This window comes from Oryza glaberrima, chromosome 7 (assembly GCF_000147395.1).
Source record: "Oryza glaberrima chromosome 7, OglaRS2, whole genome shotgun sequence".
In the NCBI taxonomy this organism is placed as follows: domain Eukaryota; kingdom Viridiplantae; phylum Streptophyta; class Magnoliopsida; order Poales; family Poaceae; genus Oryza; species Oryza glaberrima.
Genome location: NC_068332.1, coordinates 5,834,597 through 5,904,128, shown reverse-complemented (window position 1 = coordinate 5,904,128; position 69,532 = coordinate 5,834,597). Strand labels below are relative to the sequence as shown.

The 69,532-nt window shown below is 40.3% G+C and overlaps 8 protein-coding genes and 1 pseudogene across 15 annotated transcripts; 4 read left to right on the top strand and 5 right to left on the bottom strand.

The window, feature by feature from the left end:
• Nucleotides 1-4,469: 4,469 nt before the first annotated feature.
• On the bottom strand, nt 4,470-5,820 carry LOC127778655 (remorin 4.1-like). 2 transcript variants are annotated; one of them, XM_052305276.1, is made up of 2 exons: nt 5,070-5,820; nt 4,470-4,974 (listed from the first exon to the last, which is right to left on the bottom strand). In XM_052305276.1, exons 1-2 carry the CDS (start codon nt 5,670-5,672, stop codon nt 4,789-4,791), a joined length of 789 nt encoding a protein of 262 aa, XP_052161236.1. In that variant the 5' UTR covers nt 5,673-5,820; the 3' UTR covers nt 4,470-4,788. The 2 variants fall into 2 exon arrangements, with proteins under 2 accessions (XP_052161236.1, XP_052161235.1); XM_052305275.1 differs by having other exon boundaries at nt 4,470-4,986; nt 5,070-5,809.
• Nucleotides 5,821-14,621: 8,801 nt separating this feature from the next.
• LOC127778402 (probable cellulose synthase A catalytic subunit 8 [UDP-forming]) lies at nt 14,622-20,482 on the top strand. The gene is made up of 15 exons (XM_052304998.1): nt 14,622-14,881; nt 14,989-15,112; nt 15,234-15,426; nt 15,726-15,976; nt 16,058-16,157; nt 16,249-16,438; nt 16,899-17,165; nt 17,256-17,601; nt 17,690-17,827; nt 17,935-18,060; nt 18,153-18,365; nt 18,523-18,781; nt 18,872-19,074; nt 19,189-19,539; nt 19,622-20,482. Exons 2-15 carry the CDS (start codon nt 15,089-15,091, stop codon nt 20,204-20,206), a joined length of 3,246 nt encoding a protein of 1,081 aa, XP_052160958.1. The 5' UTR covers nt 14,622-14,881; nt 14,989-15,088; the 3' UTR covers nt 20,207-20,482.
• A 17,305-nt stretch (nt 20,483-37,787) lies between these two features.
• LOC127779334 (polygalacturonase-like) lies at nt 37,788-42,426 on the bottom strand. The gene is made up of 8 exons (XM_052306066.1): nt 42,405-42,426; nt 41,751-41,829; nt 39,309-39,540; nt 39,093-39,224; nt 38,837-39,007; nt 38,724-38,744; nt 38,117-38,632; nt 37,788-38,027 (listed from the first exon to the last, which is right to left on the bottom strand). Exons 1-8 carry the CDS (start codon nt 42,424-42,426, stop codon nt 37,788-37,790), a joined length of 1,413 nt encoding a protein of 470 aa, XP_052162026.1.
• A 1,104-nt stretch (nt 42,427-43,530) lies between these two features.
• On the bottom strand, nt 43,531-45,983 carry LOC127778909 (polygalacturonase-like). 2 transcript variants are annotated; one of them, XM_052305557.1, is made up of 5 exons: nt 45,594-45,983; nt 45,405-45,452; nt 45,110-45,181; nt 44,335-44,802; nt 43,531-44,211 (listed from the first exon to the last, which is right to left on the bottom strand). In XM_052305557.1, the coding sequence occupies exons 3-5, from the start codon at nt 45,131-45,133 to the stop codon at nt 43,951-43,953; spliced, it is 753 nt and encodes a 250-aa protein (XP_052161517.1). In that variant the 5' UTR covers nt 45,134-45,181; nt 45,405-45,452; nt 45,594-45,983; the 3' UTR covers nt 43,531-43,950. The 2 variants fall into 2 exon arrangements, with proteins under 2 accessions (XP_052161517.1, XP_052161516.1); XM_052305556.1 differs by having other exon boundaries at nt 45,110-45,983.
• A 201-nt stretch (nt 45,984-46,184) lies between these two features.
• Nucleotides 46,185-48,217, top strand: LOC127778337 (40S ribosomal protein S15a-1-like). The gene is made up of 4 exons (XM_052304924.1): nt 46,185-46,274; nt 47,283-47,420; nt 47,542-47,702; nt 47,845-48,217. The coding sequence occupies exons 2-4, from the start codon at nt 47,288-47,290 to the stop codon at nt 47,941-47,943; spliced, it is 393 nt and encodes a 130-aa protein (XP_052160884.1). The 5' UTR covers nt 46,185-46,274; nt 47,283-47,287; the 3' UTR covers nt 47,944-48,217.
• Nucleotides 48,218-49,463: 1,246 nt separating this feature from the next.
• Nucleotides 49,464-50,674, bottom strand: LOC127778493 (F-box/LRR-repeat protein At2g43260-like; annotated as a pseudogene).
• A 3,410-nt stretch (nt 50,675-54,084) lies between these two features.
• LOC127779333 (polygalacturonase-like) lies at nt 54,085-56,059 on the top strand. The gene is made up of 5 exons (XM_052306065.1): nt 54,085-54,228; nt 54,331-54,462; nt 54,552-54,743; nt 54,851-55,366; nt 55,483-56,059. Exons 1-5 carry the CDS (start codon nt 54,085-54,087, stop codon nt 55,714-55,716), a joined length of 1,218 nt encoding a protein of 405 aa, XP_052162025.1. The 3' UTR covers nt 55,717-56,059.
• Nucleotides 56,060-56,197: 138 nt separating this feature from the next.
• On the bottom strand, nt 56,198-62,651 carry LOC127779742 (uncharacterized). 6 transcript variants are annotated; one of them, XM_052306638.1, is made up of 9 exons: nt 62,491-62,651; nt 62,314-62,379; nt 61,272-61,545; nt 60,373-60,497; nt 59,887-59,983; nt 58,729-59,202; nt 57,796-58,133; nt 56,950-57,108; nt 56,198-56,420 (listed from the first exon to the last, which is right to left on the bottom strand). In XM_052306638.1, exons 3-9 carry the CDS (start codon nt 61,423-61,425, stop codon nt 56,394-56,396), a joined length of 1,374 nt encoding a protein of 457 aa, XP_052162598.1. In that variant the 5' UTR covers nt 61,426-61,545; nt 62,314-62,379; nt 62,491-62,651; the 3' UTR covers nt 56,198-56,393. The 6 variants fall into 6 exon arrangements, with proteins under 6 accessions (XP_052162598.1, XP_052162593.1, XP_052162597.1 ...); XM_052306633.1 differs by lacking the exon at nt 56,198-56,420 and having other exon boundaries at nt 56,451-57,108; XM_052306637.1 differs by lacking the exon at nt 56,198-56,420 and having other exon boundaries at nt 56,451-57,108; nt 59,887-59,980.
• A 2,741-nt stretch (nt 62,652-65,392) lies between these two features.
• On the top strand, nt 65,393-67,302 carry LOC127780659 (polygalacturonase-like). Its single transcript, XM_052307594.1, has 6 exons — nt 65,393-65,620; nt 65,705-65,836; nt 65,922-66,092; nt 66,194-66,214; nt 66,315-66,830; nt 66,920-67,302. Exons 1-6 carry the CDS (start codon nt 65,393-65,395, stop codon nt 67,136-67,138), a joined length of 1,287 nt encoding a protein of 428 aa, XP_052163554.1. The 3' UTR covers nt 67,139-67,302.
• Nucleotides 67,303-69,532: the final 2,230 nt, after the last annotated feature.

Below are 69,532 nucleotides of genomic sequence, written 5' to 3'. Positions count from 1 at the left end.
AAAGAGAAGTCTCACACACATATTAAATTATAGTTCAAGTTAAGTTCTCTCTCTCACACACTCATGGCAGTCCTACCAATGGCGACACCGATGTAGGGCACGCCTCTCGGCCCTACCTCAACGGCTGTCCCATCGTAGCGCACCTGCCTCACTCAGGGGTGAACCATCTATGCAGGGATACTGCCTCCGCTCGGCTATCTAATCCGCTAGGTCTATACCCATTCGAGAAGTACGGTTGTACGGGGGTCGTTTCATGCTTAACTTCATGGCTCGGTCCTTAATTGACCGGGGACGGTACTAGCCTTTTCCAGATACCACCCAAATCCCCCGTCCGCCCCAGTCGAAAATAGTTGTTTAGTTTTATTTTTTTTTCCTTTCACAAATCATGTCATCAATATCATGGCAATGTGGCGCTCATGTCTCCACATGCCGCATCTCAATTACCTTCCCAAAGGTAATTGCCCAAGCATATAGCATTTGATAAATATGAGTATGCATAATTCTAGAATAGCATTTCTAAGCAATTGTCATAATTGACTAGGGACTCATACGTAAACATGGTTACGAAGGAATAAGGGCAAACAATAATCAAGGCATGGCATAATCACAAGTAGGATGTTCATCATTGCATGCAATTTTATTTGTAAACAAAATAATTTCGCAATTGGGATCAACATTCAAAGAATAGTGATGACTTGCCTTGCTCAAGGTCTTGCGGGTCTTGGTCCTCGCTTGGATCCGCAACTCTCTCGGGCTCTACAAGTACGTGCGAAGAATCGATTTTGAATTCGGTTAGAATTCAAGTAAAATCCAAATAAATCCAAGTGGGAGTCGAGCGCGTAAGTCAATTCTTTTATATTAACTTTACTATTCGCGAACTAAGGCAAACCCAATTTCGATTCAAACTATTTTGCGGGTATAAATATTTTGTTGTCATAAGTTTTTAATTTAATCTAACCGAGCATTATATCCATATAATAGGTTAGAAATTTCTATCGCGAGCTAAATATCGGACGAAATCCTAAAATTATCTTATAATATTATACGTTTTAATTTAGTCTATGACTATACGATTAAATATAATATACGTCTAAAATTCCTAGCGATTAAATCCGAATTTCTACTGTGAATCGATTACTTATAGAGATTATCCAAAAATGATCCATAATAGTCTATAAAAATTCATCTATTTGCTTAGTTATTAATTACATCTAAATTACTACCGCGAATTGATTTCTTATAGAAATTACCAAGAATAATCCATATTTTATATCAAATTTCACAATCCTACGACTATAACTAATCTATAACTAAATTCTAATTATTTTAGATTTTCTAAACTCCCCTAATCTCCCTTTAATTTCCTATTTATTTCCTTTTCTTTTTCTCCCTTTTTTTTTCTTTTTCTTTCCTTTCTTTTTCTTTCCTTTTTCTCTTCTTCTCTCTTTCCTTCCTTCTTCCTCCTCCCGGCTCCTCCCTGCCTCTCTCCCTCTCGGCTCCCTCTCTCCCTACCCGAGCGGCGACGGCGGTGGACGCGAAGGGGGAAAGGCGGCTCACCGGCAGTGGCGGCGACGATGACGACGGCGGCGGCGACGCGGACGACGGCGGCGCGGGCGGCGCGGTGGCTCAAAGCGGTGGCGCGGCGGCCTAATGCGGCGGCGCGGTGGCGTGGTGACGGCGGCGTGTGGAGGAGGGGAAGAGGGAGATGAGGGAATGGAGTGGGGGAGAATGGAGAGGGAGGGGGGTATTTGTAGAGAGGGGAGGAGGAGAGGAGGAGGGCGGCGGCTTATGGCGACGCGACGGGCAGCGCGCGGCGCGGCAGGCGGCGATGGCGACGGGCGGGCGGCGCGGCGCGGGACGCGAGGCGGCGATGCGACGGGCGAGCGGCGCGGCAGGGTGCGGGGCGCGAGGCGACGACGCGACGGTCGAGCGACGCGTGGGCGCGGGGCGCAAGGCGGCGATGGCGATGGGCGGGTGGTGCGGCGCGGGACAGCGACGGCGAAAGGACGATGGCGCGGCGACGGGACGAGCGCGCGGCGCGGCGACGGGATGGGCGGGCGGCTCGGGGCGCGAGGCAGCACGGCACGGGGTGACGCGACGGCTGCAGCGACTCGCGATGTGACAGCGGTGGCGGCGGCGCGCGGCGACGGGACGGCGCGCGGCGCGGCGCGGGGCGCGGAGCAGCGACGGCGACGGCTCGGCAGCGACGACGTGACGGCGGGCGGCAGCAGCGGCGATGGGACGGCGCGACGGGATGGCGGCGAGCGACGCGTGACGGCACGGGCGCGGGGCGCGAGGCGGCGGCACGGTTCTCGGGATGACGCGACGGGCGGCAGCGGCGGCACGAGGCGCGGGACGATGGCGACCCGCGGCGATGGCGACGGCGCGCGGCGCGACAGCGGCGACGCGATGGACGGGCGGCGATGGCGACGGCGCGGCGTCGTTGGCGCGGCGCGGCAGGGGCGGCACGGCGCTCGGGGCGGCGTTGGCGCGGCAGCGGGGGAGGGTTAGGGCTAGGGGACCTCGTCGAACACTTTAGGTGCAATGAACAGTGCCGTTTTCTAATTAACCCGATTTTGGCCCATTTATTATTTAAATTTGATTCTTTAATTCCCAAATTTTGCATAAAGGAAGTATACTCAATATTTGTGCTATTCCAATCCATGGATTCATTCTAGATTAATTTATTCTATGTTTTATATATTATTATTATAATTTACTTGAATTTAATTAGAGTTAATTTCTCATTCCATTGCTCTTTAAATTTGATGGATATAAATATGGTCGTAATAATATTTTACTCATTTCTATCCATACCTAATCTTTATTTTAATTTATATTTATTTTACCAATTTATTTTTAAGGTTTATTCCTAATTAACTATTCTTTACTCACGATTAATGAACTTCGAGATCAAATCCAAAAATAGGCGAATAAGATCGGCATGATGCAATTGATAAAAAAAAGTTTTTTTTTTTTTGAAAATCCGCATTTTTAGAGTTTAGATTTTTTTTTTTTTTGTCGGTCGAATTTTCAGGGTGTTACAGTGAGCCGGACAATAAGCCGCCAGAAGGTTTACTTGACACATTGAAAATCCTTCCCGGTTTTCAGGAGATCCACAAATCTTTTTACTATGCTCATTTGGTTTCCAATCCTCACATTGCTAGAACTTTCGATGGACTTCCATTTGAAAACAAGCTGCATTGGGTTGCTATGTTCATTAGTGAGAAGTCCCCTGGATCAATGTAGGGTCATTGGAAGAGTTGAATAGTTCTTTTGGTATTATGTGTTGTTGGTTGACCTATGTTGTTATTATGTAAGGCTTAAACTGCCAAAATGAGAACTTACTATTAGGTGCAAGACTTAAATTTGCTAGTTATGCATAAGACCTTAAACTGCTATAATGTGTAAGACTTTAATTTGCTATTATGTTTAAGACTTGAAGTTACTATGTGTGGCTTGAATTTTCTATGTACAGATTGATACAAGAATTGGTGTATGCTAATTATTTATGATTTTTTTAATGGACTATGTGATATGAATTGCATTTTATTTCCAAATATAGTGATATGAACAGTATTCTATATTCCAATATAAAATATAGTGTGATACTTATGTTTAAATGTTATTTTTGCAATGTGCATACTCTGATGGGTAACATCACCAAACTAATGGAGTAGGTAACTCTATATAGGAATCCCACCTTCATCCCTCCATCCTATCCAAACAAGGGTTAGGATCATTCCATTCCAACCCATAATATCTCTCAAACCAAAAAAAAACATGGTTCGTTCTATCCCTTGAACCAAACGAAAAATAGGATCATCCCATCCCATTCCAAAAACAGAGATGGAACTAATCCATCCCACCTCGTACCCAAACCAAACAGGATCAGTACTTTGAGCTTTGAGGACGGTTTAAATAGATATATGGGATTATTTCCCCTCATTTCTCTTCAACTTGCTTGAAGCATCCATGGTGGCATGGCTACATTGCCATGAGCATAAGCACAGATCAAGAAGCGTATTACTCCTATATATCCAATCAGCCGATATAAAGTGCAAGTGCAACATCAACACCCAAAAAGAGGTTAATTAAACTAATCCCCTATGTCAAAATCGAAACATGTCATAATTGTAATTTGTAAATAGTAATTTGATTGCATTGTCACATCCAATGCTCACGACCACCCATTTGCCACCACAACCTTGCTCACCCAGTCACTATCTGCTTAATTTGTTATTAGGTAAATGCAAATCATATATAATGTGTCTGCATCAGGATTAGATTGTCACTGCTTGTAAGCCTGTTATTAGTTGGCCTGCAGCTGAGGGCAGATCTCTGACGAAACTGAAATTCCCTTCCACATCGGTCATCACACAGCAATTTTAAACAAAAAGTTCAGTATGAAATGGAGCAGGATATTAAGGTCTGTAATGGCTAACATTTCAGATTTAACTGCACAAACATACAGTAGGACAGTCTAAGTAATTAAGCATTAGCATTATGTTCTATAAGGTCAGTACAAATCAATACTTTGCGAACACTCTGAACTCTGAATGTTTACAATACAAAACTAAGCACACATTTCTACAGAATTAAGTAACACATATATATACAACATATATCATGATTATATAGAAGCAATAGAGCTACTTGATCAACCATATGCAAAGAAGAAGATGATGTGAAATTGATTGATCAATTAAGTAGAAAACAAGTAATAATCATAATTAGCTAGCTAGAGATGATATAATTGAGCAAGGCTAGCTAGCTTTGGTTAGAACTTCAGAAAGAGAAGAAGGAGCGCTTGGATGGCACCCTGCCGGCGGCCTTGCAGAAGTTGGCACGGTCGAGCACCTCCGCCGTCTTCCTCCCGCGCCGCGCCTCCGCCGACGCCCGCCGCTCCTCCGCCTTCCGCCGCGCCGCCGCCGCCTCGTTCCGAGCCTTCTCCGTCGCCTTCGCCCTCTCCTCCTGCAGCTTCCTCTGTCAATGGATTGATCGATGTTATAGCTGATGATTTCCGCAAGTTCTTGGCCGGATCAATGGTGAATTGGTTGGTTTTTTACCTCGATCTTGGCGAGCCAGGCGGTGGCCTTGTCGACTTGCTGGCTCTCCCAGCCATTGATGACGACCTCCTCGCGCTTGAACTTGTTGTTGATCTTGGCCACCTCCTCCGCCTGCCACGCCGCCACCTTCGCCTCCACCTCCTCCTTCTTCACCTGCTCCACCGGCGCCGGGCCGCTGTCCGCCGCCGTCGGCACGATGGCGAGCGCGTTCGCCTCGGCCGCCGGCTCGTTCTCGCCGATGCGCGCCAGCTGCAGCAGGTTCAGGTCGGCGGCGGCGGCGGGGGCGTCGCCGGGAACGTCGGGGCTGGGCGCGGACGACGACCCGGCCGCCACCATGGCGGTGAACTCGCGGCTCATGGTGGCGAACAGCTCGACGTCGCCACCGCCGCCGCTGCCGCCCCCCGCGCCGGAGGACGACAGCGACCGGTGGCTCGCGGCGTCCCACGACGGCTGCCTGAGCGGCGGCGGCGGTAGATGCGGAGGCGACGGCTCCGGGTGGATGTCCCGGAACGCCTCCACCTCCACGTCGTCGGCGACATCGTCCGGCTCGGCGCGGGGAGCCGACGGCGCCGGGCGGTGCTCGAGCTGGTCCGAACCCAGCATAGCTACTGGCTGATCAGTATCGATCGGATCAGAGGGCGGTGGTGGCCATGGGCGCGGGGTTCTTGGAGGTGGAGGAGAAGAGTGGAAGCAGAGGAGGGGAAGGGGATTGGGTGGAAGGAGGTTGGGAAAAGGAGGCGCGTGCACGGCTCGTGACCGGCATGCAGGGGGACACGTCGCTCTCGGATTAAGATGAGGCTTTACTCCCTCCGTCGCTAAACAAGTTAATCTGGTCTCCTACTCCTCCGTAAAAAAAAAAATCAAATCTACAAATTTAGAAGTGAATGTAACACATTCTTTTTTTAAAGGAATTACACAGTATAACACAGACATGCACACTCATCTCTATAAACGCACACACGTAAACCCTACCCCTATGAGTATCTTCGAAGACTGAGCCAGCAAATCCACCTTGGAGATTGACGAAGTTACCACAGGCGTCTCGTTATCGACGGATACGTCGCCTACTACTGAAAGCACAAAGCCGTTAAATCCTGAAAAATTCGCTCCGGGGAGTCGAACCCAGGACCTAAGATGCTACTTAGGCTCTTGTAACCTAATACTGTGAATCTAGACATATTTAAATTCGTAGTACCAGGATATGTCACATCCATAACTAGTTTGGTTTTTTATGCAACAGAGTACTAAATTAACTTAACTATTAATTTTCATCAGCAGTAGTGTATTGATGCTAGATGAGTCATGGCTTATTCAACATTGTACTTTGTTTGGCTTATTAGCCTGTTTGAATCTCATGAAGGATAAAGGTAAAGTTTAGGTACGTAAAACGAAAAAAATCATTAACGTGTGATTAATTAATTTTTAATTATTTTAAATTTTAAAAAATAGGTTTCTTTGATATTTTAAAGCAACTTCTATATAAAAAGTTTCTGCACAAAATACACCGTTTAACATTTAAAAAGTGTGATAATGGAAATCGAGAAAAAAATATGTATCTTAAAGAGAAAAAAAACCATTTCTGAAAAAAATACTGACTAGATACATAAGTAAAATATCTATATTTTAAAATAAAGGATGTAATAGGAACTTGATCTAATTTTTAATGCAAGCCCATGAAAATATGTTTATATATATATATTGAGAATACAGTATAAGAGTCACATTGGTTGCCCAAATAAGCCAAAATTTAAATTTTTAAACTTAATTTAGAAATTGATTTTATGATATTTTTAACGTAGTTTTCTTTTAATATTGGCTTTTAAGTTATTAAGAACACATATATAAAAATTATATCTATAAATTAATTTTGTTCCATAATAAGCCATTTTGTCTTATTAGAAAATATGGGCAATCGATGAGTAGTTAAGGCTGTGTTCGGTTTCACGGGATGGGAACTAATCCCTCCCGCATGGAAAATAGAGCGATCCATTAGCGCATGATTAATTAAGTATTAGCTAATTTTTTTAAAAATAGATTAATTTAATTTTTTAAGCAACTTTCGTATAGAAACTTTTTGCAAAAAAAAAAACACACCGTTTAGCAGTTTGAAAAGCGTGCGCACGGAAAACGAGGGAGAAGGTTGGGAAAAGGGGTGCTGAACACACCCTAAATTTGTATCCTTTTAACTTTTAAGTGACGGGCAATTACTTTGCTGATATCAATCGTTGGATATAATTTTAGAAACTGGTTCGCTCTTTTCCTGTAACAAGGCAACCATATGTAGACGCTTCTCACTGTAACAAGACACAAGACAATCATATGGAGACGCTTTATATATGCTATAGAGACATTCTAGCTTGTCTCCACAGGATTGTAAAGATGTATTTGGAAAGTGCCATAGGAACTTCTGTGTTACAAAGAGAGAGATAGAAATGAGATGAACTCATTGGTAATAGCAGTAGCAAAGGTCCTCTTCTCTGATGATATGCCAAGTGACTGGCCTAAAGACTTAGGTAAAAAGGTGTGGTTGTGTGAGGTGGGAAAAGAAAAATAGTTCACCAATGTAGGGGTCACTACTAGGAAAACAATTTTTCATGGCGTTACCCTATAATTTTCGCTGACGGTCATACGTAAAAACCACCAGCAAAAATATAACGAGGGGAGGGGGGTTACGGACCCCAACGAAAATCGATTTTTGCTGACAGACACGCTAAGAGGTCTGCCATAAAAGAAACTCTATTTTTCGTGGCGGACCTCTTAAGTGTCCGCCACATAAAATCCGATTTTAGGTGGCGGACCGTGAAGAGCACCGCTACAAAAAAAAATATGTTTCACCGCTATTAAAAATCCATTGCTTGCCCCCCAACGCTCCACGCTATTAAAAATCCAGTCTCCGTGACTCCGTCTCCTTGGCTCCCCCTCCTCTGGCTTTCTCCCTCTCACCTCTCCCCAGCCTCCCTGCCACCTCCTCCTAGCCTTCTCCATCCCACCTCGGCGGCCGGCTATGGCAGATCTGGGGGTGGCGGCAGCGACGGGGTGGACGGCGGCTGGCTATGGTGACGGGCAACGGTCCGACTGCGCGCTCTCCGTCTCCATCCCAACTCTCTCCAGCGGTGGCCGGCTGTGGCAGATCTGGGGGCGACGGCAGCGGCGGGGTGGACAGTGACTGGCTGCGGTGGTGGGCGGCGGTCCGGCTGCGGGCTCTCCGTCTCCCTCCTACCTCTCCCCAGCGGTGGCCGACTGTGGCAAAGGGCGACAATGGCCAGATCTGGGGGCGACGGCAGCAGCGGGGGAGGGGCGGCAGCCAGCTGCGGCAAAGGGAGGCGGTCGTCGGGGGGAGGGGGGTGACGGCGATGGCAGAAGGAGCCACCGGCAGCGGTGATGCTCGGCGACGGGGCTTGCACATTGGTGCTGCTCGGTCGGCGACAGCGGCCGGGAGGCCGAGGAGGAGCGGCGATCTCGGGCGTGGGCAGCGACGAGGAGGCGTGAGGGCGACGGGAAGGTCCCAGGTCTCTCTCCCCCGCTCCTCCCTCCTCCTCTTCCCCTCTCCCTCTCTCAGATCTGGCGTAGCGGTGGTGGCGAGGCGGATGGATTTTTTTGAGTGAACAGTGGATGTAATTTTTTTTGGTATTTTATTGTGATTTATGAATGAATGTGTTAATTTGTGATTTGTTAATGGATGTTTGTGAATGAATCTGTTGAATGTATTATGAGATTTGTGGTGAATTTGTGATGTGTGAATGGATTAGGGTGGTTGATGGCATACTGCTGCCGCTGATGATTCAAATTTTTGTTAAGTTGATTTTTGTGATGCTTAATGCTTCGGTGGATGGAGAGTTGACGGAGGCGACAGACGGAGCGAACGCTCCGTCCGTCTTTTTTTAAAAACTTGACTAGTATTTTCTCTGGCGGCTGGCACAGTGTCACCCGCCAGCGAAAAATCTTTGTTGGCGGCTGTCTTAAGACGACCGCTAGCAAATATGTTTTTTAGCTGGCGGCCAATAACCGCTAGCGAAGATATTGATTTTCACTAGTTTTTGCTTTGTGGCGGCTCTAAATTCCGCCAGCGAAAACCCAAAATGACCGTCACGAAAGATGGTTTTCGTAGTAGTGGGTTTAGATGAAGATCGATCATGGCATCAGATGCCTACCGACAAGGACATAATTTGGTTACATGAACGATTGGAGAAAAATAAGATGACGATGAAAGGGTGTAACTTGCTAGATGGAACGACAAATCTAAAGGGCAGCAACAAAGACGGACTACAAAGGATTACGATTTTTTGAAGTTGCTAGAAGATATTGAATTCGAGAGAATGAACATCTAGAAACACAGGACATGAGATGATTCATGCCAAATATTGCAATGTGTACTTATTGAGTGATATCATTATTGTTTTTCATGACATAATTAATTCAATGAACCGGCTAGAAATTTAACACATGACGAGCAACCTATGGTCCCATTCATTTCTCCAACAAGAGTTGAATGAAGATAAATATTTTCGTGGCACGTTTTTCAAACTACTGAACGGTATGTTTCGTGCGAAAACTTTCTATATGAATGTTGCTCTAAAATATCATATTAATCTATTTTTCAAGTTTGTAATAATTAAAATTCAATCAATCATACGTTAATAACATCTCGTTTTGTGTAAAAAACTTCACCTTCATCTTCAGAAGAAAAGAACACCACTTTACTATCTACTGTTTATATCATGTTGATTGTAATTCTCAACAAAGACAAAAAAAAAAAAAATGAACCCCCAGAACTAATATAATACAATTACCAAAAAGCCATGTCCAATTAATTATTTGCACTGGTTTAATTAGTGGAGAAAATGATAGATCACCGGGGTCCCTTTCATGTGGATGAGTTGGAATGGCACAGGCATGGGTACAAGGTGAGGCATCACCCTCACATTGACATGGACCGTCTACCTCTAAGCTTGTGACAGCCCAGGGCCAATACACACTGATTACCTGTCTCCTTGCTGTGCTTTTCTCCAGGGCCGTCGGATCAGGAAAGTACGTCCTAAATTAATTTGGATTTCTTCTTTAAAATTTCTACACTCTCACATGTGGAACACCTTTCTAAACTCATCGCCACCTCGTACATATACTTTCTCTATTTCATATTATAAAATATTTTAAGTTTTAAATAGATTAATACGTAGATCCGTTTATGTGCTTCATATATGCGTTTAAATTCATATAAATGTTAATAAATCTAGATGAAAGATAGACAGATATAGACATCTTATAATATGAAACGAAGAGAGCATATATCTAGAATTATGGTATGCTGATCTTACCCTAGGAGCGATGAAGAATAATAATATAAACGAATCAGTATACCTCTGTAATTAAGCATGGTGATCTTGATTAATTAAGTTTCAAAGTAATCACTCCTACTATTTGAGTACTGTATATAAGAAGCTGGAGTTCGACCCATGTGTTGTCCAAAAACATTGATGGTTTAATTTTCTTTCTCGGTTACTCCAGACAATGCCAGGGCATGGAATCTGCTGAAGAACAAGTTCAGTCACATGAGGTTGGTTAGCAAACCAACCTTCCTCTGACTAATTTAATAGCATGTTGCATTGTTTGGTTGAGATTTTTTTTTCCTTCTCTTTGATATGAGAACAAAATAACAAGAAGCAAGTCAATTATGCACATGAGTGATAGATCAGGTGCAGCCGGTGAGCTGTACCCTACTGTTCATATTGCAATATCAATTATAGTACTAACTAGGTGATTCCCCGCGCTTCGCTGCGGGAATTAATAAGAAATTCTCAATATATTTTAACAATCAAGCTAGGAGTACAAAGAAAAAGAAAGAAACATTAGGGTTTATCAGTCAAATGATACTCGTGCTTTAGTGTGAAACGTATTGATAAATATATATTAAATATTGTAAAAGTGATAGTTAAAATATTGTGCAAATGATATTGGGGTGATGACTAAATATGCTTGCATTTTGATTTGTATAATTAAATAAATTGTAGATCATGTTGTATGTTTGCATGAGATTAAATATGTAATTATTGCTAGTGGGTGATGATGTGGCATGGTTGTATGTTGAGCTTTAGATGTAATGGGCTTTAACTTTATAGAAAGCATATATTAGTTATTTGCACTTGGAAGTTGCCACACTGTTCAGGCATGGCCATCAATTGGCTAACTAGCTAGGCATGCCATTTCAGAGGCATTAGTCTATTTCTAGGCTGCATTAAGAATGATTTATTCCATAAAGATTAGGATTTTCAATTTATTCAAAAAGTAATGAAGGAGATACTAAAACCGACACATCTTTGACCACTAAACTGCAAAACTCACTATCTCAACACTAGTAGGCGACATTATAGTTGAGCCTTGAGATAAAATTTTCTAATTAAGATGTTTTAAGAGAGCACTTGTATTATTATATATGTGCTTTATACTTGTATCTGCATCTGCATAGTATTATACGACTACATATATTTACCTCTTCTAGTAATATTAAAAAACATAGTACTTAGATTTCTTAGATCCGTTTGATTTAGATTATTTACCAGATTATTGTCCAAAACTATCGACTTGATTATATAGATAAATTAAATATTTTAAGAAATAAACTTAATAAATAGATTAAAATAAGTGGTCTCGAGAACACACATTTTTCAAAGTGTGGATGAAATAATTTATCTTAATAATTTAGCTGACAATCTCAAAATAAATTGTGTATAAAATCCTGAAGACCTTCAGAATTTCATCGAAGAGCCAACGTACTTAGAAAAATCGGACGTGAACTAAGAGTGTGTTCAGTTCGTGAAAAAAAAAATTTTGGATGTCACATCGGACGTTTGATCGGATATCGAAAGGGGTTTTCGGACACGAATGAAAAAACTAATTTCATAACTCGCCTGGAAACCGTGAGATAAATTTATTAAGAGCAAGGTCAATAGTATAGCCAACTACTGGTTCCAAAACATCTATAGCCAATCTAATAGCTCATTTATATAATAGTTAACTATAAAAATATACTACAACATTAATACCCGGTCCCACCTCTCATACACACATAACATCTTAGAGTCCGTGTTGCAGCCAATTATAAATCTATAGCCCGCTTTCTTCTCTCTCTTCTCTTTTCTTCTCGATATATGGTTATAGCAGGCTTATAGCCTGCTATTGTACCTGCTCTAAGCTTAACTAATCCGTCATTAGCATATGTAGGTTACTGTAGCACTTATGGCTAATCATGGACTAATTAGGCTCAAAAGATTCATCTCACGATTTTGATTCATACAAACTGTGCAATTAATTTTTTATCTATATTTAATGCTCTATGCATGTGTCAAAGATTCGATGTAACTTATTTGAAAAAAAATTTAGGCGTTAAAATCGGACGTGAACTTAAAAGAGACCTCAAATGATAAGATGAAATCGTGAAACCGAAGATTAATAACCGGTTTTCCATTTTTCCCAATGTCGCTGCTGTCAGGACAGGCAGTGAGACAGGCACATCCCTTCTACTCCTACCTCGGCTCTGATTAACTGAAACTGACACAAAATTTCAGAAGCCCAAGGCAACACGTAACGGTTTCGCCAGAATTACGTAAATGCCCCTGGGTGGAGAGCCAAAGCCAACAACCGCGCGGCCGGGCTGTCGGTGGCATCGAAGAAAAAAAAAAGAAATGAGATCCACACGCGCACACCTAACATGCAAAACGGAAAAAAATGAAAGAAAAGGAAGCATACGTCACTTACCGGTGGGCCCAGCTCACTGTTGTGTCGGTCGTGGATGTTCTGCTGCTGCCTGCTGCTAGCAGGGCTCACAGCTCGCAACAGTTGTTGGGTGTCAGTCAGCTCGGTGGCTTCCTCCATTTTCACATGATTTAATTTCTCTCTTGTTTTTTTTTCCTGTTGAGAATGAATTTCACATGGCAAAAGGAATTCAATCATGCATTGTTGAGGGAGCATAAGGTGCAGTTTTAACCACTTCAAAAAATGTATTGTTAGCATGTAGAGATGTACTAATTTTTAACTCATTTTCGGTGGTGTGATATTCGTCATAGATAGTTAGAAGACTGAGTTTATATAGAATTACATGAAATGTTCTATACATTATTTTAATTACCAAATAATCTATACATGTCATGGTAACTACACATATTAGTAACAATTAATGTGATTACAATTGAATAATATGTGAAGGAGCCATGATGGCAGTACAGTGCATCATATCTCGTTATCTCCCACTAAATATCTGCTAGTGACATAGGAAACTTGTTTGCTGTTCTATTGTTCCACTTTAGTTGGTGTGGCTCAAGCCACAATAAAGTTGGCATAGACACTTAATTAAAAGGCATACGTAATCATTTAAAAATTTTATTGGCTTGCCATAACACTTGAACAAGCTTGCTTTGTTACAAATATGCCCCTTCTTGAAAAATCTATAGTTATTTTAGCAAGAAAAGAAAGCATATCTATCACTCATTACAACATTGTTGTACCTAAACAATTAACATAATGTTTTTCTTTTGGTTTCATAGCATTCCTCTCTCAAATACACACGTATAAGTCCCCTATTACTATTACTATTATTGGTGCATGGTTTCTTATACAAAGTTAATTTCTTAGAGAAAACACATTCGTTCAGAGAACCAATAGATTATGTCATCGTGTATCATTAGTTTTTCTTATATTACTTCCTCCGTTTCACAATGTAAGTCATTCTAGCATTTTCCATATACATATTAATGTTAATGAATCTAGATAGATATATATGTCTAGATTCATTACCATCAATATGAATGTGGGAAATGCTATAATAACTTACATTATGAAACGGGGGGAGTATTTTCTTTCCCATTGGCATGCGAGCACTTTTAGTGCTTAACGTACTAATCTTCATGAGGGTCAAACTTTCTCTTGTTTCTCATACTCGAATCGATCATGACAAACAGAGTACTCGAGATAAACACAAATGTTAAGATGAGAATACTTAGGTGGTGTTTGGATCTCCTGAAGATGAAGATAAAGATTAAGTATTTCATGCAAAACGAGGTGGTAATAACTGTGATTAATTGATTTTTTATTATTACAAACTTAAAAAATGGATTAATTTAATATTTTAGAGCAACTTTCATATAGAAAGTTTTTGCATGACACACACCGTTTAATAGTTTGAAAAGCGTGAAAAAAAAAACACAGTCACATAAATTAAACACGAACACAGCCTAAGAATTCATAAATTAAACATGATACAGTTAATAATATACTAGTCACATTTAGATAGGGGTGGATTTGTTAGCGAAGGGAGGTGAAACCATTACCTTATTTTCTGAAAATCTTGGAAGAGACCGTGTGAGCGTAGCAATTTCTCCGCAACAGCCGCGATCCATGCCCCGCGGTGATTTCCTCTGTCGGTGCCCGACCGCCAACGCCCGCTGACACGTGGGCCCCACTCGCCCTCCAGCTCACCTTTCGTCTACCTCCCGCCTCACACACTCCTCTCCTCCACCTCTCCTCGATTAAATTAACATTAACCCCCCGAAATCCACCACCAAACGCTCGCGAGATTAATCCGATTTTAATCGTCGAGATTTGTTTAATGGCTGGGCTAATCTCGCCCCAGGCCTTGTAGAAAGCGACACCCAAACCAACTCACCTCCATTGGTGAGGTGCCCTGTCCTTTTCTCTCTCCTCCTCCTCCATAGTTAAGCTCCCCACCACCACTACTACTACTAGTAGTAGCGCTGCCACCTCCCGCTCCACTCCCGCGTCCTCTGCTGGAAGCCTTCTTCTCCTCGCCGGGAGGATTCCAGGTAATGCCCGCTCCGCCGCCGCCGCCGGTGATTCTGGTGTGCGCTGGTGTTTTGTTCTTGTGTCCTCGGTTCTTGATCTGGATGTTGTTCGATTCGTTTCTTGGCAGCGCGGGATGCGGCGGTGCTGATCCCGGTGTGCTTCGGATCTTGTTGGAGTCGGTGTCCCGGTGAGCTGAGAGCTGGTTTGCTGCTGCCGCGGCGTGCGCCATGGACGGCGACGCGGATGCCGTGGTGAGTGTGCCCCGCCCGAAATGCCGATGGGTTTTCGGCCGCATCTCGTGTGGATCTTGCGGAGGAGACTCCAGATTTGGTTTTGATTTTTGGTTTTGTGGGTGATCTATCTGTTGCGCAGAAGTCGGGGAGGCACGGGAGCGGGCAGGCGTGCCAGATCTGCGGCGACGGCGTGGGCACGACGGCGGAGGGCGACGTGTTCGCCGCCTGCGACGTCTGCGGCTTCCCGGTGTGCCGCCCCTGCTACGAGTACGAGCGCAAGGATGGCACCCAGGCTTGCCCCCAGTGCAAGACCAAGTACAAGCGCCACAAGGGTAATGCTACCATCTCTCTCTCTCTTCTCCTCTCCCTCCTCTCCATTTCCGCCGATCTCGCCGCCATCGACTGTAAATAAGTTCAGAAACATCTCAGAAAAAAATAAGTCTGGATCTCTAGTTCAGAACAGTCAAAACGAGCATTCTTCTAGGTGGATCCTGTTGCTTTCTTGTCAGGAAGGTCATACAAGATCCAATGTTTGTTGATTTTTTGGAAATTCAGAAAAAAATAATGTCGATTAGTAAACGATGTTACAGTCATGCTAAGGCTTTGCTGAACTGTGTATGGAATTATTCAGGGAGCCCGGCGATCCGTGGGGAGGAAGGCGAGGATACTGATGCTGATGATGTCAGTGACTACAACTACCCTGCATCTGGCAGTGCCGACCAGAAGCAGAAGATTGCTGATAGGATGCGCAGTTGGCGCATGAATGCTGGGGGTGGTGGAGATGTCGGCCGTCCCAAGTATGACAGTGGCGAGATCGGGCTCACAAAGTATGACAGTGGCGAGATCCCTCGAGGATACATCCCTTCAGTCACTAATAGCCAGGTGGGTGTGAGTTTTTAACAGATCGTGGTATCAGTTGTCCAGGAATGCTCAAATGGTTAATATTGAATTGGAATTTTGCAGATCTCGGGAGAAATCCCTGGAGCTTCCCCTGATCATCATATGATGTCTCCTACCGGAAACATTGGCAAGCGTGTTCCATTCCCCTATGTGAACCATTCACGTATGTTTATTTCTTGATATGATGTCACTTCTCATTAGGTACATCCGCTTGAGATCTAAGATCGTAATTATCTTTTCTTGCTTCTTTCTAGCAAATCCATCAAGGGAGTTCTCTGGCAGCATTGGAAATGTTGCCTGGAAAGAAAGAGTTGATGGCTGGAAACTGAAGCAGGACAAGGGAGCAATTCCCATGACCAATGGGACAAGCATTGCCCCTTCTGAAGGTCGGGGAGTTGGTGATATTGATGCATCCACTGATTACAATATGGAAGATGCCTTACTGTGAGTTCTGACATCTTCCCCTCAGGGAACATAATCTTATAAGGGATCATATGCGCTGACATTTACAAATGTAGTATGTGTGGATTCTATCTAAAACACTGACTAACCGAAAATTATTATATCGATGTTTATTGTTTTTCAACATAGACATCAACATATAGCCAAGCAAGTGGGTGACCTAAATGTATTAAGAGCTGCACCTTTTTTCCACTAACACTTCCAGCTATAATTTTTGGTACATCGAGGTACTAAACAAAAAGAGGTGTCTGTCCTAAGTTCCTAGTCAACTCTTTAGTGCAGTTGCCCTGAGGTGAATGAGGGTTTTCTGTCCCTGATAGAGGGAAGCAAAAATATATCTGAAAGTTACAAATTGAAATAATTTAGAGATTAAATTATGTGAGCATTTTTGATGGTGCATAAACAAGTCTTGTGGCATTAACTTTATGCATTTGAATTGCAGGAATGATGAAACTCGCCAGCCTCTCTCTAGAAAAGTTCCCCTTCCTTCATCCAGAATAAATCCCTACAGAATGGTTATTGTTCTGCGTTTGGTTGTTCTAAGCATTTTCCTTCACTACCGTATTACGAATCCTGTGCGCAATGCGTATCCGCTCTGGCTTTTATCTGTTATATGTGAGATTTGGTTTGCTTTGTCCTGGATATTGGATCAGTTCCCGAAGTGGTTTCCAATCAACCGTGAAACCTACCTTGATAGGCTGGCATTGAGGTGATCTCCTTTTAGTTCTGTTGTACTTAATCCAAACAAACATCCTTATTCATATTGCTGATGCCATTACCATCTCATTTCCATTAACAGGTATGACAGAGAAGGTGAGCCATCTCAGTTGGCTGCTGTTGACATTTTTGTCAGTACAGTCGACCCCATGAAGGAACCTCCTCTTGTTACTGCCAATACTGTGCTGTCCATTCTTGCTGTTGATTACCCAGTGGACAAGGTCTCTTGCTATGTATCTGATGATGGTGCTGCAATGCTGACTTTTGATGCATTGGCTGAGACTTCAGAGTTTGCTAGAAAGTGGGTTCCATTCGTTAAGAAGTATAACATTGAGCCAAGAGCTCCTGAGTGGTACTTCTCCCAGAAAATCGATTACTTGAAAGACAAAGTCCACCCTTCATTTGTTAAAGACCGCCGTGCCATGAAGGTTTGTTTGCTTTATAAACACATTAATATTAATTTTGCTATCTTCTGCTCCAATGCTAACAGTCTTCCCAAAAAAAAACCTGTTACAGAGAGAATATGAAGAATTCAAAGTTAGGATAAATGGCCTTGTTGCTAAGGCACAGAAAGTCCCTGAGGAGGGATGGATCATGCAAGATGGCACACCATGGCCAGGAAACAATACTAGGGACCATCCTGGAATGATTCAGGTTAGTGTATTTCAAATAAAATCTACTATGACTATGGTTGATGTAGCTTCTTTTACTTGATGATTATGATTATTGCTTTGCTGATTGCTCTTTCTGATTTTTCTCAGGTTTTCCTTGGTCACAGTGGTGGCCTTGATACCGAGGGTAATGAGCTTCCCCGCCTGGTCTACGTATCTCGTGAGAAGCGTCCTGGGTTTCAGCACCACAAGAAGGCTGGTGCCATGAATGCTCTTGTGAGTAGTTGAATATTTACAAAACTTACACTATCTAGTTCATTTTCACTTCTCTTCTAAAGTTCTAATGGAGGATTAATCTTTTTCTGCAGGTTCGTGTCTCAGCTGTGCTTACCAATGGACAGTACATGTTGAATCTTGATTGTGATCACTACATCAACAACAGCAAGGCTCTGCGGGAAGCTATGTGCTTCCTTATGGACCCAAACCTAGGAAGGAGTGTCTGTTATGTTCAGTTCCCACAAAGGTTTGATGGTATTGATAGGAATGATCGATATGCGAACAGGAACACTGTGTTTTTCGATGTAAGTTGGCAATTCTCCTTTAAGATTCTCGCTCATGTGCAACTACTAGTGATAGTGTAATCATATTTTAACAAACGATGCTAATATTTTTTGATGCACTAATTTTAAATTTCTAACAAATTCAATATTTTTTTTGGGATATTTCTGTCTTCTACAGATTAACTTGAGGGGTCTTGATGGCATCCAAGGACCAGTTTATGTGGGAACTGGTTGTGTATTCAACAGAACTGCTCTATATGGTTATGAACCCCCAATTAAGCAGAAGAAGAAGGGAAGTTTCTTGTCATCACTTTGTGGGGGCAGGAAGAAGGCAAGCAAGTCAAAGAAGAAGAGTTCGGACAAAAAGAAGTCAAACAAGCACGTGGACAGTGCTGTGCCAGTTTTCAATCTTGAAGATATAGAGGAGGGTGTTGAAGGTACCATCCATATGTTCCAGTTATTGCATAATTTAGGATTATAAGTTGTAACCAACATATATGCATCCTGACATATCATCTATATGGCAGGTGCTGGATTCGATGATGAGAAATCACTTCTTATGTCTCAAATGAGCTTGGAGAAGAGATTTGGCCAGTCTGCAGCGTTTGTTGCCTCCACTCTCATGGAATATGGTGGTGTTCCTCAATCTGCAACCCCAGAATCTCTTTTGAAAGAAGCTATCCATGTGATAAGTTGTGGCTATGAGGACAAGACCGAATGGGGAACTGAGGTAACATGGGCTTTCTCACAGCAACATTGGTTACATTCTTTTTTAGTAACTTGTGTAAATTTACACCGGGCTATGCAACTTGCAATGGTATGTTAATGCTGACATATGTTGCAGATTGGGTGGATCTACGGTTCCGTGACAGAAGATATTCTCACTGGATTCAAGATGCATGCGCGAGGCTGGAGATCAATCTACTGCATGCCCAAGCGCCCAGCTTTCAAGGGGTCTGCTCCTATCAATCTTTCAGATCGTCTTAACCAAGTGCTTCGGTGGGCACTTGGTTCTGTTGAAATTCTTTTCAGTCGCCATTGTCCCATATGGTACGGCTATGGAGGACGCCTTAAGTTCTTGGAGAGATTTGCCTACATCAACACCACTATTTATCCATTGACATCGATCCCGCTTCTCATATACTGTGTTTTGCCTGCTATCTGTTTGCTCACTGGGAAGTTCATCATCCCAGAGGTAAGCAATGACTGCTTATACATCCCCTTCTATAGAAAATGTTTGAGACAACCAAACTAACTAACTTAATTTTGGAATGCAGATTAGCAACTTTGCTAGTATTTGGTTCATCTCTCTCTTCATTTCAATTTTTGCCACTGGTATCCTTGAGATGAGGTGGAGTGGTGTTGGCATCGATGAGTGGTGGAGGAATGAACAGTTCTGGGTTATTGGAGGTATATCTGCGCATCTTTTTGCCGTCTTCCAGGGTCTCCTCAAGGTGCTTGCTGGTATCGACACCAATTTCACTGTCACCTCAAAGGCTTCTGATGAAGATGGTGACTTTGCTGAGCTCTACATGTTCAAGTGGACAACGCTTCTCATCCCACCGACGACCATCTTGATCATTAACCTGGTCGGTGTTGTTGCTGGTATCTCATACGCGATCAACAGCGGCTACCAATCATGGGGACCGCTCTTTGGCAAGCTCTTCTTTGCCTTCTGGGTGATTGTCCACTTGTACCCCTTCCTCAAGGGTCTTATGGGTCGGCAAAACCGCACTCCGACCATCGTTGTTGTTTGGGCAATCCTTCTGGCTTCGATCTTCTCATTGCTGTGGGTTCGCATCGATCCATTCACCACCCGAGTCACCGGCCCAGATACCCAAACATGTGGCATCAACTGCTAAGAAAGCAGGGGATTGTAGAGACAGAAATACTGCCAGTTGTGTTTTTTTCAGAATACAAAGTGCCACTGCCACCAATTGTGTTTTAAGTTATTAGGAGGTGGCTTTATTTACAGCTACGTACAGACCAGAAAATATTGCTCATCAGAAAGTTACTTGTGTCGATATGTATTCTTTTGTTGATAAGTTATATACTATTTTGATGAGAGTGGCTGACATTGTCAACGAGTTTTGTATCTTATGAAGGACACAATAAACTATTAGTTTGCATTCTTTAAATTTCCGTTCAGTTTTCTGTCTTTCAGCCTTATGCATGTTGGCAGCTTAAACTAAATATTCTTTATCTACATAATACTGTTAATTGGCTGGTTGATTGCTGTAGAAGCATAGCTTAAATAATGTTTGTGCTAATGCATTGTTTCGGGCTGCCGAAAAGAAGATGCCTGACAATAGTAAATGCAATTTAAAGAAAATCTCCTTTTTTTGGGCTGCCGAAAAGAAGATGCCTCACGATAGTAACTGCAATTTTAAGAAAATCTACCTATTTTTTTCTTTGTTCTTTACATCACATCAAACAACTTTAGGTATGTTGGAAACTTTTTGATGAAAATATGCTTGAAATTATATCATATTGAGAAGAATAAATTGTGACTTTTGTAACGAGTTGTATATCTATTTCTAATTTTTCATTACTCACAATATAGAATTTTAAAAATATCATTTGTGTATACCGAAGATGATGACAAAATTAGAAGATTGTTTCCCTCGTTTACATGTGAAGGAACAATTCTGATATAGATGAAATCATCATCGGCAAGATGATATGGATCGAACAATTCTGATTTAGATGGGATAACACTACAATTTGCTAGTATGTCCTCTCAATGTTATGAAAGAGATAATGTCTGTATTCTCAATGTTATGAAAGGGATGAGTGATGAACTTCAAATATGTCATTAGTGATGAACTTGAAATATGTCATGTAACCTATCTAAGTGAATTTAACACAAGAAATGTTGATAATTATTTACTCCTTTGCAAGTTTTGATAGCACGCCTCATTCTTTTAAGAGTAAATCTGTACCCTGAAAATTCACTCAATCCCTTTCATACCCCTGAAATTTACCCGATCCCTTTTATACCTCTGAAATTTCAACGTGATTCCTTCCATCTCCACTACTGTTACATTTTCCTTCATTTCACTATTACGTTTGGTTGCAAATGTCTATTTTGCCCTTGATGCTTAGTTTGAATATAAGCTCAATTGAAAATTTTGTTTGAGTACATAGTATGTGCATTATTTTATGAAACTAATGAAATAATTAGTGCAGGAAAATTTGACGTAAATTTTGAAAATAAAACAAATATAATAAATTAAAATTTCTATTTGAAATTTTAATATGACAATGGATTTTTTTTATTGGGAGCATTCATTAAAAAGTTACTATGAGCATTGGTAGTCCAATCTTTGTACGAATGCTCCTCATTTTTATGACTTTTTTTTAAAAAATAAATACATATTTTTTATTTCATTTTCTAAAAACAAATTTTGTGATAAATAATGCATCGCACAACAAACTCATAATGATATTCTCATGTGACAGACTTTTATATTTTTAATAATGTAACTTATAAATTTCTAGTTCATCGAAAGAGTAAAATGGTCATTTTTATAGAAATTAGACGGTTACTAATGGTCAACTGATGGGAGGAGTATGGAAGGGATCTAAATCAAATTTCGAGGGTATACTAGAAGTAACCAAAATTCAAGGGCATAGAAGGTATTAGCTAAAATAAATTTGAGGGGTATGCAAGAGATTTTCTCTTCTAATAACTCAACAAAAATAGTTTCCTTCAAAGTCCCAACTATGTGTATCTCCACCTCAGTCTAACACCGTAGTTTTATAGCTCTTAATTCTTCCCATCAGGTATGTGTCTCTCTTAATTCTTCCCATCAGGTATGTGTCTCTCCACCTCAATCTAACACCGTAGTTTTATAGCTCTTAATTCTTCCCATTAGGTACAAAGGAACCGATATATATTGGCTTTATAGCTCTTAATTCTTCCCCATAAGGTAGAACCAATATATGTTGAGACACCAAGCGTGTGAAACGTTTCGGATGTAAGTTGCATCATTTGTTGTCATGCAAGAAGTTATTTGAACATCAATTTAGGTGGACTCACGCTACAAGTGTTTGGAGATGAGTACTGAAGGGTGGTATGGATATTCACAGTGAACATATTATTGTGCAGTTACTAAGGTGGATAAGTTTATATGATCATAAAATGTATCCTTTTTCTGAATTCCTTTTTTTCCTTTTTGAAATGATACTTTTCTGAATTCTGAATGAAAAATTTCGAACATTTTGCATGATGTATGCACAATTTCCATTCATGTAATCATGCTGTCTCTGTGGACTTTGGCTCAATATGATTTGGCAAACTATGGCTACATAGCAAAAAAAAAATCATTTTGCTTAATTCGATTCGAATTAAAATTGCCAAAAGATGCTACCAGTGAAGGACTTTGGAAGAAGGTATTTCAGATTTCTGATTTACGGAACACACCATTTGATTAATCGATTTATGCTTTTATTAACTCCACCCACATACCAGATTAAAAGACTAAATTAGTTCTCAATTTCTCATCTTTTTTTGGTGTTGGGGGGGTGGGGAATTGAAATTTTCATCGAGTATCACCTATACTAGAAAACTCCGCCTGATCCACATCTAGATTGTGGTTAAGAAAAAAAAAGTCCAATCTGCATGAACATTTTCAAATTAAATCTCGCAAACAACATTGTTGAATACGCATGATCTACTACCTCATATTCAGCTAGCATTTAGGTTGCTTTTATTGTTAAAAAAAGTCCAATGTTGTTTGGCTGATCAATCAATTGACCAATAATTCTTTTTTTTTCCTTAGTACTCCCTCATCCGTGAATACAAGAGATTATGATCCTCTAGTTTGTCCAAAAATATAAGGTATTTTTGTTGTCCCAAGGCAAGCAAGGAGAGAAATTTTGTTATCCGGAGGCAAGGACAACAAGGACACTATCAACAACAACTTTTCATTTACCCACATTCAAAAAAATAGAGAAAAAGTACTACTAGCACTACTCCCTACCATCAGCAGCAGTGTGTACTTTTACAGTTATTTAATGTGCCAATCCATCATTCAGCAACAGATCCTTAATTAGTGCTAAATGGGGAATAATCCCTTATAATCCTAGATGGAGGGAGTAAGAGAGAACCAACTCACTTGTTTTAAAATTTGGATCTGACAAAGCATGGCAGTGGTAATAAGTTGCAACAATCCAATTTCCTTTGAAGAATAAGGTTCAATAATCCTTTGACTTACATTAACGAATGCTAAGTACTCACAACAGATCACAAATTCAAGACCCAATACAGGGATCACATCGATCCAACAATCATGCATAGGCTGCTCAGGTGAAGAACATGGATGTGCTGTGCAAAGCTGCAGCTGTTGTACCAACAATATTATGCTATTTTCAGTGTTATGATTGTGGATACAGAGGGTGTGACTCCATGTCTCGTTCAAATATGAATTGAAAATACTTTTTTTCTTTGCCATGATGACCGAATGTAAAAAAGTTACAAGAAAGTTTTTCGTCCACAATCAGTTATCAATAAAGATGTGCACAAGAGCGCATGTTCTAAAACCACAGCCCAACCGCACAAACACAAGCTATAAAAGGAAAGCCGAGCAACAAACTGACTACCGCTATGTGAGGCTAGTGGTCACGGAGCCAATAACAACACCATACACCATAAAACGGAGACTCTAAAAACAACGCTTCCATGAAGGTTGCGACGTGAAAAGACACCACCATCATCGTCCATCCAAACAAACTGTACAGACACCTAACTGTGAAGACATAACAACTACTTAGACATGGTCGGTACATCAGAACATGTTGAGTATAACAATTACTCATATGATGATGTGAAGGTTTAGGTGCTACAGATTGTATTTCCAAATCAAATATACTATCTCCATCCTAAAATATAAAGTTTTAGCTATGAATCTGAACAATTGTCTCTTAAGATTTATAGCTGAAAATGTTCTATTTTGGGATGTAGGGAGTACTTAATAGCTTAACGCTCACGTATGACTCAAATATATATACAAACTATACATATATTTTTTTTAATAAGTAACATAAATAGGAAGCAGATATTTACGGATTCTTTGAAATGCAAATCAACTAAAAATTAAATCCCTAGGAAAACAGCAGCTATATGGGTTGGATATGAAGGTGATAAATTGCTAGGTAAACATTATCTAGGAAGGTAAAACAATGAGTTCAGTAACAAAAATAGAGTGAAACTTCTGCTCTCGAAAATCAATGAAACTCTAGATGTAATATGCGCACAATACTGTGCAATGCATTGTGTATGCAACCCACTAACTTCAGTTGCAGAATTGCAGCCTATAATAATAATTCAACTATAGTAATACAATAAATTTGGTTTCTTCCAAAATCTCACTACTATCTCAATCATCCCAAAGTAAAGATTTGCTTATATAGTTGAGATGTCACATATATACATGCAAGACATGCAACACGCAATATTTTCCCATTCAAATAGATTTCTAAATACCATACAAATTTTTGAAAGAGAAAAAGTTCATGTGAGAGAGGATATTTGCATTTTTCACCTCATGCAACCAGCATTGATGAAAATGCCATGTGTTGCAAGAACACCAACTCTGTGACTCCCAGATAAAATTACCCAAGGTTCACCACAACAGATTGTGGTTCCTAATCTTTTTGTTCCATCTTGTCTTAGCTCTGCTTTGCTCTCTTGTGTTTGACTATATCAATTCGCTCTTGATTTCTGCCATCATTAACGGAATAGCATTTATTGTACTAACCAATTTGGAGAAGTGTTTGCCAGCGTTATTTTGTTATCCAATTTAGTCACTAACTACTTTTATAATTTGAGCTGAATTTTTTAAATTTTGGTAGAGATCTTTAATTTTTAGTAGAAAGTTGAAAATTTTGAGTTGGAAGTTTCAAAACCCGATTGAAGCTTTTTAAATGTTTAGTACAAATTTTAAAATTTGAATTGAAAGTTTCAATTTCTCATTAGAAAGTTTACTTCAAAGTTCAAACTTGAAACAGAACTATCTACTAAAAAAATCTGTATTATAAAATTTTACAAGAAATTTTAAAAGTATTCAGAGATGACTACAAATTGATATACAAAATTTAAAGCTGCACGGCCACACGGGCAAAGACTTGCAGTCTGTCTTGGTCTTGTTCGGTAGCGTGGACATGTATTAGCTTGTTTGGCCTCTGATTATTTGTAACTAATTGATAAAGTTCTAGCAGTGTTCCATTGTGGTTCAATCTAACAATATATCCAACATGTGTTGACAGTATTAACATAATCCAAGAGACACATTTAACAATCAATACATTCGGGGTGGAGATAGACCTAGAGCAATTAGGGCTTAAGCCCAAGGCCTAGCTCCATAATTCTATTGAGACCACATCAAATTAACATGGAAAATATTTTAAGAAGTCAAAGAACAGCTAACTCAACCCTAGGCGTCATCTATTCACCGCTAGAATACTAATATTTGCTCAATGTCCAAGCAAAAATCCTACTAATAAATTAATAAAATGCTTGGCTAGTTAACCTGTGGCCAATGGGATATTTATGTAATGATATATACCACTCAGAAATAGTTGTAAATAGCCAACAGGGCACATTTGTAAACAAGTGTTTAAATATACTTCTCAGAAATGCTTATAAGTGATTTGACAGGGTATATTAGTAAACGAGGGTTTTAATGTAACACTCGTTCGGAAATGGTTATAAGTGCCCTAATGGGCATATTAATAATCGAGGGTTTTGATATAACACTAAAAAATGATTGCAAATCGTTGATGTGCATACTTTTTTCGAAGTCTAAGATGGAGACACTCGATAACATGCAAAAATTACCGAGAGGATACAAAGTCTGATTGGGCTAATTGTTCTGCAGTTTTTGGATGTATTTGCATCTAGTTCAACATCATCGATCACAGCTCTTCATTTCCCATCCTTGCTAGCTGCTATTTAGTTTTGGAAACACATACAAAGCAATCGTACATGTTATCCTTGTCAAGCTTCACTGTGATTTCGAGGATATCATAGTGTTCTTTGATTCAAGGATTATTTTTAGATATGGGCTTTCCCTATTCAAGGGAGAAATGCTTGTATTAAGGTGTAATTAGCCTGCATTTGCTTCATGGAACATGAGTTTGGAAATTTGCTGATAAGTGCATAGTGCAGTATGGGCATTTATCTGCGTTCCTTTTATTGTTCATGATCTTTGTTTGGATGATCAATCCATTGACCTATTATTTTTCTTCCTGGTAGGAGAACCATACTGTTCCTATGTGTCTTGCTGCTTGATGCTTGATTTAATATTTTTGGATTTGAAAACAAAAAACATGTCATGGGTCAGCTACATTCTATTCAGCTGGTTGGCTGAGCTTATCACATACGTGCAGAACGACGCAAATCATTAGTGCGTGATTAATTAAGTAGGAGTATAAATTATTATGAACTTAAAAAATGAATTCATTTGCTTTTTGAAACAAACTTCTAAAAGTTTTTGCACGAAACATACTGTTTAAATTTCGGAAAGCACGCTCAAGTAAAACAATGATGTAGTCCAGTCAAAAAGCTCTTACGAACATAGCATTAAGTACCAAATCACAAACTCAAGACTTAATCCAAGATGCATCCTTGTGTTTTTACAGAGCTTACGGACACCAAACGATCAGGCACAAGCTGCTCTGTTGTTTCCTCTACGCGACTCTATATCTTTTGTTGGAATCTGAAAATACTATATCTAACTCCCTATGAAAAGTAACAAGTCGAGCAAGTTGATACAATCATGATGATTAAGGTTTATGCGGACCATGTTGTGAAATCAAACATAAATTAAAAACTAATAGTCAATGTTCAGCTAATACACTTAGAACTCAAATAGATTTAGTGCTGTCAAAGCCAAATCCTTGTGATGCATTGTCTCCATGACTCATTAACTTCAGTTGCAGAATTGCAATCTATCATAGTCATGTCTTGTTCAAATCAATCCCGTCCACAAGGGTATTGAGATGGATTTGGCCAATCCCTCCTTCATAGGGATTAAACGATAATTCAATTACACTATATAAATAAATCTGGTTTCCTTCAGAATCTCAATGCTATACTCTATATGCAAGGTTCCAACATTAAACAATGGTTGGTGATGTGTCCCATTATCCAAAATCATGGTTGGTCTCAATCATCCTAAAGTATAACTGCACTGCTGGTTTACTTATACAGATGAGATGGCACATGTATGCATGATCATGCAATATTTTCCTATCGAAATAAATTTCTAAAGACCGTACCACATTTTGAAAAGAGACAAAAAGGCATGTGAGAGGAAATTTACAGTTTTCATCTCTTGCATTGGTGACCGGCTTTCGGTCAGACATTGCAAGAGCACCCACACAATCACACAAACTCGATTCCATATCAAATGAACGGATTATACACCTCCATATGTTCCATATATATAGAGACACCAACAAGATTTGCATGGGGGAAACACATGGATGATCTGCCCATAATCGATATGGGCAAATGGAGCATATATGCATGATATGTAATATTTCCCATTCAAACAAACTTTAAAGACCTATAAATGTCTGAGATAGAAAAGACATGTGTGACAGGAAAAAATCGCATTTCTCAATCTCATGCAACAAGCATTGGTAAATGCTATTCAGGTATTGATCAACATTGGAAGAGCATCATTAACTAGATTGAGGGGAAAAAAGTTGCGAACAACAAAATGCAGTTCTTTACCATATGCAATAACTGCTATGTGGTGGTGTATGCTGATGGAAATGATCTCATGCAAAAAGTATTAGAGTACGTGTAGTAATTAACCAAACCTTCTTACTACCTCAATTCTCCGAATTTTTTTCATAAGCCCAAAGCAGAAATAAATTAAATACATAATCCTTCTCTAGCCATATTTAGAACTGTACTCTGTCCCACATCTCACAATAAGTTTTCTCTAGGAATCCCAATAAAATTTAGCGAGGTTTTACAGTGTTTGCGAGGTACTTAGAGGTATTGAGAGGTAATGTGAACCGTTGATCAAGAGAGGGGCAAGTGGGTGAGTAAGTAAGGGGCCTTGAGGGATGAAATTTCTCAATTTGTTAACTGAGGGTAGGGTAAGAGAGTAAAAATTATTTGAACTATAGAAATCAACTTTCTATAGGACGCATAGTAGTTTTGATCGTTGTGTTGATGACATGGTTCTTCACACCACCTTGCCATGTCTTGATATGAGAGCTCCATTGGTGGTGAGTGTGCCCTGCGGATGGTGGCTCTATAAAATTCCAACGACTTAGGGCTTGTTTGGTTCACACCAAATTCAGGTTTAAAATTTGTTTGAAAATTTAATTTTGCTTTTTAAATTTAGCATCAATTTTTTCCCATTTGATTATTATAAATTATTTTTTCACATTGATATTTATACTTTTTTAAGTAGGTAACACATAATTATGAGAAAGGGACTTTATAATCTTTTTAGAAAAATCTAAACGGTCAACTAACGGAATAGGTATAGAGATGGTCAAAACGAGAACTAATGGGCATATAGGGGATGAGGAAAATTCAGGGGCACAAAATAGATGGAGAAAAAACTTAGGGGGTGTGTGGAGATTATGGGTACCACATACCCACATGGCTGGTCTATCCAACTGGTTACAGGGGATAGATCATCTATGAATATGTATAAGATTAGAACTCGGGCATTACGTTTGCTTGTGTATCAAGGGATGGCCTATAGTCCTGGTCTATTAAGATTATAGATTAGATATAGGAAACTTAAATTGTATGGGGATAAGTTTCTATCTTGTAACCCTGCTCCCTAACCTATATAAGGCGGGCAGGGAACCCCCTCTAGGGGCATGAACACAAAGATTCACAACCAGATCATCAGATCAATACTACACCCAGCGGGTTCAAATCCCCAAATAGGAGTAGGGTATTACCTCTCATTGGGAGGGCCTGAACCTGTCTAAATCCTTTATCTCCGCATCCATCCACTTTTAGGTCTCGTGTGCTACCCCTTTATATTGCCAAAATCTTGTTTAAACAGGACGCTTTCTGGACCTCGTCACATTCAAATTTCTGTTACTCAAAATTAATGATTTGATTTCAACTTAAAAAATATTACATGAGTACTTGGACAGCCAGTAGGGATGGAGATGAGGTGAAGGAAAAGGTGGCTTAGGAGGAAGCGCTTAGGGAAACCGATGGATGATGGAGATGACAAAGGAAAAGGTGACTGTGAAGGAGTGCTTAAGATGACAAGTGCAACACTCCTGTAGATATGCACATACCAACTTCTCAACAAGTTCAACACGATGAATCAATGATGCAATGACCAATACCTCACAAACATGCACATCAACTTAACAATTAGGTGAATGTGTTTCTAAGCTTACAAATGTAATCGGATACTATCCTTACTCCTTAGGAACAAATCAAGGAGAAAATAATGGAGAACAGCATATAAAGCCAAGTAAAGAATTATTATAGGAGTCATCAAGTACAAATCAATTCATGTTCACAGGTTCGGACCTCCCCACAATATCAACTTCAAATGGACCTAAACACTAATATAAAAATTTACTCGAGGCCTATGATACTTGTTGGAAAGTTTATGGTGTCTAATTTCAAATGGTTTTGGTCAGATATCAAAATTCAATCTGACATGCTTGTAATAACCAAAACAAGTCATATATATCTTTTAGTCCGAGTAAGTTTTGCTCTTTAATTGGGCCTTGAAATTATGTCATGATCCAAGGGTACGAGTGCACCCCTCTTTGGAAACACCCAACCCTAGGATGTCCTGACTGGTAGTCGTACATATTATGTAGCCGATGTTATTTAGAGTTGTGTTTTGCATAGATTATTCTGCCACTTATAGTTTCACTAGCTAGCTCGGTTTGTGGAACCCTGACTTATGAGATTCATCTATATTTGTAGTATATTCAGATTTTTTTTTTAAATTCACTTGCTTGTTTTCTCGATTCTCTTGTAGGAGATAGCCATATTGGTGAGATCAACCACGTTTCAGCATGCATGGTTGATAACCAACAAAATTGTAGTGTAGTGATTGCGAGGTGTTCGATCGGTTCTAGTTGAAACCTTCGGATCACGTCGCCATAATTGACCTATTAATACTTTTTGGATGATCAGGGCTGTAGCTCATCACAAGGAAAAGGGAAACCAATGGATGAGGCATAGAATATCTTAAGTCCCTATACACTACACAACCAAAACTAATGATCCACCTGTGGAAAAAACTGAATAATCCATCAATCAAGTTAAGGGTTTCATATATATATTTGTAGGATTGAATCCCATGAATCAAGGCTACCAGGGGAGGGGGGAGGGGTGGTGAATGGTAGGAACACCAAAAAACCAAAACTTTTAGCGGAATTAAAAGTTACCCTCAAAACCTAAGGGAGATGGTCTGACCGATGTTGCTTGACTGGTCTGACCGCATTGATGCCGACATTCTAACCGATGGTGTTGGTCTAGCCTGATCGGACTACACGCCGCCGTCGCCTGAAGTCACCACTGGTCTAACCACTGGGTAGCTACCAGTTGGACCATCGTGCCCTCGCCGGTTTGACCACCGAACTCGAGGAAAACACAACTCGAATAACTCTTGAAAGTAGACCAACTTTATTGCTTATAATTATGTTTAAAAAGTGAAACAACAACACCCCTCTCTCAACTTTCGACTAAACTCAAGATTTGCGCTAAACCCTAATTTTTCTCACAACTCCTCTCTCACAATCCTCTCTCACAAATTAAATCGATGCCGAGAGACCTCAACCCCTCTTCTATTTATACCCTAAGGTGGCAGCCCAAAAGCCATGAATCCTACATGAATAATTAGTCCTAATCCAATATGAAACCTAACCATACAAGTAACAAACCTATCCTACTACAATTCAAATGTCAATCTTCCCAAATTTGGACGCCTTCCAAATTTGACTCAACTTTCCATACGCACACAATCTCTCTTGTGTGCGATATGGAATCTTCACCACCACATACATTGTTCTTTAGCCTAAGTCCCGCATGATCTCCTAATCATCCGGACATCAACTTCTCCCAAGTCAACACCCTGTTAACAACCAAATTTGGTAGCATTTGTATCAGGAAAGGGGATTTGATCAAAGCAGAGTTGGAGGCGGGCGTTTTCTGTCAACACACCCGATCTATTACCGGCAACACTCTCTCGAGACATCACACACCTACACATGAATGAACAAGAAACATATTGAGCACAAGTTAATTTCCAACTTGGCTCAACATTAGCGCACAATAGTACTACACACATATAGAAATTGCATGAAGTAGTCACAAGTATCCAAAGAAACAACCCGAAACCAACTCTTAATAGGAGCCAGCCGGCCAGACTGTCGGGCTAGTCGGTCAGTCTGCGTGCACTACACCGGTCTAACCGTCGCACCCTGGCCGGTTTGACCACAAGCATTGAACAAACTCCCGTCTTCGTACGATCATTATTAAGCATCTTACCACAGACAAATATCTACCAAATATCAAAACCAATATAATTCTCATGCCAAATGTTCATCACAAAAAATATAAATAAAAAACATTGATTTCACAATATTTTGAATTTTGGCATTCATCCATTCATCAGCCATTTTCTTATTCAAATGTTTGCCAAATTAAACTAATACATAAGTTACTGATGTTGTGGCACAATCCTTTATGCATAGTTATTTTAATTAGTTCACTGTTTTAGACAACCTAGCTCTAGATCTCATATATACATATAATCAATTATATTTTCATGTTCAGTTTTGGTTGTTTCCTACTCTTGTGGCGACTAATAATGTTTTTATATCTAAAGATAGTATTGGTTTCCCCCAAAGTTCCATTCCCAACATATTTTTCAAATGATCATTCCATATCTCCTATACATTTGCCAAAATGCACCTTGTCCATAATCAAGACAGAAAACACAACTTGCTTTTTTGGCTCTCTCCCCTCACTAGCAGCTAGTATGCAAGGTGATGTATTTAACATTGGCATCATCTGATGAAGAGAGCTTTATTGAGAAGATGAGATGCAGGACTGCTTGCAGTTGCTTCCTTTCTGATCAGTTCCTAAACAGTAAGCATCGCATGCAGGGAGGGAGGAAATGTGTGTGAGTGGCAAAAATTAAAGTTTTCTTGGGGTATCATGCAACAAGCACTGATCAATATGCGCGTTAATCAAGTTGTACTAGTTAATATAAATTTATCGTAATTGCATGCCTAACATGCTTCAACGTTTGATCTATATATACACTGTATTGCTATCAATAGAAACAACATGATTCCAATTAAGACAAATCCCATTTGGAAGAACCATGGATGGTAGGCAAATAAGACACTATTCTTCATCATGTACTATATTTTAAACAACTAAAAAATTATTTTTTGGCAATAAAACAAAGAGAAAATACGGGTAGTGTTGCATGCATATGCTGATATACGATTTTAGAAATAAGTGTTGAGTACATGAATCTGGAAATAATTTTTCAGGAAACACGTTTACCTATGAGTGAATGAGAGGAACTGTGGAGAAAAAAAAAATCAGTGGTTGGCGGTCTAAAAGACAAGACATAGAGATTTGGCACAACTTTTTAATCAGATGTAGATGGTCAAATCTGAGAGTAGATCGATCCCTCGATCCTCTTGATAGTTTGATATGCTGCAAACTAACCAGAAAATTGAAGTTATCATATTTGTAATTTGTGATACATTGGCATATTAAGATTGGTGATAAATGAATAGAAATCAGATATCAAAATAATCTAAAGCATGATAAAGTACCAAAAGCCAATCACCTTAGGAGACAGATGTCCTTTCTTTTTCGCCGGACCAGTGGTAGAGATGTCTTTTCAATTGGTGATCTGTGCTAACAATTTTTCAATGTCATCTATGATAGCGGCAAACCAAATTTCATTTCATCACCGGCATTTCCTCAGACGATTAAGGGAGTGCCTTCAAGCACAGATTTCCCAAGAAAACCCATTGGATCAATCTAAATATGGTTGGCATATCCAGTATACAATTTAAAGGGAATGAGGAAGATGTAGATGCAGAGGTGGTGGTGTAGGCTTCGACTGGGAGATGTATTTGTTAGGGGTTAGTGATAAAGGGATATCTATATGTGCATGGGGTAATTAAGAGGAAGACAAAAGGCATTGGTGGATGCCATCAGCAGTTGCTGAGCTGACCAATAGTAGAAACTAGGTGATATCAAGCGCTTTGCTGCGGAATTGATGGATGGAATACTGTACAAATGAGAATGCTAAAATGTTATGTGGGAGAAGATGATGTGTCATGCTTGTATGAAATTTAAGATGCTAATTACTAGTAGGTGATGAGGCGGTATACTTGCATGTTGTGCTTTAGCTCTTAATAATTGCAAGTCGGTACTAACTACATAGAAAGTATAGATTACGGTTGTTTCTTTTTATTGTGCCAGGACAAAGGAATACAGGCAAAAAATTTGTGCTTGGGAAACGCGAAGAAGATGAGGTGACGATGAGATGATGGGGAAGAGCCTAGCTGAGTGTGCGCGATGTGAGTTGGGCTGGGCCGGCCATGACTTGCTCAGTCGTTTTAGGCCTGGTATATGAACGAGAAGAACTTGATCTAATGGTTGATTTGCATAGATGCATGATGATCCAAAGGTCAAGATGATCTTGATGGTGTAGCCTCAGAGAATTTGAGCTCTACAGAAAAAAAAACTTTTAGTGGGTACTAATTATATAGGAAGAAATGATATCTTGTGGGTGCAAGAATAGATATACAACAACTATTATAGAACATTTTCATCGTCCTGTTTCCATCTTGGTCATTTACGCACTTCTCTCTAATACATATGTATATCTAAAATTATTGCATCATGCAAAATGTGGCTCCTTGATGCACACACGAGTGAAACTATTCCTTATGAAGCAAGTAATGGTTATAAATTAGAAGGTAGGAGGTACCATATTCTTAAAATAAACCTGAGAAATGTCATTTCTAGTAATGGTGTTGATATTTGAACTAATATTTATGCTATCTCTGTTTCAGGTTATAAGACTTTTTAGTATTGCCCATATTTATATAGGTGTTAATGAATTAGGCACATATATATGTCTGGATTTATTAACATATATATGAATGTGGGCAATCCTAGAAAATCTTATAATATGAAACGAAAGAAGTATTTATATAGTAACGATATAGCGCCTTGAGAAATTGAAAAATGGCACATATGCAACTCATATCACAGTGGTAACTAAAAGAAAGTCATGCTAGTTGAAGAAGGCAGTGGTGGCGACTCGAGCTCAGCGATACTGCAGCTGCTGCATGAGGTCGGAGGCGGTCTCGGTCATCTTCCTTGGATCCAGCCAGTCTACTCTAACAAGGGAGAAGTAGGTAGTATAATTTGGTTCACTTGGAGGGCACTGGCTGTGGAAAAGATAGTGGTAAAGAAATCAAAATGGGCTTATTGAAACCCCCAAACAGGAGAAAATGGAACTTAATTTAAAACGTGCAATGTCATGACTATTTAGGATTTGCAAATAAATTGTATTATCTCTTGTACCAGTTGAATTTTGCATGTCGGTTCAATTGGCAGGTCAGCATACTGCTGCCTCATGCTAGCTTCAGTGATTTAACTGTGGGAGGGCCACCCCTTCAGTGGCTTGATGGCACTAGCAAGCTAATGGTAATGGTGTTTTCGCGGGCAGCTGTATTTGAAATAAATTTAAAAATATACTGTTGGTTTGTTTTTTTTAAATATTTGGGATATTTTTTGGCAGAAATATATTGTCGGTCTTGCACAACCGTTACGCGAGAATGGCGCGGACGTGACGATACGGGAAGTATGCACGAGGAAGGCGCGAGACCAGACGATATCGCAGAAACAGAGCGCGGTCTCGCGCGAGGAAACAGCGAGACCTTTTGGTCTCGCACGAGGAATGAGCGAGAGCGAACGGCTTCTCTGGTGAGCTATCGCTTAATTAGTGACTAATCACCAAATAGCGATTAATTAATAATAATTAGTGACCTTGATTAGAGAGGGTAATTAAGCAATTTGAATCGGCCTGCCACACGGTCTCGCAGTTTCGCCGCGCCCATCACGTGGTTTCATGTCATCGCCATGTGAGACCGCCCATGTCGTCACGTCACGTTATTTTCGCACAATATTTGTGCGAGACCGACGGTATATTTCTGCTTAAAAAAATATATCCCAAATATTTCTAAGAAAAAACAAATCAACATTATATTTTCAATTTAATTTGCTCTATTTCGCCATGTAGGACAACAAGCTACTCCACTGTGTGTATCCAATACCTATATCCTAAAGTGATTTTTGGCTGATTAATGATGAGTGATTAAAAGGACTAATGTTATTTTCAGTGACTGATTCAACAGGTGGATAGTCCTCAAAATAAATAAAAAATATTTGAAAAGAAAAAGAAAAACAACACAATTTTATTGTTTCTTATTGTGCTTGTTGCTATATTGACAAAATATATGCTAAGTTATAATTGCTACAACACAACACATTATGCATTATACATTATACCTTATTTTATTTCTAATGGCTTCATTCCCACCTATTCAGAAACATATCAGTTCCATGTTCACCTTTAAGTTTACAATCCAGTTTTTTGGATGATATTATAGTGGATTTCTAATATTAATTGTGAATACTAACCTCGGATTGGATGATGTGTCGCAGTACCACAAGAATTTCAGGCCTAGGTGCAAAACAGAAATTGAGGCCCTTTATTTAGTAAATGTCAATAAACAAAAGAATAAATTAGCAGCGGCACTCTATCTATATCCTGATATAGTGATTTAGATTTTACCAAATAGAAAAATGGAATATTTAATACTTGGAACGCACGTTCTATCATTATCATGAGCCATAGCTCTTTGAGGTAGCTATAATTACCATAGAACAATTGTTGGAGCTGAATAAAATAATCCCGTTGGAGCCAAATAAAATAATCCCGTTGTAGCTAAAATCAACAAATGAGTAATCGCGTAACAGTGAAACTTTTCAAAAATGGAGCTAAAGGCCTTTAAACTCTGTTATGAATGGGTATGTTTGTTTGGATGGTTGATCTATATGAAGTGATTTGGATCTATATGCAAGATTCAACTAACAACCATAAGTTAGGTCCTTAATTAGATATATGTGACTAATTCTTACCGTTTTTATTGTTTCTCATGCCACATTGACAAAAATATATAAGCTACACCTGTTGCAACAAAATACAATATACATTACACCCATTTTGTAGCTCTAACTCCATCTCCTACCTTTTAGAAATAGTCAACCAACATATTCAAATTTAATTGTTTAACAATCCAAATTTAATTGTTTAACAATCTTGTATTGTATCGGAATAATAATATTTTGTATATTATTGGTTTCCTCCACAATCCCATGCAATATTTATAGCCTATGTATTCACCAAATAGGTAACCTGATCAACCATATTTCAAAAAGCAAATCTTTTGGCACAACTAGCTTTTGCAAACCGATATTTTTAACTGGCATTATCCAACAAGGATCTGAATATATAGCCTTTGTTGGGGAGATGGTATGCCACATGCATGACTGCAGGCATGCATCTTATCATCAGTTCCCAGATAAGCATAACGAGGGAGAAAATGCATGTTGGTGGCAAATTAAAGCACCATTTCTGTGTGTCATGCAACAAGTAATGGGAAGATCAATATATCCAGGTTGTAGTGATGAACAGTCAAGTTCTGTATATGCAATGGGTGCAGGAATAGATATATAGAAAATAATTTCCCCTATTTTAGAACGCTTAGATCATGTTTCCAACTCAGTCTCTTATGTCCTCTTGCCTCACACGTATGCTTGTGTAAAATTATTGCATCATGCTAATGCCTCCTAGACGAACACATGAGTGAAATTGTTCTGTAAAGAAGCAGGTAGTTGTTGCAAAGCAACCTGACAAATACCATATTCTAAGGAGAGCGTTGATATTTGAATTCGTACAAAAGTCATTTGTTTATAATCCGTTTCATATGATTAGTAATAATTGGCACGTCAAAGGAAGTCATCCTTTGTGGTAACAAAAAAAAGACCGCGGCAGTTCGAGCTTTCACAATACAGCAGTGGCTACGCTACACGAGTTTAGGTGTGTGGTTGGATCTAGCCGTTTTAATTGAACTGGGGATGGGGTAGTTTGGTTCATTTCCTGTGTGCGTAATAGATAGCTATGGAATTTAAAGAGTGGTAGAGAAATAATAGTGGGCTTAAAACCACCTAATGGGGAAAAAATGAGCTAAATATACAAATATGCAAATGCCATTTTGAAGTAAGGTATCTGAAGTGATATTGTATCAAAGCCCACTCTAATTTATTTTTTTTCCTTGTGCTAGTAGAATTAGCGAGTTGGCTGGATTGGCTGGTCATACAGTTGTTGTGGAAGCACAAGGCTGTGGAACAACTGTCCCTGATTTCTTCCATTTTGCGTTTCGGCAAGTGCTCTTCGCATCACCACCACCTCCCTTGACAGTGAGCTTGACATCATTCAAGGTTATGCCTTGGCAAGGTACATTTCTGCTGCAGTCCAGCTTGATAGCCTCCTTGGAAGCACTTGTGCCCCTGATGTTCTTGAAGACCACATTGCTAATCTGAACTGCAGATGTCTGAGACAAAAACACTAAATTATAAGCTTCCATATTATTCACACAAATGGACAACTGAATAACACAAAAGCTATCACTAAGAACTGTACCTGTTTCTTGCATGGTGTTGCAGAGTCACAGTAGTTTTGATCGATAATGACGGGGTTCCAAACATTTTCCATGATCATGTTCTGGAAAACAATGTACTTCGCGTACCCCCGACCACCCTGCCATGTCTTGATGCGAGCTCCGTTGGTTGTGCCATATAGCCTGACAGTGCCGATGGTGACATTGTTGACATGAGCTTCAGAGTTGTGATCGCCTAGGCTCCCGATGCTGATGCCGTGTCCTGGTCCGCACACCATGTTCTTGACATGGAGGTTCTCAGTTCCATCCTCGATCGACATGCAATCGTCCCCGGTCTTGATTGTGCAGCCTGTCACTTGTACATTTTTACTTCTGGTGATATGGATGCCATCGGTGTTTGGGCTAGTGCCTGGTGCTGTGATTGTCAGGCCAGAGATCCTAACATTTGTGCAATCCTCCACTGACATGTGGATTTGTTGGCTGTTTAGTAGCTTCAAGTTCTCCACTTTCAGATTTGAACAGGAGTAGAATGTCAAGGCCTGTCAGATAAAATTAATTCAGATTTTGTCAGAACAAAATACCCAAGGTTCCTGCATTGGGATGTGCTAGAAGATTAGAAATCAAACTCACCGTTGGAGATTCAGTGCATGCCTGAAAGAAAACAAAAGAAAAAAAGTTTCACATCAGATAGTTCCAAAAATAAAATGGAAGACTGTAAAGCTACATAAATTCAGAGCACTTACAAGTTTCGCATTCGTTTTGCAAGAATTTTGCCACCAAATCTTGCCATTTCCATCGACCGTCCCACCGCCAGCGACAGTAAGACCAATTACACCATTGAACATAATCCAGTGCCTAATAGTTTCCTTGCTCCAATCTGACCTCCTTGGAGGAGCCACCAAAGTACCCTCTATCTGAAAATTTTCAGGAACATAAGATTTTCGAGTAATTGAATTTCACATGAAAGTAAATGTAAGTGCACGGGTGCATCTTTCTCACCATGAACGTGATGCTGGATTTGCATGGGCCAGATAGTGTAATGTGCTTGGTGAGGTATCTCTTGCCCTTTGGAACAAGAACAATAGAAGGTTGCAAAGAGGAGCAAGCCGCAGCCCATGCCTTTGACAATGCCTGCAACAATGGTAGTAGTTCAGTTTTGCTATTCGTCAGTCGCCTGTTAATAAAACAAAGACATTATACGGTGTCGCATTGTACCTTTGTATCATCATGTTGTCCATCTCCGTAAGCGCCATGTTTGCGCACATCGAACACAGCCTTCTTCGACTCGAGAGACGACTTTCCTCTGAGACTATCATCTCCATTAGTCAAAGAGGATGCATTCATGTTGACCTTGGCATGAACACTACACAAGAAGAAGGACATGACAACGACATATGCAGAGAAAAGGAGCACATTGCAAGCCATCTTTCCAGGTGTAAAATGTGTACTACAATTCAGACGAAACCACTATGCAGAGATGCTTGCAAAGTTTGCAGTTTCGGTCTTGTGAGATGTGTTGCTGAATGTGGCGATCGATGGAGACCAAGGATTCAATCAGGGCGTCTATTTATACGCGCCGAAAGCGGTTAGAAATCTTTGGATCTTCTCAACTCAGGTTGCTTGTTGTTGATCAGCTAGGTTGGTTTAGATATTTGGAGCCTAGTACCACTAGATTCTGTCAGCATGGGAAGTTGGGAACTGAGACAAATGTGCCTGAATCCTCACTCTTGTTGCTTCACTATGTGGTCTACTTGTATGGCTAATCAGTAATAGCTTCCAACTTAGCTAATCCTCCTATGGACAGTTCAGCACTAAGAAAGCAAAATCAAGGACACTTGGAGCACTCATGGGTACAGATAATCAGCTCAAATATAATCCTACACATTTCGTTAGTGCTGCACTCTTGAGAACCACTAACACTAATTAAGCTTACATGAAAACTGAACCCTGACAGATGTACGATCCACAGGCTTCCATTTGCAGTTTCACAAGTCATTATGTGCCTAATGGCTTTGCTAATGACATGTTATCAGGAAAAAATGGCATGTGTATGGGAATGTCAACGTGGTATAATCTAGATGTAGCAGCATGATCTGTTCCGATCACTCGTCTCTGATGAATCTAGAAGCATAAAATTCATGTATAAGATGTTTAGCTCTTAGCTGAGAATGGAAACGTATGGGGCTCCAAGGTAGCCTATGGAGGAGAAAACAATGCAGATTTCAGGAGATTTCTCACAGATATCTTAATGTAAGTATGGAGAATTCATGGAGTAATCAGATGGACAACCTGCTCCCAAGAATGGGGAAGAACAGAAATTTTTTTAATGGATTTCTGGAAATAGTATGCAACGACGTTCAGAGGACCATGCATACTGTGTATGGAATGTCTGACAGCTCTGGAACTACCATTCTCAAGCTTAATTGGGGATGTTTTGATCATCCTTAATTGGTTGGTAAATCCTTTCATCTAGCCTACTAATTTCCTTGCAAAAAGAAGTACCTCCTAATTTCATGCAGGAATTCTTGTCTTAGTTGGTCTTATTTTATAGGGTAATTTGGAACCATACCATTATAATTTTTCAAAGTTTGAGATATGCCATCGGTATCTCAATGACATGCCATTATATTAGGGCATCAAACAATTGACAACCCCATCTGTAGGTCGTAACTGAGATAATACAAGAATTGCTCTGAAACCATGAAAGAATGTTCTGAATTTTTACATAATGGATTAAAACCTGGTCTCTACACCAACAAGGAGTCAAGGATGTACACGGCCAAAAGCCTAAATATGAGCACATAGACTCACTCCCCTTTACAAGAGGGTACACAACCATCTAGATAAAATCATTTAAACAACAAACTCAAGGAGAAAAGAAACTACACATCGATTCTCTTTCTCACATTCCAACCAAACTTAGAAAAGAACTCCAATCTCTAGATTCCAATGGCTTGCAGCATTCTTTCAGCCTATTGCCATGATTCTCTTTAAGCAGCAGCGACCAATGTTGCGCTCAAGATGTCTCCCTTGAAAATCACCTATAAAAATGAGTTTGTTTTCGAGCCATTAAAGACTGCACCATTTTCTGTTTAACCATACCGCCCAACACAATGCCACTATACCAACAAAGATTTAATATTTTAGCCTAGGTTGAACACCATTTAAAAAAACCAACTACCAAAAAGATGAGTAACATTATTAGGTGAATGGAAGAATGTTCTGGATTATATCCTATCATATAGAATCTATAGTTTTTCAACAATACTGGTAGACAGACTTCTGACACATGTCGATGCATTAAACAACACATCTCAACAACTTTTAACATGTTCCAAACTAAGCCCTATAATATAATTTACTTTTGGTTCATTCTTCTATCATCCTCAATTTGTCCTCCGATCCTCACCCCCCCTTCTCTCTCTCTCTCCCACTATTTGCTTTGCACCGAAGGTCCAGTTAGGGTTTACAGTTTCGATGAGTACAAATCTATTGGGGGATTAAAATATTTCAGAATGAATAATTTTGAAATTTTGATCGAGTTCGAATAAATTTTGATAAAATCATAAAAATTGATGAAACTTTCAAATGAAATATTTTCATGCCGAGGGGTGGAGCTCGGAAATTTTTAACCAAAACTGCAAACACTACTACAACTTGTCAGCTCCAACTTTTGTTCCTCCTAGTTGCAAAGCATCGGAGAACTTCTCGGTGGATCTATTTGATAGTTTTATGACTGAAAATCACCAAAATTTGATGAAAATCACCAAAGTTAGCGCTTGGAGGAGACATGGCGCGCATTTTTTGACGCTAAGAGCGCTTAGTGCTAACTAACAGCGCTTAGCGCTAACTTTTTTTCTTTATTTTTTCTAGATAAAAATTCATCACGTTTCTGTTTCTTCCTTTTTTTAGTTGACTGAAACAAACTTTCAAATACGGATTTGAACTCAGATTTAAAAATTTCACGTCAAGATTTAAATACTTTCCACTTAGATTTAAAAAAAATTCAACTCAGATTTTGAAAGTTTCAAAAATCTTGATTTGAAAACTTTCAAGTCAGATTTAAAAAAATTCAAGTCAAGATTTGAAAACTTTCAACTTAGATTTAAAAACTTTCATCTCAGATTCAAAAACATTCAACTCAAATTTGAAAACTTTCATCTCAAAAATTAAAAACTTTCATAGTACAATATTGCTAGCAGTGTACTCTTTGAGGTGCAATCCCTGTTCGTGGGGGTCCCATTTGCGTTCTCTACATCTCGTCCTTCACACCATCTCCTCTCCATAGTCCATCCCCATCAAATAAATTACCATTGTCTTCATCTTCCAGCATGTTGAATCATCCCCCATGCGTCGTTTTGCTCGGTCGGACCATCCTGTCCCAGCCCCATTATAGTCCTCTCATCACTTTACATCCTCTGGTTGGCCTTGCAAATTCGTCTGCTGGCAAAGTCCAAGGGAACCAAGCTTGCATGGCCCTTCGGTGGCTAGTCTCTCTGCTTACATGCGTCCATCAGCCACTGCATCAAGCTTTTGTATTGGATACTGCATTCCTATTTCCTCCATTTTGATATTCCTTATAATTTTCATGTGTATTCGAGAACTAATGCTTGGTTCCATTTTATTAATGGCCCCGCTTGATTATTCCAAAAAGAAATATACGTTGTGTTCTTAGGGGGTTCTATAATACAATAATGCACTACTACCTCCGTCCCATAAAAATTGAATTTCTAGGGAATTAAGGACATATTAGGAGGATAGACAAATGACTACAATAACCTATTTAATGAACACAGTACATATACACATTCCATATATAAACTTGATTAAAAGAAATGTCAAGACAATGGGTTAGAGATGAGATGGAAGGAAAGAAGATTACAAGGAAATGTAATCAGTTTACTGGGTCCCATATTAGTAGAAATACAATTTTTATGGGACAAAAGTTCAAAGCTAGAAATTCAATTTTTATGGGACAGATGTAGTACCAGAAATCAGTAGTTTACCTATGTTTTGTTTTACTAGGGAAAGACAAAAAAAATGTAGGGAAGGGTTTCCCTACCATGTTTTGTAGGGAAACAAACGTTGGCAAAGAAAAAATATCCCTATGATTTTGCACGAGAAAACGTAGGGGGGAAATTGTTCCCTATGATTTTTTTTAGTAGGGAACCGCATGCCTACACGGCACATTCTCAGTGTGTAGAAGTTGTTCCACTACATTTGTTCTTGAACTTTTACATAGTAGGGAATGTTTAATTCATGTTTTTAGCAAACCCGAAAATCATCTCCCAGTTTAATAACAACCGCATACTGAAATACAACTAACATTCAAAATCAGATAAATTATTCCACTCAATTCACCAAAAGATGACCAAACAATGATACTAAATATATCAGAAAGTGATAATATATCTTACAGAGTACATATTGCCTAGACAATCTTGCAGCCAACAACTAATTACAACGTTCTACATCATTATGTTCTCACAAGATTCAAGCCATCCAAACAAATATCCAATTAAAAAAATAGCTCGCAATGGGCTTTGATCACTTATGTGAGGCTTCGAGAACAAGAACTCAGTACAAGAACTCCGAGTGTTGCTTCACACACGGTTAATTTTTTAGGGCCTCTCTATCTAGTATATACCTGTACACATCATGTATCCCTCAAGAACCCAGAGAGTTGCTTCGCACACTGTCAATTTAGGGCCTCTCTATCTAGTATCTATCTGTACACATCATGTATCCCTCCTAAGATTTCAAGTTTACACCAAAGTTGTAGTTTCCGCTACGTATTTATCCTCCTACTCTACATATAATCTTCTCTAAAGATCATCTGACACTCTACATCCTCCACTTAATCTGATGTTCCAACCAGCTCCAGATCAATTTTTGAAACCACAGGGCAATGGACTGACACACCAGATTTCTTCCATTCTGCATTCTGGCAGGTGCTCTTGGCATTACTGCTACCTCCCTTGACAGTGAGATTGACATTCTCCAAGGTTATGCCATGGCAAGGCACACTGTTGCTGCAATGCAGCACGATGGCCTCCTCTGATGCACTTGTGCCCCTGATGTTCTTGAACAGCAAATTGCTCACCTCCACTGCAGATTTCTGCAATCCAAATTATCTCTAGTTAAGCTAAACCGTGCAGACAAATTCAATAATAGGTAAAGAAATTAAATTCAACTTGATCATCATGATTTTATGTCAAAAATTAAGTTTAACTTTGTATACCTGTTGCTTGCAAGGTGTAGAAGAGTCACAGTAGTTTTGGTCGATGATGATGGGGTTCCAGACATTGTCCATGACCATGTTTTGGAACACGATGTTCTTCGCTGAACCCTTTCCTCCCTGCCATGTCTTGATGCGAGCTCCATTCGTTGTGCCATACAGCCTGACATTGTCCACGGTGACATTGTTGACATGAGCTTCAGAATTATGATCCCCCAAGCTGCCGATGCTGATGCCGTGTCCCGGTCCACACACCATGTTCTTGACATGCAGGTTCTTGGTTCCGTCCTCGATCGACATGCAGTCATCCCCGGTCTTGATTGTGCAGTCTGTCACCTGAACATCTCTGCTGCATGTGATGTGGATGCCATCGGTGTTTGGGGCAGTTTCTGGTGCTGTGATCGACAGGCGAGACATCTTCACGTCGGTGCAATCCTCCACTGAAATCTGGATTTGCTGGCTGTTCACCACCTTCAGGTTCTCCACTTTCAGAATAAAGTGCTTCCCTATGTTCTTAGCAACACAGCCGCAGGCATGTCCAGGAAATCATACTAGCAATCACTGCTGCTTTCAAAATTTTCATAATGAATACTACCTACATCCCTCAATGTTTGACGTTGGACGTCAAACAAAAAAGAACGGAGGGAGCACTTTGTAACACTTTAATTTTGTACCATGGTGACTTGTATATAAAACTTTACTGTATCATGATGATTATGGGGGCAGATCATACACAGGACAGTAAAATCACCATCTACATAGCAATCTGGAAAGTTACCTCTTTGTTGGTCATTGGTACCATGCCGCCCCTTCTCCAAACAAATTATGTTCAATTATTCAAAGAATGAACCTAACAAGGCATAATAAGCAAATTATGAAAAAATGAACATAACAAACACCAGATTAAGCATCAACTGTTCGGAAACCTGAGAAAGGAAATTAGAGTTGATTTTTCCCCCTTCACTCTTAGAGTATGAATGATCAATGCATTAGAATGTATAGTAAAAGATTTGTTCCTGGAAAGAAGACAAGATGATAGTAATAAACAAAAGGGGCAAAAACAAGTGCACCACCTAGTGATACTGCCGCTGCAACCTTGATTCCTCATCCTCCTATTTTTCCTAGGTTTATTCCACACAAAAAAATATAATATATCAAAAATTGGAAGCTGAACCGGCTTGTCTAGCTCTGTTGGTGATAATGGAGGAGAAATTAAGAGAAATGGAAGAACGAGGAGGACAACGTATATGCAATGGTTTTACCACCATGGAGCTCCACCACCTTCTTCTTCTTCAACCGCCGGTTCGGTCAAATCCAGGAGGAGGCAGTCGCTGCTGCTACTATGCAACCTGATTCCCAGTCAATGGAAGTTGCCGCTCGTCGGGGGATGGAGCAACAAACTGCACAGCGAGCTGTCCGCGCCATGGAAGAAGCTAGGGGCAACCCTCATCGCCATCGCCGCCGCCGTCTCCTCGGTCACCGCTGCCGCCGTGGACTCGACGCGGGCGGCCGCTGCTTCCATCGCGCTGGATGCAGTGCCCACCATCACCGGCCGCTCGTCGCCCTGCCCTTGAATGCCCAGCCTAACGCCGTTCCCGCCGGAGATGACGCCGCCGCCGCCGCCGTGGGGACTCGCCGCGGCGGCGGGGGATCGTTTTTTTTTTTTTTGTTCTTTTTGTGTGTGTGTTCATTTCTTTTCTCGAAAAAAATGGCCCATGAAAGATTCCAGCCCGGCCCACTAAGAAACTACTCCTCGTAAAGTCGTAAGGCCCAGATGTCGCGAGAGCCCGATCGGACGGTCCAGATAGACCTGATCGCGCTATAAGAGGGGCGCACCACGCACTCGTCGCAAAACCCTCAGCCGCCGCCGCCCGAGCAGAGAAGCCGCCTTCGCCGCCGCCGCCGCACTCCACCGCGCGCTCTCCGTCTCCGGCCGCCGCCAGGTGAGGAGGATCTCCCTTACCCTACCCTCTCTCCCCTCTCTTCCTCGTGTGCGTGGCTTTACTTTACCCCCTGTGATCGATCGCGCTCGAGGACGACGTCCCTTTCGCGTGATCTTGGTTCTTGGTGTGGGTCTGATTTGCTGCTGGGTTGAACCCTTGTGATTCCTACCAACTGGGGTAGACGATGAGAGTGAGAGTGCGTGCGCTCTGTGGTATTTGGATGGAACTATAATTCGGGAAGTGCTTGGTCATATCCTTTTTATTCCGCATGAATTGTTGCTGTGTTAGGCTAGTGAGGCAGATTTGTTAATTTATTTTTGAATCTAGGTATACAACGTCGAGTCCTTTCAGTTTGAAATGTCTCGCAGCTAGAACCTGAGTTTTTTTTGTTGGGTCGATGTGCAGTAGAACGAAGAGAACTTTTTTTAACAAAAAATTTGGTAGGTACTACCATGTTAGATGGAGTAGTTGTAGTTTTAGTGAAGGTTTTTTGTTACTCATATTGTTTAGAAACCAGTAAGGCAGCCATTTCGTTTTTCATCGTCAGATTGGCAGCTTGGTCTGGTTTTTGCTTATATATGTTCTTTTCTTTGTTGGATTCTTAATGCTCAAGAACCTGCAGCTTGATCAGATCGCTGTTTTCTGAAGAAGCCCATGATAGTAGTTGCAATTACTTGATTTGATAACAGTTATGATGTAAAATGCTTATGATTACCATTAGGCAACTTCTTTCAGGCCATTCCGCAAATGTGATCCTTGATTATTTGTGTGTTGCATGTATATGTTATACACTCATCACAAAACAGACATGCATTTGTGATTGTTATTTGTAGTTAAGGTGTTTTGTCTATAATTATATCTGTCATATTGAGCTTAGTGATCATCTATTTTTAGACCATTTTCTACCTGTGGAAAATACAATGGAAAAACATTTGGTAGTTGCACTGTCTTTAGGTTTGTTATTAACAAAATATTTAAGTAATACAAATTTCTTCTCATATTTTGCAGACAAGATGGTGAGAGTCAGTGTCCTCAATGATGCTCTGAAAACCATGTACAATGCTGAGAAGCGTGGTAAGCGCCAAGTTCTTATCCGGCCCTCGTCAAAGGTGATCATCAAGTTCCTCATCGTCATGCAGAAGCATGGTATGTCTTCTCTCAGCGTGTACTGTTACTGATCTGTAGACATGAAGCTGTGATTGATTGTTTATACACGATGATGTCAGGACTCATGCCACAACCCATACTGTTACATTTCTGACTGCAGGTTACATTGGTGAGTTTGAGTTTGTTGATGACCACCGGTCTGGCAAGATCGTGGTTGAGCTGAATGGACGCCTTAACAAGTGTGGTGTCATCAGCCCACGCTTTGATGTTGGTGTCAAGGAAATCGAGTCCTGGACTGCTAGGCTGCTTCCCTCCCGTCAGGTAAGTTCACAAAATCGAAACCACCAACTTGTCAAGAAACATCACTTAGCTTAAGTTACATCGCCTGAGAAATACTTCATCACTTAGCTTCAGTTATTTCTGTGAAAATGCCCTCTGACTTTAACTATGATATGTTATGTAGTTTGGGTACATTGTCCTTACCACCTCTGCCGGAATCATGGACCACGAAGAAGCGAGGCGGAAGAACGTCGGAGGCAAGGTTCTCGGCTTTTTCTACTAGAGATATTCATCTCACATGGAAGATTTTCTCAGGTGTTAGCAAGAAGAGCTTTGTTAGTAGTGGGAGTCTGAGAACTTGTTAAGATTATTGTCTCCTATGTCTGAATTACCCCCCAATCTGTTTTTATTTTGCTTGGCGACTGAGTGAGCTGCTGTACTTTTCTCCATCGTATGATGGCTCAGAATCTTGGATGATGCGTGCCTGCCTTTTTGATACTCCTAATCTTTTACAAGTTACTATAAACTTCCTGGGATCTTTTACAAGTTACTGAAAACTTTTCTGCGAGCTATTTGTGTTCTCTCGGTTTGTTGCTTTGCTGCTCTGCCTAATCCGCTCACAAAATTGCACGATTAGTGGGGCACATTGGCGATTAGTCTATCTGGTGAAGACAGTACGCCTGCCCCAGAACAAACGTGTGTAGTCAGTCCTCAAATTTTAAACAAAATATAATGTAATTTTGCAACATGATATTAATTGACTTATCAATAAAAAAAACACATTCATATAATAGCATTTGTAAATAGTTTTCACTTTTTTAGACATGATTCTATGGTAGTATAGCATCGACCGATTTGATGACCAAAACATCAAATAGATATATAAGAATATAAGGAATCAATATACTTATTATGGGCGTATCTCTATAAAATCGATCACTTCTCTCAATGGTTTGATGACCAAAATATCAAATAGATATATAAGAATATAAGGAATCAATATACTTATTATGGGCGTATCTCCTCTATAAAATCCATCACTTCTCTCAATGGATTGAGTCATATAATCAAATCTTATTATGAAAAAGATGAATTGAGCGACGGGACATTAACCTGGATTTAGCCTTCCTCTCTACTATCTACTGGCTAGACATCAGTTTAGAGCAAAGTGTGAACTCTGCTTCTAACCATCAATAAGATTGACTCGAACAAGACTGGGTTCCTATGAAAGTGAAAGGCCAGTTCGAGGGTGTGCTTTTAGGTCTTGATCGAGAGTAAACATATGTAGCCGTTGGAAATTGAAGTTCTAATTGTATGTACTACGTCCTCCATTTCATATGTTAATGAATCGACATATAGTATATGTGTGTCTAGATTCATTAACATCTACATGAACGTGGGCAATGGTAGAAAGTCCACGTAAGTACATATGCTTAGAGCAAATTTAATAGTATAGCTAACTACTGGCTCTAAATCATCTATAGTCAATTTAATAGCCAATTCATATAATAGTTACCTATAAATATATAATATACTATTAATATCTAGTCCCACCTATCATACACACATTTCGTCTTGGAATTCATGTTGCAGCAGGTGGCTACAAATCTGTAGATCTGCCGCTCATCTCTCTTCTTTCATCTCCTCGATATGGTTCATGTTGCAACAGGTGGCTACAAATCTGTAGCCCCACTGCTCATCTCTCTTCTTTCATCTCCTCGATATATGTCTATAGTTGGCTTATAGTCTGCTATTGTACCTGCTCGTAGTGCACCTCATTATCGGCAGAGAGCTCACTGACTACTACTCCGACACTAGGGACAGCAGGTTCCCCGTGTACACGCCGACGTGGGCGCACCTCGCCGCCGTCGCCACGTCGGTGTGGCCGCCGGTGATCGGATCGTACACCCGCATCACGCCACCGCCGTGCCGTGTCCCGCTGCTGCCGCTGGCCCACACCCAGAAGACGATCCTCCCGTCGTCGAGCACCACCACTGGCTCCGCGCTCTCTCCGTCGCACCGCCATGGCCGCCGGTGGTACGGCATGGTGACCGTGTACTGCTTCGACCAGTGCTGCTCGCCGTCGCCGGCGGCGAGGAGGAACCACAGGTCCAGGGTGGCAGCTCGGTGGTCGTCGATGGCCACCACCAGCGAGCCTCCCAGCTCGGCGAGCGTGACGCGGGGGCGGTCCGGCCGGGTCGGGCGCCACGCGGCGAGCGGCGGGCCGCCGACGAGGGCCGGCCGCCATTGCTCCGCCTCGAGGTCGAACGCCGCGATCCAGTCCGCGAGGTACGCGCGGCGCAGCAAGAAGTAGGCTACCCCGCCGGCGACGGCCACGTCCCCGCGCCGCGTTCTGACCACGAGCGGTGGGCTCGGCGCCTCCCTCCACCGCGCGTTCTGACCACGGCCGCCGGCGACGGCGAGGGTGAGCACCGCGCAGACTTGCGGCTCGCCGTGCACGACCGTGCCGATGCGGAGCACCTTGTGCTCTCCCGACGACGACGCGGCCCGGCCGAGCGTGAACGAGCAGTTGATGGGGTGGTGCTCGCCGTCGGGAACGAGGGAGACGGCGGCGACGCCGCCGCGTCGAGCACGCGGAGCCGCCGGTCGTTGCCGACGAGGAGAGCCACGCCGTCGCGCGCCGACGACACCGCGTCCGTGTCGCACCTCCCGGCGGGCACCCGCTTGGCGACGTCGCCGGAAGCGCCCACGAGGTAGACGTCCACCAGCTCGATCCCGCCGGCGTCGAGGCGGTCGCAGGCGGCGACGACGAGGTGCGGGTCCGGGTGCCTGGCGGCGTGCGCGGCGGCGAACCGCGGGTCGGACAGCACGGCGCGCCACGGGCGGCACACGGCGCGGAGGCGGCACGCCGGCCTCGCCGGGAGGCGGAGGAGGACGGCGTTGAGCAGGTCCACTGGCATGACGCCGTCGTTGGGGGTGGCGACGAGAGGATAGTTGCCACCATTTCCGCCGCCGCCGTCAACTCGCCGCCTTTTCCGCGGCGGTGGCGCCATTGCTGACGGCGTGCAGGTTTTGTCAGAAGTGAAACAGTTGCTCACTCACCTTATATACAAGGGCTGACGAGCAGTCCGAATACTAGACCTATTATAAGGCTACTACTTCTACTAGTCTATGGTAGTAACATATTCGGAGACTGAATCTGATCAAGTCCTAAACTCAGAGTTTAATTTTGTTTAGCGGTTAATTTTAAGTCAAGGTGAAATTAGTTTGATGTCTCTAGAATATTATCATGCCTGGCGATACAATTACCCGTGAGTAATATATAGTAAATATCATTGGAAAAGATCATGTCAATATACTCTAATAACAATTTTTTTTGTAACTATTTGTATTATATTTGATAGAGATAGATCCACAATGGGACATCCGGGATATATGAAAAAAAAAAGACGCGACTATACAGAGACCGTATGCTGTATTTAACCAGACTTCACTCTCAAGTCCGGTTGCATTGTCTACCACATCTTTTATTTCTTCCTATAGAATTTTTTTTAAATTACTTATCTGATCTATAATCCGATTATACCATTATGTTCGTTACAGTGAATTAAATTTTTACAATAAGATCTTACATGATTATATTTTGATTAAAAAATATCTATGTTGTAAATTACTTTTATTAATATGTAAGTTACTTTTATTATATATATATATATATATATATATATTACTTTTAAATTTGATACTTCTTATACATTAATAATGTTATGAGTTGTTTATTTTATTATCGTTTTTAGCCAATTTCATAATTTGTGTTGATTAAATTTAAATTTTAGATAGACTCATTTTTTTACCCCCCCCCCCCCCCCACAACGGATTTACTTCTAATGTCGTGATAAGTTATTTTTTTTAAGTTAGTTCTATAATATATGTAAATTACTTATAAACTTTATTGAATTTACTTTTATATGTCTAAGAAGTAATTTAATGATATCTAAAAGTAATTTAGATATATTATAAAAGTAATTTGTAATTTTTCATCAAAAATATAATCATGTGAGATCTTGTTAAGAAAATTTATTTGTTACGAACATAATGGTGTAATCGGATTCGTAAATCCCATGAGTAATTTAAGAGAAAATTTTATTTGAAACATAGGTGATAGAAATGTATTTCTCTACTTATTTGATGGACTGGTACTATAGTTAAGTAAATTTTTCCAATCAATGTCCTGTCGCTGGTTAGTACTAAATCGAGATGCTCTTGATTTAGATTTACCAAAAAAAAAAGTCCCTTTCTTCTAGCATTTGAGGATTCATATCCACAGCCCCTTCTATTTCATTTTCTCATTGTTTGGTGAGGAAAAAGAGAACCAACAAAGGTCTCTCGATATTTCAACTTTCAGAGAAAACAAATGTCAACTATCAGAGAAAAACAAACTCCTAACCTTTAGACTCATATAATCATATCTTTCTGGCACGATCTTGCCTCGTGCATATATTTCAACTAATCTACATGTCCATACATATTTTCAGAATTTTCGTAAATCGAACAGGTGCAAGATTAAATCCAAATAATGGAATTGGACAAATTACGAGGAATTAAATTCGTTTTCTTTTGTTGCTCCTACTGAACATCTTAGCTTTTGTTGTACAAGCAAAATACCAAATTGGCATTCTCAGAATCTAAGGAACCCAATGGGCAATGGATATGGCAGGGGAACCTCCTTAGCTACTACATTGCCATCCTTTTCTACTCCACCTATTATATAACTCTGCCATCAATCTTTCTACTAAAATATTGTTAGTAAAAAAAATGCATAGCTTGGTTCACTTACAATCCGAAAAAAAAGTCGATTTCGTTTGTTAGTAAAAGATGCTTAGCTTTGTTCACTTACAACTTGAAAATGAAGTCGATTTTAGTTTAATTTTCAACCTGTGAGTGGGAAAAGGGTTGCTTCCAAGTTCCAAATGTATTGTAGGGGCAAGTTTCAATGAAGAATTTAATAATTTAACTTTCAACCAAGATTTGAAGAAAATGTCAACTGTCAAAGAAAAACAATCTCCTATTCTTTTATAATACATGTGTCATCATATATTTTTGGCATGATCTTGTGTGTGCATATCTGTGGCTAATCTACATGTCAATATATCTTCTCAGAATTTTCGTAAATTGAACAGGTGCAAATTCAAAAACTTGGGACACACATATTTTTATTAAAATAAGGCATTCCTCCAAATAAAAATAACCTGGTCTGATTGCTTGCGCGTTTCAAGATTTTTGCTCTGGAAATACTTAGCATAACCATAGAGTGAGAGCTACTATTATAATCAAAATAGATGAACTGAAAGAACAAAATAAACTGAAATATACATACTATCTGTCAGCTGTGGGTCTGTCCTAAAAGGTTTCCAGAAACCAAAAAAGATATACTTGTTCCTTCCCCTATTCAACTAAGGTTGTTCACTTCCTTACTCAATGCATTCCCCCAAACTTTCAATAAGATATACATGATCAATCTTTGGCCATGCGAAAATTCCCAGATAGGAAGTCTGTCCCTTACTAAGCTCTCTTTGAGCCCCAAGTGTTTCCTTTTTGAGCTAAGAGCTCACATCTGAAGTATCTAGACAGTTGATTTTTGAGAGAAACATGATCAAACAAGAGCATAGGTCATCATATTGTGTTTCAATGGAATTTTTGTGTAATTAACTTTCACTTTCAATTAGGCTATGTTAATATTTATTCTTGAGGCCAGGTTGTACATCAGTCAGGGGTTCAGTTTTCATGTAAGCTGAACTCTGAAGTGCAGCAGTACTGAAGAAATTTTATTGTTTCAATTGAGCATCTTTGCTAAGTAAAATTTATCTCCTAATGTCCTTTTTTCTCTCCTAGTGGTGAAATTTGAGAGCATAAATGGCTAATTTGGAATGAATTATCCTTAAAAGGTAGACCTTTTGCTGAAGCAAAACAGAAACTCAGGATTCAGGCACAGGTGTGTTCGGCACCCAAGTTTCCCAACCACTCTCCCTCGTTTTCCGCGCGCACGCTCTTCAAACTGCTAAACGGTGTGTTTTTTAAAAAAGTTTCTATACGAAAGTTGCTTTAAAAAATTAAATTAATACATTTTTGAAAAAAAATAGCTAATACTTAATTAATCACGCACTAATAAATCGCTCCGTTTTCCGTGCGGCACCCATCCAGGGAATCCGAACACTGCCATATATTTCGGTTCCCATGCTGACAGAATCTTGTGATACTACACCCCAAAAATCCACACCAAACTAGCTAATCAACCACAAGCAACCTGAGTAGAAAACATCCAAAGATTTCCAACACGTATCGGCGCATATAAATAGCTCCCCTGATCAAACCAATGGTCTCCATCAATCACCACATCAAGCAGCAGCACATCCACTTTACTTCATCTCTGACTTGTCATAACTTGTCAAATTTAGTCTGAGAAATGGCCTCCACTGTGCTCATTGTCTCTGCATCTCTCCTTGCACTCTTCTTCTTCTTGCATAGTGCTGATGCAGATGTTGGCAGTAATGTGTTCAGCATACAGAGCTACGGGGCTCATGGAGACGGACGACATGATGACACCAAAGTGAGTACAATGCAATGACACCAGAATATGTCAAAATGGTTCAGGAGCAAATCATAGTTTCTGAGATCTAACCGTTGTTTTTTCTTGTGTCACCTTGCATAGGCATTGGGAGATACATGGGCTGCAGCTTGCTCCTCTGCAAAACCTGCAGTTTTGCTCATCCCCAAGGGCAAGAAATACCTGATCAAGCACACAACACTGTCTGGTCCATGCAAATCAAGCATCTCATTGATGGTGAGTTAGAATTGATTATAAATGCATAAGTTTATATACATTTCTTTGTAAGAAAAAGAATCTGAATTCCATTTCTGCGAAATTTTCAGGTGAAGGGTAGTCTGGTGGCTTCTCCAGAGAGGTCAGACTGGAGCAAGGAGACCATAAGGCACTGGATTCTGATCAGTGGTGTCACTGGTCTTACTGTCACTGGTGGTGGGACCATAGATGGAAATGGCAAGATTTGGTGGCAAAATTCATGCAAAACCAACTCAAAGCTTCCATGCACAGAAGCTCCAACGGTACGTGTCCTTACACCTCTGCTTACTACCATGAACATTCCAATGCAGCAACAAAATCTTGATGACATTTTATCTCACAAACTCTGTCTTATTTTTACCTATCGCAGGCATTGACATTCTACTCCTGCAAGAATCTGAAGGTAGAGTATCTGAAGGTGGTGAACAGCCAGCAAATCCAGATTTCAGTGGAGGATTGCACCGATGTGATGGTGTCTCGCCTGTCGATCACAGCACCAGAAACAGCCCCAAACACTGATGGAATCCATATCACACGCAGCAGAGATGTTGAGGTGACAGACTGCATGATCAAGACCGGGGATGACTGCATGTCAATCGAGGACGGAACCGAGAACCTGCATGTCAAGAACATGGTGTGTGGACCGGGACACGGCATCAGCATCGGTAGCTTGGGTGATCATAATTCTGAAGCTCATGTCAACAATGTCACCGTCGACAATGTCAGGTTGTATGGCACAACCAACGGAGCTCGCATCAAGACATGGCAGGGAGGAAAGGGTTCAGCGAAGAACATCGTGTTCCAGAACATGGTCATGGACAATGTCTGGAACCCCATCATCATCGACCAAAACTACTGCGACTCTTCTACACCCTGCAAGCAACAGGTATACAAAGTTAAAACTGAATTTTGGACAAAATTACGTTTACCACGGTTAATTTCTTGGCATTAATTAATCTGTGCAGTCAAAGCTTAACTTCATATATATAATTTTGGTTGCAGAAATCTGCAGTGGAGGTGAGCAATGTGCTGTTCAAGAACATCAGGGGCACAAGTGCATCAGAGGAGGCCATCATGCTGCATTGCAGCAGCAGTGTACCTTGCCATGGCATAACCTTGGAGAATGTCAATCTCACTGTCAAGGGAGGTAGCAGTAATGCCAAGAGCACCTGCCAGAACGCAGAATGGAAGAAATCCGGGAGTGTCAGTCCACAGCCATGTGGTTTCAGGAACTGACATGAAACATGAACATCCATGTGGTTTCAGGAATTGATCTGAAACATGAACATCCTTGGACCTTGGAAGATGTAGAGAAGTAGGAGTATTTTACATCGTGGAGCTAGAGAGACAGGTGTATATATTCAGAAGAACATGTACAGGAGGAATACATGACATGTACAGAAGTGTATAGGAATTTGCAATTGAGATTATTTCTTGTAACTCGTACCACTCTAAATCATGGCAAAATATAATCATCAATGTTGACCATCAGATGAGGAGCATCAGTAATTTACTGTTTGCAAGATTTTTCTCCTCTTTTCCTCTAGTGTAATTAAATATAACATTGTAGAGTTGCTGTAATGCTTATATTGACACCAAACTGAGAAATTGGACTACATCTGATAAAATGAAAACCACACGAATCGGTCTGCTTCAAAAAGGACTCGCGCAGCATTCGGATATCGAATCAAACAAGCGATGCAAAGTAAGTCTCATCCCATCATATGAAAGAACAACAAAAGCAATACGACATCTCAGATGCTCACAGCATCTTCACAACTGAATAACAGAGGGCACACATGATGGCAACTCAAAGAGTTGCGTGAAATTTATACAATTACAACCAGAGCATTCCTCCACAGTACCATTGCGTTAAGTAAACACATCTTGTTGGGAAATGACTAATGAGACCGTCACCACAACTGGATAGGTAATAATTTCTGGAGACAGGCATGAAAGTAGTATCAGATTTCGCACCCGTTTTTCCATTTTGTTAGGGCAGAAGATACATAAGTTGGCAAAACAACCATGACAGGAAATCATAAATTAAACTAAGGATAGGTCAAAGTAAAAAACGGACGATTTCAGCTACCTGACCAATCGTCCAGATGTTAGGAGCATGCAGTCCACGGCATTTACAATCACAATAGAACACATTTTTTGAACAATTTTATCTGCATTGCTGGAAAGTTCACCACCATGAACCTAGTAACCTTGATTAGCCATACATGGGATCCCCAAATTCTTCCAGTACGAACTTACATCTGGAGAACATTGTACATGGCGGTTCTAAAGACATACAAGATTTGCAGTACAGGGGGGATCCTGATACACTACAGCCTAAACTCTACAGAATCACCATACCAGCCCTTCTGCATTTATCGAAATTACCACCTACACAGAGACATATTCCAAAGCAAAAGTGGATCACATTTGCAGGTCCATTGAAAGAGACGATGCGGTTGCTACCTTCTCACGGAGGTTGAACTTCCTGGCTATATATGGTCGAACATCCTCAACGCCAACCAGGCTTTCCAAGAATGGGAGCAGTTTCAACAGCTCCTGATCATTGGGATCATCAAACCAGCTTTCAATAGGAATGCCATTGTCTAACTGGAATCCAAAAGCCTGTAAGCAGGACATCAGTACATTATTCATGTCCCCATAACCATAACAATAATAGTTGATGGGGATCTACAAATATGGAACTGAATAAAATGCATAATTTCAGAACTAAAAGGTACCTGCTACTGCTAAATATAATTACTTAATTAGAGTTTGAACTACCAGTGAAAGCCAATAGCAAAGATTTTGCTGTGTAATTTATATTACTACAAAACTAACTCTAGTTGCAAAAATATAGTACCAATTTCGACCAATTTATTGTCTAAAAAATGTTAGTTTCATTATGAAAATGCCGTGAGCAAAATATATGATATTAAATTGTAGCCAAGGTTAACTCTTGAGGTTGAAAAGTAAACAAGAACATTTTTTTTTTTTTGCTGGAGGTAGTGAACTTTCGGATAATCTTTAAGAGACCCTGAAAGTAGTAAGGAAACTATATGTCACAACAATTAGCAAGTTACTAGAGACACCTAGCAAAGTTGACAGCTTCAATCACAAGTTCACAACCCCTGGTAACTGATGCACACCTATCTTTGTAGTCGTCCACCACTATAACACAATTTATATCCACCAAGAAACAAATAGGCATTTCAATGTGAATACAAACCACTAAAACCAGGATAAAGTTAGCATAGATTGAAGTATTGAACAGATGTTGTCACACAAAAATTGAGATAGCTAAGTGCATACCTGTGGAGAGTTGTCAACAATCATTATACGAGTTAAGTCACGTCCAAGAACTGTTAGATCCTTTAAGTAGTTTCCCTCCACATAAACACAGGAATCACGGTAAACACGATGACGGAACAACTTTCTTTTAGGATCAAGAACATTGAGAAGCTGTTCTGCATAAATGCTTTGACTTGCAGTGAAAATGATTGTCTCAAACAAATTGGCAACCCTCTCCAAGAACTCTTTGAGATAGGGACGGCATCGGACATATATTGTGTGTTCTCTGAAGTTAAAATAAACTGGAAATGCGAAGTCAGCATCCTCGCATGGTTCAAGAGTTGAATGCACAAGTGTTTCTGCATTGTTTGGAGTGACACAAAATGAACATCAAAGGAGAAAGGAAAAGACAATTTCGAAAATATGTCTAGCTGGTTATAAAAGAGCACACATAGATCAAACAAAAATGAACAAAAAAGAATAGGATAAAACTAGGATAAAGCTAAATCAAGGTTTGTTTGTGGGGGCGGTACCAACTGCTATGTCCAAGGATTACTGCCACACAGCAGGCAAAAATCAAACACCAACATCAAATGTATGTTGACTATTAATATTTCATGCCAATGAAGGTATGGTAAATTGGTAATAATAAAATCATGATGCATTTGAAAGTCCATCAGTGGCTCCTGTTTACCAGTTTCCAGCCTTTAGGTAGAGTACTAGAGTTATTTGAATTCAAATTTGTACCATTAACACCAATTCATAGATGCAGGAGACAATGATGAAGTTAAAATAACAGTAAACAGATGTAGCTAACTTCATCCATTCACTAATAACTATTATTACGTAAATAGACTCCTGCTTGAAAGTAGTTGGAGTTAATCACAGAAATGGAACAGAAGGCTCCTTAATGTAGTAGTGAACACAAGTGCTCAGACAGGAAGTATATATTACCATCCAGATCAAGTACCAGGGTAGTTGTAGGACAACTCCGAGTTTGCTTGGGGAGTAGGACAGGGCGAAACTTGGGGACCACTAGTGATAAATCAGGCAAATCCTTGATAAAAGCATATGGATCAAAATCATCATATTCCTCAGTGTCCTCAGGATCAACATAACCTTCTGTTGAGATTGAATCTTGACTATGTTCATCAATGCACTCCAACTTGGACTGCTGCATGGCAAGATATATTGCTGACACTTCTGAAGAAAGGTTTCCGAGTTCACTGAATTCATCCTCTTCAAGCGGTGTGTTACAGAAAGCTGATTGTGCATTTAGTATATGGTGATCGCTCCCAACACAAGTCTTAACTGCATGGTTAGTGGATTCAGATGTGCTGGTGGTAACTTCTTTTCTACCTTGAGCATGTGTTGTCCTTTCTTCTACTGAGCTAACCGAACCCAATGTATCACCTTTATGTTCTAAGCCTGCATGATTAACGCTTCAAGAATCAACTACTGGAGCAACATGGTATGGAGAGCAAAATGAGCACCACAGCCACAATGAAGTCACATAGAAACAGCATGCACGATGAGACATGTACTATTACTAGGGCACAGGTTCCAACAATAGATGACAACAAACTAATTTTGATAATCAGAAAGGAACCCTTTGTTGACAGATAAACCATCTCGTTAAATTGAAATATCCACCTGTGAGCAAATTAAATTCAAAACTTGCATTGAAATCTGTCAGAGTACAGAATTCCTAGTGCTAATGCTGGAGCTCATAATATTTATATAATAACCCCTAAAAGTCATAATTTCTCATAGACATCACCTAAGACAATGCAGGAGTGAATATTCCATTTCATTCTCAGGCAAACAAGACAACACAATAGTGTAAAAGTTATGATATATTTTCCACTCACAAAACTAGTAAAAGTTTTTCGTTCAAGAATTTGACTGCAGCATGTATCAGGGCAGGATCATTTTGTTGGGTTTTTTTTTTTTTGCAAGGATGTATTGCTGAATGTTGATAGCAGTTAGAAAAATCTTTATACCCTGAAACTTATACGATGTTATGGTTCACAGATGTTTAAAGCGTCCTAGTCCAAAACTTAACAATGACGGCATCAAAAGATGAATTCAAAATATGGCAATTATATATACCTTTGGCGAAGTTACTCGCACCACATTCTTTCTGAAGGTGATATGCAGGGGAAAATATGGAATTGCATGGCCTCCCATCAACATTGTCATCTGACTGCTGCCCAAGTAGTAAAAATAAATGCATAAGTAGTTACGTACGCATAGCAATTATACCAATATAAATAATAAAGGAAAAATAAGTTCCAAATTTCGTTGTGAAAACTTTGTAGTGAAGCAACACTGTACATGCCAATGCACGATTATCAGGTGTTACAAAAAGGCTAAACATTATAGATGATCTAAAACAACCAAACCAAAAGAGTACCATATTTTTCAGATGTTAATTTGGTAGCTCAATAATAAAAGTGTAATAATCATGTGCCGGAACAGGCATTAAGTAGTTAATGTACTGTTCCCCCTTTCTCTATTCTTTTTGGACGAAATTTACTCTACAGTGGTCAAAAAGAAAAGTAGCCAAAAAAGTTCACTTCAGTCAAAATATTTTACCTTCTGATCGTGTGGTATACCAGAGACCACCTGAGAAACTTCATTTTCAGAATTAGCTGCATCACATGCGGATATCAACTTCCTTCCACCTTTAGAAGCTCGGTTTTTCTTTGAAGGGGCTCCAACTGCATGGCAAGCAAATGTTTTAAAATGCAAAGAACCAAATACAGCCATTGCTACATCCTAATCAGTATCATAACTTCACCAGATATACAGCATTAAATAGTAAATAAGAAACGGTTATGCACATAAAGAATGTTGTTTGGTTCTTTTCGCGATAAGAGGTGGAAGAATTAAGCTCAAATTGAAAATCTACTCCTTAAAAGAAAGAGTTGGTGACAGTGATCTTGTGCTTTATGCTTATCTTCTGTGGATGGATCCATGTAGACATGTGTGCATTATTTGCAGGATATTTTTTACAGAAAAATATATCATGTTTACATGTATATATGTCAATAGCTGGCTGGTAGATTTTGTTTCGTTTATATTTAAATATTTGTTTTGGAATTTCAAGATTAGAAAATGACATAAATTTATTTCAAAACTGTTCCAGCACATGGGCATTACACCAATATAGTAAATTAAACAAACAATTTACGTGTAGGAATAGATTAATAGTCAACAACTTAAACAAGGACAAAATGTATTTGTTTATTCTAGAAGCATGCATCATTTCACAATTTGTTATTGCAAGTTTCGAACCATGAAAATACATCTTAGTAGTTAAAGAAAAGCATCTATAAATTATCCTATACATCATATGAGTAAGTTTTGTCAGTTTATTTGAATAAATGAAAGTCAAACAACCATTAAGCATGCCTGTACCAATAATTTGGTTTAGAAGAAATTGATTTTGCATTAACATACACATCATGTACACTTGAAAAATAGAACTTTACCAGACTTCTTCTTCTTGGCAGAAGAAGTAATAAGATCATTCACTTTCTTTTCAGAAGCTGCCGCCTGAGCTGCTCTTCTGGGTTGCCTACTAGTTTTAGTACTGGCAGGATCCCCAAGTGCATTTTTCGTAGCACCCTTTTTCCGTGTCTGCATTGTTGATTACACTGAATATCTCCAAACCATCTGGATCATATGCAGAATGCAGATAACCACTGACCAATCTATTCAGATTAACCGTGCAATTTCCTTCAGAATGAAAATAGCACTGCAAAGCTAAAATAAGTGAATGTGAGGAATAAGTTCACAGGGAATGCAAAGAATGCAGTTCAAACTTAACTCTAGACTGCCCTAACATTGGAAATTTCAAATTTCAGATGATAACAGTTGACAACAATTGCATAAGAAAGCACATAATCAGATGCCGAGCCATATCTAGTCATGTGAAGACAAAACCTTGATATCACCAAATTACAGAAGAGTTTAGTACATCAATGTACCTCAAATAGGTCCCCAAAAACACAGATTAAATGAACGCAACAAAGCTTCATAATATGTTGCATCATATGGTGAAGGCACGGAGCTTATTTGGACACAATAGTTATGTGTATGGAGCTCATACGCACACTTCAGATTTAGTACTAGCACTCTTATCCTTTTTTTTTCGATTTACCCACAGAACCAAAACCCCCAAATTTTTACCGGGAACATGACTTCAAAAACCCCCAATTTTTTACCAGGAACATGATTTCGAAAAACCCCTTTGCTCTTCCTGTTTGCATTTCAAAAACTTCAAGCAGTGGCGCTCGACTTTGGGATTCACTCCCCCCATGCGACACAGAACAAATCACGGATCCACGCGAAGGAGAAATCAGTCAGAAGGACCGCGCCCAATCATCCAGGAGGACACGGCAAGCAAACCCCCCCCCCCCCCCCCCCCAACGAAGCAACCAGTGGCACGCACGCACGCACGCGCGCCCAAGCAAGCAAGCCAGAAAATCCACACTCCACAGTGAGAAAATGGAGGAAGGAGAAACCCCCTACCTCGTGCGCCTTCCCCGCGCGCGCGGCGCAGCCTCCTCCGCGCCCGGGGGCTCCGCCCGCGGAGATCTAGAAGAGAAAACCCTAGCCGAGTGAGAGAGAGCAGTGTGAGGGAGGGGAGAGGAGGAATTAGGAGGAACCAGGAGAAGGAGCGCAGGTAGGGGGGAGGGCACCGCATACCGGAGATGGAGCGGGGACGCGCGGTGCGGCGGAGGAGGAAGGAGGCGGCGGTGGAGGGAGCGAGGCCGTGCGCCGCCGAGGTCGCCGTCGCCGTCGCCGCCGACAAGTCGCGAGGAGGAGAGAGAGAGAGAGAGAGAGAGAGGCGGAATCCCAAGCCCGAGGAGTAATCTCCCCCGTGGGAATGGGATCCGACGGGAATGGGAATGGGAGTAGGGGGGGTGGGGCCGGGACTGGGAATCCCGTGTTCCCAAACGGAGAGGAGACTGGTGGGTGGGCCCGGATGTCGTTGGGTTGCCGGGTGGGAGCGCGTTTTACGAGGGGAGCCAAATGGACGGCCGGATCTGACGCATCCGACGGCTGGGGTGCTCAGGGACGTTGGAGGTTGGATTCGTCCCGTTGGTCTTCGCATTGTGTGCTACTGTGCTTTGCCGGCTTACCAGCGAGTCAAAATTTGAGGCCCTCTGGGTTGTCCATATTCTCTACTAATAAGTTAAAATGGTATATTAGAAAATAAATAGGAGTATTAGTTTATAAGTAAAATTTTATATATGTCTTAGTGATTTAAAAGTTAATACTGAAAAAGAATCATGTTGAAAAAATTTTAAAATCAACCTCAAAATTTAGTTTGAAAATTCAAATTTTAGCTTTGGCTTTTGCTTATTAGGGCAACCAAGGGGATCTGAATGTCCCTTCCGAAAATATGAATGCAGAACTCAATTAATTAATTTTATGATTTTTATTTTAATTTGTTTTTAGTCTTGGCTGTTGAACAGCTAATAATGCATATATAAAACTATTTCCTATAAATTGTTTTTTCTTCATTCGTGTGGCATGGGTATACCAATTGTAGCTCAGTTGATCGAGGTAACTTTTCAAATAATTTTATCGGGAACTATTCATATTCAAATTCAAGCTTTGATTATTTTTATTAGCATTAAATTTATTAATATCTGAAAAATATATCATATTGTCCAAGTTAGTTGCAAATTTTGTTTGCGATTACGTGAAATACCCATATGCACAAACACCATGCTAGGTAAATAGGAACCCTCTATTTTCAGAGTTTAGCAAATACTTCAAGTTCAGCCACGGTTTTATGCTCTCTTTTTCTCAACGATATTTTAGAAAATTAAAAAAAAACAGATGAAGAATCTTACAAAAAATGTTTGACATTAGCTCGTCTCGGCTGTTGAGTGCCAAAAGAAAAAAAAAGGTGGTGCGCAAAAAAAAATAAATTGCTTACAGGTGGTTCAAGACTTTACTTTCTGAAATTGGTTGGCATAATAAGCATACAATTTTGAGACCAAAACAGTTTCAGAATCATCCCTCATTCTTCCTTTTTTTTTTTTTGATATTTTCAGAGTTGTCAGGCAAATTTGCGTATTAATTGACAGTACAAACTGGACTAAGCAACATTGCATACTTTCAAAACCACAAATGTTTTGACTGATAAAATCATGTAGCACCTGTTAATTTTTTAAAGCACTGAAATATGTGCTTGGAAGCCACAAGCCCACAACAGAGGCTGCTCTCTAGAATTTTCTGCACCTCTTCACCATGCTTGTAAGCCACAAACAGCAGAGGTTGTTCATCTGCTTACTCCATGAATTGTCCATACTTTCATTGAGATATCTATGAGAAATCACATGAAATCTGCATTGGTTTCCTCTTCATAGGCTTCCTTGGAGCCCATACTTTTCCTTTCTCAGCTAAGAGCTAGCTTTACACCTGAATTTTTAACTTCACAAGATTCAGAAACCTATGTGAAACATGATAATGCTGCGAATGTTGCACCGATACTTCACTTTCTTGCCGTACTGGTATCTTATACGTATCCGATACGGCGATACGTCCGATACTCTGTCGATACGGTATCGGAGGAGTATCGGTCATTAAACAACGAAAAAAAAAAGAAAAAATAAATACCGATACTCACACGATACTTATCAGATACTTCTCCGATACCTAGCAGTGTAATAGCCCATTAAAGACCCAATGCTATACTTCTGATATATTTATAACTTTAATATACTTGCTCTATTTGTAATACAAGGCTATATTTACTATATTTTTTGTAACAGGCAACAATACATAAAATATTTTTTAAGATAATCTTATTGCTTTACCCTTTTGTAGTTCCCTATATTTTATTTTTAAAAATATTTTTATATATACTCGCCGTATCGACGAATTGATGTTTTTTTTAAAAATCCCGTATCGCCGTATCAACGTATCCGTATCGCCGTACCAGTATCGCGTATCCGTGCATCATAGGCTGCATCTGTAGAGAATACCACATTGGAATTCACACACACATGCCTTCTTTCTCGTTGATGACTGATGAGTTGTCATTAGAATTGATTAAGCTTACAATAATACATACACTTTAATGACACAAGGAGACCTGTGGCTCGTAAATCTGTCAAAGTTAATTCAGAGTGGGTCTCAAGAGTGCAGCACTGATGAAATGCATAGGATTTTAGATGATTGTCTGTACTCAACTGTGATCCAGGTCTCCTTGATTTTTCTTTTAGTGCTGAACTTCTTTCAATAGCAGGATTAGTTTCTCTGGAAGTAATTTAGCCATACAAGTAGACCAGGTAGTGAAGCAACAAAGAGTCAGGGACTCAGGCACATTTATCTCAGTTCCCATGCCGACAGAATCTTGTGATACTAGGATCCAAATATCTGAACCCAACCTATCTAGCTGATCAACAACAAGCAACCTTGAGTTGAGAACATCCAAAGATATCCAACCGGTTTCGGCGCGAATAAATAGACCCCCTGATCGAATCCTTGGTCTCCATCAATCGCCACATCCATCAACACATTCTACAAAGTCCAGAACTCACAACAACACTAGAATTTCTGCACTGTTCAACGTCCGAAACTGTGTTGACATATGTTAACAGTTGGAAAGATGGCTTGCAATGTGCTCATTTTCTCTGCATATGTCGTCGTCATGTCGTTCTTCTTGTGTAGTGTTCATGCCAAGGTCAACATGAATGCATCATTCCATTTAACTAGTGGAGATGATAGTCTCAGAGGCAGGTCTCTTGAGTCAAAGAAGGTGGTGTTCGATGTGCGCAAACATGGCGCTTACGGAGATGGACAACATGATGACACGAAGGTAAAATGTGACACCGTATAATGTCTTTGTTTTATTTTCAGGCGACTGACAAATAGCAAAACTTAACTAATACCGTTGTTGCAGGCATTGGCAAAGGCATGGGCTGCAGCTTGCTCCTCTTCGCAACCTTCCATTGTTCTCATCCCAAAGGGCAAGAGATACCTCACCAAGCACATTACACTGTCTGGTCCATGCAAATCAAGCATCACGTTCATGGTAAGAAAGATGCACTCGTGCACTTGCATTTACTTTCATATGAAATTCAATTACTCAAAAATGTTAAGTTCCTGAACATTTTCAGATAGAGGGTACGTTGGTGGCTCCTCCAAAGAGGTCAGATTGGAGCAAGGAAACTAGTAGGCACTGGATTATGTTCAATGGTGTGAGTGGCCTTACTGTCGCTGGTGGTGGGACTGTCGATGGAAACGGCAAGATTTGGTGGCAAAATTCCTGCAAAACGAATGCAAAACTTGTAAGTGCTCTGAAGTTATTTAGTTATGAATCATTACACTCTTTTTCATTTTTATTTTGGAAATATCTCTAATGTGGATATAATTCTTCTCTTCTTTTCAGCCATGCACTGAAGCTCCAACGGTGAGTTTTCTTCCCAAATCCTAATCTTCTAGCACATCACAATTCATAAAACTTTGGCTATTTTGCTCAAACAAAGTCTGACTTCTTTTTCATCTGACAGGCCTTGACATTCTACTCCTGTTCAAATCTGAAAGTGGAGAACTTGAAGCTACTAAACAGCCAACAAATCCACATGTCAGTTGAGGATTGCACTGATGTTAGGATCTCTAGCCTGACAATCACAGCACCAGGCACTAGCCCAAACACCGACGGCATCCATATCACAAGAAGTAAAAATGTACAAGTGACAGGCTGCATAATCAAGACCGGGGATGACTGCATGTCGATTGAGGATGGAACTGAGAACTTACATGTCAAGAACATGGTGTGTGGACCGGGACACGGCATCAGCATCGGGAGCTTAGGCGATCACAACTCTGAAGCTCATGTCAACAATGTCACCGTCGACACCGTCAGGCTATATGGCACAACCAACGGAGCTCGCATCAAGACATGGCAGGGCGGTTGGGGCTACGCGAAGAACATCGTGTTCCAGAACATGATCATGGAAAATGTTTGGAACCCAATCATTATCGACCAGAACTACTGTGATTCTGCTACACCCTGCAAGGAACAGGTACAAATCTCAGTGATAGCTTTTCTGTTATTCAGTTATCCATGTGTGTAAATAATGTGCATGCTTATAATTTAGTGGTTTTGTATCAGACATCTGCGGTGCAGGTTAGCAATGTGGTCTTCAAGAACATCAGGGGCACAAGTGCTTCCAAGGAGGCTATCAAACTGGACTGTAGCAGAAATGTACCTTGTCAAGGAATAACCTTGAAGGACGTCAAGCTCACTATCAAGGGAGGTGGTAGTGATGCCAAGAGCACTTGCGGAAACGCAAAATGGAAGAAATCAGGGATAGCCCTGTGCTTTCAGTAATCTATCTATCTATCTATTATATACTAAAAGTCCATTAAACTTCCTACAAACGCTCTCAAGCCGCCACGTGAGACTCCTACAAACGCTTCTAAGCCGCCACATGGCGTTCTAATAAACCGGTGGACCCAATATTTCTATAATAATAATAAATCGCTAGACCTACTATTTTCAACTATTATATTTATCTTTAGAAAAAAATCCCACAACCCACCTCTTCTCCCATAGGCCCACCCTCTCGTACGTGCGTACATACGTATACATACATACTCTAAATAGATCGTCGTCACGAGGCGGCGGCGGCAGCGCAGCACGGCGCGGGGCAGAGGGCAGGGACGAGCGTGGACCCGACGAGGCCGAGCATGCCGAGCTGGGAAAAAAAGCCGGCGGCGGCGATGGTCCAGAGACGGCCGGCGAAGGAATCTACCGTGCACCAGCGGCAGGTGCAGCTGCTGCATCAGGTACGTGATCATGTTCGTGTTGAAGCCAGCCGTGGCGAACCTGTCGCACACATCGTTCGCTACATTGGCAGAGTAGTGTGTATTTTTTATTATACTTAAAATTTTATATATGTAAATCATGTCCAACATCCATAACTGAGGTAAGACGAATAATTTGGTTAGTTGGACTGTACACAATATGTTAGGTCATCTAAATATCCAATGGTTAGAAATGATGGACTACCGAATTAAGTAAAAATTGAGAGTCATATATTTTGTTTTTTTCTCATAACTTCTACTATTTTTTTTCTAATTTGTATCCCTATACTGTACACATATTCATAATTTTCTATGAGGAATTATCCATAGCTATGACCAATCAATGTCTGCCATCAAATAATAAAGTTATTATATATTTTTTCTACATAAATCAGTAGAACCATTAATTATATATGGTAGTATATGTAATGTCTTTTATAACTTAGGCCATATTTGGTTAATGGGGCTAATCCATTAGTCCCTCCATTTTAGTCCCTAAGAATCCAAACAATGTGACTAAAAGTGCATATTGGATTTTACAGGGGCTAAAGTGACAGCCTCTTTCTTCTTTCTCCCTCAGTCCACATGCCTTTAGTCTTTTTTAGTCCCTGGATCCAAACAGTATGGGACAAACTTTTTAGTCTGTGGACTAAATGATCCAAACAGGCCTAAGTTTATTCTCTTTCCATATGAAACTTCAAGAGTCATGTCTTAGGTACCATAAGTTACCAACCCCAATCTTCAATAGGTAATTTTATAAATAACAATTAAATTCATTTTGTAATGCTAATGAAGAGACTCATGAAAAACAATCACAATTTTGAAACATTGCAGATATTATTTCACTGGTATACCGTCCCTATAAGTTTCTCAAATTCATCCTACATACGGTACATGCTCGCGCGAATGCGCGGGCTACCTTCCTAGTTAATAAAACAGGAGGATGATCTGAACTCGAATAGATTATGTACAGGTGTATGTATAGAATGAAAGGAGAACCACATTATGTACAGGTCCATTATTATCTTAAAAAAAAGTGATGTAGAGGTGCACATGAGTAAAATAGTTGTAATTACGAATAGTTGTGAATTGTTTATTCTTCGATTCATATCATTATGATTAGAAATAGAGCTTCAAAAAATATTATGATTCATCCTTCAGGATTGATTAGATTGAGTCCTTACTTTACTTCGGGTTCAAATTATACTACCTATGTAAGGCGATGAACACAACGGCATAAAAGATCTGCTTAGCTCTAGTGCAGGTCCAAAATATTGATGAGATGCGGGTGTGCCAGTCAGTTTGATCCTGCAACTGACATACCGATATAATTATACTAGCCGATGCCAATACTGGCCAATGTCAATAGGGTTTTGAGCAATCGGCTATATGTTCAATGTAGATTTCTACACTTGAGTAAATAATGATATAAAACAATCGGCTGATGATAATGTAATAAAATAATAATATAATTCAGTAGAAACCAATTGATCAATACGTATAGAATAATTGCTTGTTCCAAAGGTTAAGCATACATCGGTTTGTGATCCGATGTCATTAAATCCACAAGATTAGATAATTAGTGAAACCTTTAATGCAATCGGCTAAAACCAATTTGTATGTAATCCTTGTTAGCCGATGCAACGTCCAGATAACTCATCAGCTGAAACCCCGATGAAACCCTTATCGGCAATCAAATCCAATTGATGCGGCACTAAATCTATACCTATACCTAATTAAAAAATAAGTAAGGCTTCCAGTTGATTTTTTTCGTCCATCATTAAAGGGTGGGCCCACGTGATTATTTCGCCGCTAATCCGTGAATCTGGATGCATTACGGCGATCTCAGACGCTAGGGGCGGCCATTCGGTCTAACCGAAAATTTCGGTCTCGGTCTTCGGTCTTTGAAAAGTGAAGA

Excerpts from the sequence above, each read along its gene's own strand:
- LOC127778655 (XM_052305275.1), bottom strand. The coding sequence starts at position 5,672 with ATGCTGGGTTCGGACCAGCTCGAGCACCGCCCGGCGCCGTCGGCTCCC. Across the intron at positions 4,987-5,069 it reads CCTGGCTCGCCAAGATCGAG|AGGAAGCTGCAGGAGGAGAG; the intron begins GTAAAAAACCAA and ends ATCCATTGACAG.
- LOC127778402 (XM_052304998.1), top strand. The coding sequence starts at position 15,089 with ATGGACGGCGACGCGGATGCCGTG. Across the intron at positions 15,977-16,057 it reads CTTCAGTCACTAATAGCCAG|ATCTCGGGAGAAATCCCTGG; the intron begins GTGGGTGTGAGT and ends GGAATTTTGCAG. Across the intron at positions 17,166-17,255 it reads CTTGATAGGCTGGCATTGAG|GTATGACAGAGAAGGTGAGC; the intron begins GTGATCTCCTTT and ends TTCCATTAACAG.
- LOC127779334 (XM_052306066.1), bottom strand. The coding sequence starts at position 42,426 with ATGCTGGAAGATGAAGACAATG. Across the intron at positions 41,830-42,404 it reads GCTGGAAGATGAAGACAATG|TCATAAAACTATCAAATAGA; the intron begins GTAATTTATTTG and ends GGTGATTTTCAG. Across the intron at positions 38,028-38,116 it reads CAACACCATGCAAGAAACAG|ACATCTGCAGTTCAGATTAG; the intron begins GTACAGTTCTTA and ends TTTTTGTCTCAG.
- LOC127778909 (XM_052305556.1), bottom strand. The coding sequence starts at position 45,133 with ATGGTACCAATGACCAACAAAGAG. Across the intron at positions 44,803-45,109 it reads TACCAATGACCAACAAAGAG|GTGGTGAACAGCCAGCAAAT; the intron begins GTAACTTTCCAG and ends GAGAACCTGAAG. Across the intron at positions 44,212-44,334 it reads CTACACCTTGCAAGCAACAG|AAATCTGCAGTGGAGGTGAG; the intron begins GTATACAAAGTT and ends TTTGGATTGCAG.
- LOC127778337 (XM_052304924.1), top strand. The coding sequence starts at position 47,288 with ATGGTGAGAGTCAGTGTCCTCAATGATGCTCTGAAAACCATGTACAAT. Across the intron at positions 47,421-47,541 it reads CATCGTCATGCAGAAGCATG|GTTACATTGGTGAGTTTGAG; the intron begins GTATGTCTTCTC and ends TTCTGACTGCAG. Across the intron at positions 47,703-47,844 it reads GGCTGCTTCCCTCCCGTCAG|TTTGGGTACATTGTCCTTAC; the intron begins GTAAGTTCACAA and ends TATGTTATGTAG.
- LOC127779333 (XM_052306065.1), top strand. The coding sequence starts at position 54,085 with ATGGCCTCCACTGTGCTCATTGTCTCTGCATCTCTCCTTGCACTCTTC. Across the intron at positions 54,229-54,330 it reads GACGACATGATGACACCAAA|GCATTGGGAGATACATGGGC; the intron begins GTGAGTACAATG and ends CACCTTGCATAG. Across the intron at positions 55,367-55,482 it reads CTACACCCTGCAAGCAACAG|AAATCTGCAGTGGAGGTGAG; the intron begins GTATACAAAGTT and ends TTTTGGTTGCAG.
- LOC127779742 (XM_052306633.1), bottom strand. The coding sequence starts at position 61,425 with ATGCAGACACGGAAAAAGGGTGCTACGAAAAATGCACTTGGGGATCCT. Across the intron at positions 59,203-59,886 it reads TGCGAGTAACTTCGCCAAAG|GCTTAGAACATAAAGGTGAT; the intron begins GTATATATAATT and ends TTAATCATGCAG. Across the intron at positions 58,134-58,728 it reads CCTGGTACTTGATCTGGATG|AAACACTTGTGCATTCAACT; the intron begins GTAATATATACT and ends CAAACAATGCAG.
- LOC127780659 (XM_052307594.1), top strand. The coding sequence starts at position 65,393 with ATGTTAACAGTTGGAAAGATGGCTTGCAATGTGCTCATTTTCTCTGCA. Across the intron at positions 65,837-65,921 it reads AATCAAGCATCACGTTCATG|ATAGAGGGTACGTTGGTGGC; the intron begins GTAAGAAAGATG and ends GAACATTTTCAG. Across the intron at positions 66,831-66,919 it reads CTACACCCTGCAAGGAACAG|ACATCTGCGGTGCAGGTTAG; the intron begins GTACAAATCTCA and ends GTTTTGTATCAG.